Here is a 61,906-nt window from a genome sequence, read left to right on the forward strand (position 1 = left end):
ACACCAAACACATACACACACTGATATACGCGTACACACACACTGAAATGGAAGAAAAACAGCGGAACAAATAGGTTTAAGAGTGAATATTTAGAGAAGGGGAGAGAAACTGGTAAACGAGGAGAGAGAAACTTAGGATCGAGAGAGATAAAAGAAACAACGAACAATTTTTTTCCGCTAACTCTCGCCGGAATACACCAAAACCAGAGGACTCACCCACCACTGAAGCACCGATAACCCAGCAATAACAAATGAGCTCCGTTTTGACCGAATTCTATTGAACCTGTCACCAGCAAACAACGACTGAACACCTTCCTCTATCATTGTTATTGTTTCGGCGGTGGAATCCCTTGCCCAACGAATACAATCAATTGGGTTTGGATTTTTCTTGGCTATGTCTAGTAGTGCGATATAGATTTAAGGGTCGAGTTTGGTCGTTTACTGAGGTTCGACTTTGAGGTCTTTGGATGCGGATTTCATCTTTTCATTCAAATAATATTTGAGTTTGAAAGTATCAAATTGAGATCCAATTCTACTCATTCCCTCTTTTTATTTCATTATTTATTATGTTTGATGTGTTGAATTGAACATAATGTGTTGGTTGATCCTTGTTGGTGGTGAATAGTTGTTTGATGTTGATTCATTGTTGGTTTCTTTGATTATGGATTGCGTGATGAAATAATATCTCATTTGAGAATTAAAATCGGTTGTTTCGGACGGGATTAAAAATCGATAAAGGTGAATATTGAAAATTTTAATTCATAATGCAAGTGGTTTCGTTAATTGGTCATTTGTTATTAATTTACATCCTATAGTATCGTGTTTTAGACCAAGAATCGATAGGAAAATGGTAAGTTGGGTAGGCAAAACTTAGAATTGTGGATTATTGAATATTTAGATATTTGTCGAATGATTTCTATTTTATCGTGCGAAACTGAAATTATATTCGTTCGCCGGGGAATGCCCAAGGCACATTGTACTCATTCGCTGGAGAATGCCCTGAAGTATCATGTACGCAAAGAAGACTGGTGATCAAGGCCCGAGGCATCGGGTAAAGCATAACTAGGGAATTAGAATATTTTAGATTTTTATTTTAGTATTTTTTATTTTTAGGTTGTAATAAATTGGACTAGACACTATTTTTGGATTTTTGATTATTTTTTTCTTGTTTATGTGTTTTGTTGGTTTATACATTTCATAGTGTCGTACTAGCCGATATACTCTACGAAGCGATCGTGGTTGAACCACGGAATCGAGAGATGCCTAACACCTTCCCCTCGGTCAACAGAATTCCTTAACCGAAATCTCTGTTCGTGGATCAATTTTAAAGAGTAAAAAATTATTTTGAAAAGGATATCCAATGGTGACTTGGCACACCAGATTCATGCCAAGTGGCGACTCTGAGTTTGAATGTAAACAATCATTTTCAAAACAAATGGTTTTCTTTTGTCACTTGATAATAAAACCCTTTTAAACTTAAAATTATATCTTTTTTGGTAAAAAAGAGGGTGTGACATTGAAAATAAAAGGAATTTCTTCTAATATTTTTATTAATGCAAACATGTACTTGATTGTGATGGTATCACAACTCACTTTCGAAAGACGCAAAATAATTGGGAAGAGTTATTTTGAAATCTACTTCTGAAGTAGTAACTGTGAAATTTATTTATGTAATAGTAAATCTGAAATTTACTAAAGTAAAAGGCACATGTTGTGGTAAACATGGGGTTTACTAGTACAAATAAGTTCATAAGTTGACATGAACGATTATGACATTCCAAAAATGTGCATATTAAGTATTAAATAAATATTGAAGAATTAAAAAATTCTTCATGAACTTTTAATGTTGCATGTTCTCATGATAAGTTGGTTGGACCAACTAATGTTGGGGTTGGATTTCCTAAATTCTGAAAAGTAAAAAGGTGAATATGGGCCCATTCACCAATCATGTGATCTATTAAGATGCATCGATATAAGATGATCACTTATTCGTTTATTGTCAACCTGTTGTTTGATATTCATAAAGTTGTTTCTCAGTAAAATTGAGATAGGAGCATAATTTTTAGATTGTGTAATCAAGATAATTCATATTAATAATGCCGATTTGGTATTGAATGCCTTCGATAAATAGCTGAACCATTGCTAATTAGAATAAAGCTTCATGTGTTGGTTTGAAATATGATATATTATATACAAAAGTACTTGAATGCATCAAACCAATACTTATGATTAATTTTTCCTCAAACTTGATTCTGAGTCAGGAACCACACATTGTCCATCTAATAATTTTGATGTGTGATATATGATTAATGAACATATCATGATGTATAAAGATGGATTTCCCTAAGAGGATGGAGGATGAGTGCTAGTTTTCCTAACATAAAGGGGAGATTATAAACAACTATGAAATATGTTAGGAATTATCACCAAATCCTCATTCAAAAGATAATTCAAGTCAAATGTCGAAAATATCTCATATTTAAGTTGTAAGTGCTCCTATTTTGTGTCCCTAAAGAAAAAGTCTATGCATGTGTGAATCGTGGAAGACCAATCGATTCCAAATGAAATAATCCTTGAAAAGAATAAGGAGCAAATAAGCATAATAAGAAAGAAATGTCCTCTTGAAGAGCCTATGACATAACACTTCATGAAATCTTATGGAAGTTTAGGTACCTAAAAATAATAAAGTGATGAGATCTCAAAATGTTATGTCACACTGTGAATCAATACGAAATAATATATCATCAATATCTTTGATGCAATATAGGTGCAATATTGTAAAATATTACGAGGATCTGAATTCTATGTTTATTTAAGCATGCTGACGTAGAAACATCTATTAAGTGAGGTGAAATGATGCATCTTGGTAAGCATAAAACTTATTTGATTTGCAGTCCAGATACTTAAAGATGTCACTCATGAAATGTTGAATATTGTCACTTGACAAAATTTATATGAATTTATTTTAAGGATTCAAAATGTTTAAAGCATATAAAAGTTTCTGGAAAACTTATTTATAATTCTTATATTGTATAAGCTTATAGCTTGAAAATTAATGGAACTCTTGGAGATTTTTCAAAAGCAGTAGATTATTTGCTGAATTGATAAACATATCGAATTGGATTGGTCTTGGAGTACCATATCTTAGTGCAATTGATGCACTAATGTATCTTGCAAATACTACAAGGCCTGATATAGCCTTTTCGATTAATTTGTTAGCAAGATATAGTTCTGTTCCTACTAGGAGACATCATAATAAAATCAAACACATATATGGTATCTAAAGAGACTACTGATATGATCTTATTTTATTCTAAAGATTGCAGTCCCAGTTTTATTAGTCATGCTGATGTTGGGTACTTATCTAACCTGCGTAAAGCTAGGTCTCAAATAGGCTATGTGTTCATAAGTGGTGATATTGTCATATCTTGGAGATCTATAAAGCAGTCTATCATAAACACTTCATGGAACCATGCTGAGATATTAGCTATTTATGGAGCAAGCTGAGAATGTGTGTGGTTGGGGTCCATGATACATCTCATTCGAGAAAAATATGATTTGAAATGTGACAAAGTACCCACAATTTCATATGAAGATAATACAGTACGCATAGTGCAACTTAAGGGAGGATTCATAAAAAGAGATAGAACGAAACACATTTCGCCAAAACTTTCTATACACATGAGCTACAAAAGAAGGGTGATATTAACGTACAATAAATTCATTCAAAGAATAATGTGGCTGATTTATTCACCAAGTCTCTTCCAACTACAACTTTTAAAAAGATGATTCATAAGATTGGGATGCAAAGGTTAAAAGATGTTCTCATTAGGAGGAGTTAATACGCGTTGTACTCTTTTTTTCTTATGAGGTTTTGTTCCACTGGTTTTCCTTGTAAGGTTTTTAATGAGGTAGCCTACATGCGTATTGTTAGAGATGTGTACTCTTTTTCTTCATTGAATTTTTCTCCACTTGATTTTTTCTAGTAAGATTTTAACGACACACATTATATATCAATTAGACATTCAAGGGAGAATGTTATAAATGTATTTACATTGTAGTGAATGTCTATAAAAAATATAGATAAGATCCATCAAGATCTATTTGATATCTATCAGGATAAGAAATATCTATCTTTTAGGGAGAAACTAAGAGTAATTTCTCATATAAATAGAAGTGTTTCCTTCGTTGTAAAAAGTCCCAAGAGATCCCCCAAGAGAAATAACAATTACTCTTTCTTCTCTCTTTACTCTTTTTCTTCAACTCTCTACTTTATTTTTCATAACATTATTCTATTATTTTAAGAATTTTAAATCAACTAAATTTGATTTTAAGAAGATTTTAAAAAAAAAAAAGAAATAAGTATAAAAACGTTAGAATAAGAAAGACCTTGAAAATGTTGTTTGAACTTTTTGCCTTCATTAAAAGTCTTTACTTTAGACAAAATCATCCTTTTACTATTTTTTTTCAATATTCAAGAGTTAAAAATTAATTAAATATATTTATGATAAAATCTTTTCCTTATTAAAAGTTGTAAATTATCCATTATTACTATTCATAAGACTGGGAGCAAATTTTTCCCAAAGTGGGATGAACCATATGTCGTACAAGATGCATGCTCAAATGGTGCTTATAAGCTTGTTGATGCAGATGGCATGAAAATTGGCTGTGTCAGCGCCAAGTTCTTGAAGTAGTACTATCCTTAAAGGAAGATGACACTTCTTAAGGCACGAGCATAAACTACATGTTCACTCCTAACTCGCAAGAGTATAAACTATGTATGGCTGAAAAAAAGGTCCGCTAGGTTAAAAACCTCGAAAGAGGCAGTCTAGGCAAGTTAGGACTCAAAAGAAAAATACTCACTTAAAACTACGTTATGACTTGATTCTCTTCACTGAGGTAAGTAGGCGCTTGAAGTTTTATTTTGAGTTCAGTTACATGAGTGTCAAAAAGATACATATTTCCGCTTGATTCACCATATGAAAGTTAAGTCTGCAAATATTTTATTTAACTTTTGGACTTACACCAAATATCTGTGGCTCAATGAAGGCAACCCATCAAAAGAAAATGGAGCTCATTCAATGGAATTTGGAATGTTCAAAGTCTATAGTTTGGGATACTAATCTGTCAAGCATGCAACTATCAAGTTTACAAGTTGAAAGTTTTGAAGTCCCAAGGCTTCAAAACTAAAATTTCAAATACAACTCAGTTGTGAGACAAGGACATGAAGCTAATGAACAACAAGCCTGAATAGAAAGTCAAGATTCAATGCCACAACGTCAACACATCAAAGTAAACAAGCAATTCCTAAAGCTGAAAGCCAAGAGAAATATTGAAAAGAAATGTGCAATATAAAGAAAAAGGAGTTTCTATTGCAATTGATAAAGCCAACTACTCAATAAAATGCTAAAAGAAAGCAATAAGAAAGTTTGAATTCTTAATACTTATTCCACTAGTTTAAGAATTCTAAATCAACTAAATTTGACTTTAAGAAGATTTGAAAAATCTAGAAATAAATATAAAAATATTAGATTAAGAAAAATTTAAGAATTATCAAATTTTAAAAAGTTTTAAGTACGTAATAAGAATGTAATGAATGATTTTGTAAAGATCTGACTTTAAAAACAAGTAAAGATTTTAAATATGAAAAAAGTAAATTATACCACAAATATGATTCAATGATGCGTCTCTCTTAGCCTCTGACAACAAGAGAAAGAGGTACTGATACTACATGACAAATGTAAAAGTGATGATTCATCAACCACTTGAAACTTCGGGTGGTAAAATATAAATATGTGTTCATACTAAAATATATATTTAGGTTTACATTATTATATTGAAGTGTGAAGGATCTTTGAAAAGTGATTTGAATTTTTTACACTACATTAAAATCTCTCCAACAGATAAATTATTTAATTTTAAATAATTAAACGTTACACATGCGAGACACGTACGATTAAACTAGTATATATATATATATATATATTAATTAACATATCTTATAAATTTGATTTTAAAATTTTATACTTCATATTTATATCATAATTCTTTATTTTATTTTATAATTTATATATTATGATTTTATTTTTTGCTCATTTTCTTTAAATAAAATAAAAAATATCATTGATGATGGTCGAAGAATATATAATTCTTTATTTTTATTATTATGTTAATAAATGACAGATGAACCACGTTGTAAGATCAAATGATATTTTGGCAACACTTGTAAATGTTTTCTGGAATATTTAATTTTAAATAAAATTATGAAAAGTGACATATTTCTTATCATGTGGTGAATTTTTTCATATTTAGTGATTTAATTTATGAAATAATTTTTAAATTTATTTTTGTTTGATGTTTTTAAGTAATATTCAAATTATTTAAGTAATATATTATTATTTAATATTTTTTAATATATCTATGTATATAAATATTGATTGAAAATTTTATAGTAAGTACTTTTTAATTAAATAAAAATAAAATTGAAACTAAAAATAATATAATAAATATTTAAAATAAATATATTCTATAAAATAATTTTAGTAGTGAAAGTCTATTGATCATTTGCCTCTCAAAAGCACTTTTTAAAAAAGATTATTCAAACACAATTTATTTATCAAAATCACTTCTCAAATAAATTTATCAAACACAAGTTATTTTTTTAAAGCACTTTATTAAAAAGGTATTTTATAAAAATACTTAAATAAATAGTAATTCCAAACGGGCTCTTAGATTAGTGGAATCCAATTGTATTTTTCTTTTTACAAATCCATATTTCCATTTTTCACCCACCCAATTTTTTTTAAAGAAAATTCCCATTTTTCACCATTGTCGTATAGTATCACTTCCCCCACTCCATCTCTCTCTTAAAAAACAAAGAACCCTCTTCCATCCCCTTTCTCTCTCTAGATCTCTCTTTCTCTCTTCCCATTTTCCTCTCAGAGGGTTCGTCGGTTCCGTTGAGATCTCGTCAATCATGGCTGCCGCTAGTGCTCCGATCACTATGAAAGAGGCCTTAACGGTAACCTATTCATTCTCTCATTTAACATTTTTGCCCAATTTGGGATCCAAATTCGAGATTTAACAATTTTCTCCTCTACAATCAGTTGCGATTTGATTAACAGTTGAAATTGCTTTGATTTGATTACTCTTTACTCTCATTTAGCATATTTTTTCTATTCAATTTATTGCGATTTGATATTCAGAGTGTGTTTTTGCATGGATAAGCTCACACTAACCCGTCAATTTGGGATCTAAATTCTAGATTTAACATTTTTCTCCTCGACAAGTAATTGCGATTTGATTAACAGCTGAAATTGCTTTGATTTGATTACTCTTTACTCTTATTTAACTTTTTTTTGCGTTTTTTCTCATCAATTTATTGCGATTTGATATTCAGAGTGTATATTTGCATGGATAAGCCCACACTAACCTGTCAATTTGGGATCCAAATTCGAGAACAGTTGAAATTGCTTTGATTTGCTTGTTCACGTGAAGAAAATGTTGGTTAAAAATTGTGAGATATGAGTTAATTGAAGATCTGGAAACTTAATTAGCATATGTATTTTTTTAATATTTGAACGTTTTGTTTTTGTTTGAATCTGAAATCTGGATTGAATTTTGATGTTTTAGAACTGTCATTTGAGTTTTATGCAATTTGATTAATAGCTTAAATTTCTTTGATTTGATTTGCTACTATTTACTAGTGGTTTAAGTGTGAAAAATGTTGGTTAAAAATTGTGAGATATGAGTTAATTAAAGATCTGGAAAGTTTATATTGAATTTTGTTTTTTTTAGAACTGTGATTGAGTTTTTTTGCAATTTGATTATTAGCTGAAACTGCTTTGATTTGCTTCCTCTTTTCTAGTGGTTCACGTATGAAAATGTTTGTTAGAAATTGTGCAATGTGGAGCTGACTGAAGATCTGGAACAATTTTTTGAACTTCAGTGTCTGTGTGAATCTAAAATCTGGACTGAATTTCGGTGTTTTAGAGCTGTGATATTTGTTCATTTGCCAGATTGGCGATGTAGATTATGATATTATTTTGAATGGAGGACTTAAGTTTCGGATTGAATTTAGTATTTTTATCAGTATTACGAGGCAAATGTGGCTTAGAACTGTGATTATGTAGCTGCCAGATCTGAGACCTCGGTATTTTGGATTGAGAACTGCAGTCATATTCTGATTTAGCATTTTGCTCAGCGATTTATTCAACTGATTGAGTCTTACCGCGAATTCAGATTAGCAGTTGAAATTGCTTTGATTTGCTACACTTTACTTGGTGATTCACATGAGAAAATGTTGGTTAGGAGTTGTGAGATTTGGATTGATTGAAGATCTGGAAACTTAATTAACATTTTGTATTCAATTAACATATTGTATTCAATTTTTGATCCTTAGTTTCTTCATGTGAATCTAAAATCTGGATTGAATTTCGGCATTTTGGAGCTGTGGTATTTGTTCATTTGCCAGATCGGCGTTTTAGAGCTGTGATTGAGTTTTATTGCGAATTCAGATTGACATTTGAAATTGCTTTGATTTGGTTAATCTTTACTAGTGTTTTACGTAAGAAATGTTGGTATGAAATCACGAGATATGAGATAATTGAAGATCTGGAAACCTGGTTATGACATTGTTTTCAGTATTTGAACTTTTGTTGCTTTGTGAATCTAAAATCTGGATTGAATTTTATGTTTTAGAACGACTGAAATGTGGCTTAGAGCTATGATATTTGTTCATTTTCCAGATCCAGGACCTAGATTATGATGTTATTTTGGATCAAGAACTTAAGTTAGGACCTTTTTGGCCTAAATTCAATTGTTGAATTTAGTATTCTTATTAGTGAGCCGGGGTCTATCGGAAACAACCTCTCTACTTCTTTGGAGGTAGCGGTATGAACTGCGTACACTTTACCCTCCCCAGATCCCACTTGGTGGGAATACACTGGGTTTGTTGTTGTTGTTGTTGTTGTAGTATTCTTATTAGTATTTCTGGCAACTTATTACGAGCCAAATGTGGCTTAGAACTGATTTACTTCTCTACCAGATCTGAGACCTTGTTTTTTAGATTGAAAACTTCAGTTTCTTTGTAAATTTTAAATCAAGAATGAGTTTCTTATTCTTCTTGGTGTTTCCTGCAACTTAGCTCTTGCAAAATGTGGCTTAAAATTGTGGTATTAGTTCAATGCAAGATCTGGGACATATGATCTTATTTTGGATTGAGAACTTCAGTTTCTAATTGGATTTGGGATCTGAATTGGATTGTTAGTCTTATTAGTGTCTCTTGAAGCTTATTGTGTGCAGAATAAGCTCATTATCGGATCTGCGGCCTAGGTTATGATATTAGTTTGTATTGATAACTTGTGTTGTATGTATTAAAGTCTTGATGGAATTTCATTTTCTTACTAGGTTTTCTTGGCAACTTAGCATGTGGTAAATGTTGCTTAGAAGTTAGAAATTTGGTGATATTAGTTTATTGTCAGATCTACTAGCTAGGCTTTGGTATCATTTTGTATTGAGAAATTTAGTTTCTATGTGAACTTAAAACCTGTAATTGAGTTTTATATTCTTTATAGTTTTTCCTGGAAATAGCATGTGTAAAATGTGTCTTAGAACAGCAAGAATTTATTCCAGATTTGTGACCTGGTCTTTATGCTATTATTTGGATTGAGAATGTCAGTTTCTATGCAAATTTAAATCTGGATTGATTCTGAATTCTTATTAGAGTTCTTGCAACTTAGCGTGTGTCATGTGTGGCTTAGAATCGTGATACTAATTCATTACCAGATCTGTGACCCTGGTTATGGTATTATTTTGGATTAAGAACTCAAGTGTCTGAGTGGATTTGAAGCGTGGCTGGATCTCGATTCTTATTTTTTTTTTGGTATCTTACCACACGTGAAGTGTGGCTTGGAATGTGATTGGTTCATAATCAGACTATGACCTACATTAGCATATCATGTGAATCGGGTACTTAAGTTTCTACGTGAATTTGAATTCTGGATTGAATATTTGGCTACATAGCACATGTGAAGTCTGGATTAGAACTGTGATAAGTCATTGCCCGATCTGCGACCTAGGTTATGATATCATTGTTGATTGAGAACTCAAGTTTCTACATGAATTTAAAATCTGGACGGAATTTCATATTCTGATAAGTTGTAACTGTCCCTGGAAATTTAGACGTGTGATATGTGCAGTGTGCTGTGATACTAATTGACTACCAGATCTTTGCCCTAGGTTACGGTATTATTTTAATCCAGAGCTCAAGAGTCTAAGAATGAATATAAAGCTAGATCGAATTTCGTAGCCTTGTTAGTGTATGCAGCTTAGCTCATGTGCTATATGGCTTGGAGCTGTTATTTATTCATTATCAGATCTGCTCCTAGGTTATAGCATTCTCTTGAATTTAGAACTTTAAGGTTTTTATTTTTGGTAAGTTAACATCTGGATGAATCTGTTTTCCGGTTGGTATTTCTGGCAACTTCATTTTTTTAAAACTGGTGGTAATTTGCATCCCTCAGCATGTCTTAATGCTGTAGACTTCCAAGAAGATATTGTGCAAAAAGTAACTAATTACAATGAGCCTAAAAAATATACTAGCTGTTCAACTTCTTCTGTTCAATAAAATATTCTCTACGCCCAAACAAAAAGTAGCAATGCAGTTCCATTTGATCTTCTGAGTAGTGTTGGCCCTGTCTTCAAAGCATCCCAATTCCTTTCTTTCCAAATTGTCTACCAAATACAGGATCCAACGACTTAACTGATCTGCTGTATGCTCAGGCATTAACCAACTGGTCTCTGTTAAAGCGATGAACAGAGATCACAACTCTGAGTTGACCTTGCAATGAATACTAGATGGTTGTTTGTCTCTCTTGCCTCATTGCACAGCGAGCACCTAGAAGCAGTTTGAAAACCCTTTCTTGCAATATCTCATGTGTGAGGCATGCTTTTTTAGTTACTATCCAAGAGAAACAGTTGACCTTGGTAGGAGCTAAACTCTTCCAGACTTGTTTACAAGGTCCTGATCTGTTTTCCGGCTTCTTACCTGGATCTTTTTTATAAACTCTGTTTATTGAGAACTTGCCATCCTTATCATGCCTGTAAAACCCTTGAGCACTTGCATTAATTCAACAAACCTGGCCACTTCCCAGTCATTCAAGTTCCTTCCGAAGGAGACATTCTCCCTGTCAGGACCATCTTTCCGCCATTGTAAAATTAGATTCATTGTATATATGATGTTTCTGGTATCTTGACACATACAAAATGTCGCTTAGACTATGAGATTAGCATTATCTGACCCGTGACCTTGGTTATGATATTTTTTTGTATACGAGAACTACAGTTTCTATGTGAACTTAACAACAGCGAAGGCAACCACTATGCCTCTGTCTCAAACAAGTTGGGGTCTGTTACATGAATCGTGACCATGATACTCCAGCTAAAGAGTCTCAGGCAATAGTATTAAAAAATCAAATGATTATCTATGAAATGTTTTACTTGGATGACTTTTTTAATAATAAAAAATCAAAATGATAATAAAATAAACATGAGACATATAGACTGAATGTGTATAGTGTGGCTAAAAATTGTAAAGTTGCTATTATATTAGTTCATTCTTAGATTTCTGACGTAGGTTGTACTATTATTTTTAATTGAGAACTTCAATATGTGTGTGAACTTTAAATCTGGATTGAATTTTGTGTTCTGTCCATCGGTTTTGCAGTTGCAAAGTATAGGGGTTAATCCGCAGTTCATCACGTTCACGAATGTTACCATGGAATCAGATAAGTATATATGTGTAAGGGAGACTGCACCACAAAATAGTGTGGTGATTATTGATATGAACATGCCAATGCAGCCATTGAGGCGTCCAATCACGGCAGACTCTGCGCTTATGAATCCCAATACCAGAATTTTGGCTCTCAAAGGTATGGGATTCTTGCTAAGAATTTTTAACTGTTGTTGCATCAGCTAAAGTTATTGCTTTATCTAATTTTTTGTAACAATGCTGTCCATGCTAGTGCTGTCTATTATTTTATTAACCTGTTAGTTTTTTGGCTTATTCAACTTTCAAGTGGGAAAACTTTTTTTCTCATTCATCATCTTGATATTGAAAGACCTTAAGACTATGCAAAAGACGATAGGAATGACAGCAAACATACTTTTGGTCATCAATGTAACAAATAAGTGACACACTTAGGTACTTTCAAAAGAATAAAACAGGGATACATTGAGGTTGATTAGGATTTGACTTTGCTGTGTTATTGCTTTCCTTCTTGATGATGATTGAGTTGGATATCGCCTTATTAAATGAGAGCCATAGAAGTAGTACGAGTAAAATGGTCATCGTTCTCCGTTTTTAGGCAAAATGGTGAAGACACTGATCTGCCACTTCTGTTTTTTGTTTTTTATTTGATATGTTTGCTGACAAAGTGGTTCTCTCTCCTTTTTCTTAAAGCTCAAGTCCCCGGAACTACTCAAGACCACTTGCAAATTTTCAATATTGAGGCAAAACAGAAAATTAAATCACATCAGATGCCTGAGCAGGTAATAGCTCTTTTATTTTTTGATAAAGAGCAGGTAATAGCTCTTTTATTTATTATCTTTACTAAATTCATTTTGCTGTAGCTGCTCTCCTGCATTTATGATGTTGTTCATATTCTCCTAATGCGTTGTTTGTTCAGGTTGTTTTCTGGAAGTGGATTACCCCTAAGATGTTAGGTCTTGTCACACAAACCTCAGTGTACCATTGGCCAATTGAAGGTAAGGTTTTCTTTTTTTCAGTCTTAATATTGCCGGCTTTTCTTCTTCCATTTTGCCTGGAGAAGCTCTGTTTTGTTTTTTTTCCTGTTATTACTGTTTTAATTTTCTTCAAGATGATTGACTGTCCCTAAGATTCCCAAAATTTTCTTTGTACAGGTGATTCCGAGCCTGTAAAGATGTTTGATAGGACAGCCAATCTAGCTAACAACCAAATTATCAACTATCGATGTGATCCTTCAGAGAAATGGTTGGTTTTGATTGGTATCGCTCCAGGTTCGCCAGAGGTGTGTAATATTAAGCTATGTTGCTAGTGGAAATCTTAATTTTGAAGTTTATTCTTTTGTAGCAGTTTTTCTTCCACTAGAACTGTCTTTAGTCTTTACTCCTTAGTGTCATTACGAAGGGGGAAACATCATGTAGGGTTTAATTACTTGTTGCGAGAGAACCTTAAGCTTAATTATATGCTACCTGATGAACTTTGGTAGAGACGTGTCAATTGATCATGATATTTATTATTGGTTCAATTATTCTCTTAATTTTTACGTTCAATGAATTTACTATCGTCATTTCGCTGTCCATGTTGATTGGTATTGTTAGAGGCCTCAACTGGTCAAAGGGAATATGCAATTGTTTTCAGTGGATCAGCAACGCAGTCAAGCTCTTGAGGCTCATGCTGCATCATTTGCCTCAATAAGAGTAAGAAAAGTTCCTCTCAACAATTTCCTGATTTGTCCGGCATCTTGCTTTCATGTTTTCCTGCTCTGACTGTTGTTTGCTTTAATCAGGTACCTGGAAATGATAGGGATTCCATACTCATTTCTTTTGCCTCGAAAACCTCAAATGCTGGACAGGTTACATCAAAGTTGCATGTCATTGAGCTAGGTGCCCAGCCAGGTGAGTACCTCCCTTTTTCTCATGACTAGTTTAAGTTGAACATTCGTTTACTGACTTTCTGGGAAGAACGTTGCCTAATATGTCTCTGGTCAGTTTCTGATGAGTTAATTATTTGCAGGGAAACCCTCATTCTCAAAGAAACAGGCAGATCTTTTCTTTCCTCCAGATTTTGCAGATGATTTTCCAGTTGCCATGCAGGTCTTTTTCTTCCTGTTTAATATATGCTTTATCTGCCCTTTCTGTGCTAAAAGAATTCAGCTTCTTGTAACACAGTCCCTCTGTTACTTCTGCAGATCTCTCAGAAGTATGGTTTAATTTATGTCATCACAAAGCTTGGGCTTCTGTTTGTCTACGACTTGGAAACAGCTACTGCAGTGTACAGAAATAGGATCAGCCCAGATCCTATTTTTCTGACTTCAGAAGCTTCATCTATCGGTGGTTTCTATGCCGTCAACAGACGAGGGCAAGTGTTGCTAGCCACAGTAAATGAAGCAACAATTATTCCTTTTGTCAGTGGCCAAGTAAGTATATTTTCTTTTCTTTCTGGTGTCATGTATATTGTTGTACATTCATATCCAGGAAATTTTGATGAATCCTTGATCATGAAAGACAAACTTTTGTACAAATTTTGTTGCAGTTGAATAATCTAGAGCTTGCTGTCAATCTTGCCAAAAGAGGAAACCTTCCTGGTGCTGAGAATTTGGTAAGTGGGAACATTGTTTCTCATTGCGCTATCTTTTGAATTGCTTGTTGACTGGATGGACTGTCGTCATTTCTTTATATGTAGGGATCTCTTGCATGTGAAACTTTTTCATTCTTCTAACTAGCATATACAGGCTGTTGCTCTTCAAAATGCGTCTCCTTTTTCTAGATTAAATATATGAAATTAGTAATTGGTTGTTATATATATCATCTACAACTACATTATACCCTGTGAACCCCACAAGTGGGGGTTTGTGGATGGTAGAGCGCATGCGGACCTTGCCCCTAACTCGTGGAGGTAAAGAGGCTGGTTTAGAAGGACCCTCGGCTCAAGTGCCGTATTTATCAACAATATTCTGATAAGCAGTTGATACATTTGCTAGAACAATATTCTGCAAGGCTAATGGTTTTATATTACAAACAATATTCTGCAAGGCTAATAGTTTTATATTACCTGAACTCTCTCTTCCTTTGATTTGTTATGGTTAGCTGTTGCAAATTTATCCAAAGCAGTGGTTCTGATGGATTCAGCTTGTTGGGAATTTATTGCTGTCTACTATTCACAATGATCCCACATCTATTACTTTCGTTTTGCTTCAGGTTGTCCAAAGATTCCAAGAGTTGTTTGCTCAAACCAAGTATAAAGAGGCTGCTGAGCTTGCTGCAGAATCCCCACAAGGCATACTCCGTACACCGGATACTGTTGCTAAATTCCAGGTATTGGCTATGTTATCTAGTCATGGAAAAAAAACTACGTGATCAAATCCGTGTTATTTCATATCAGATTATTTGTTGCCCTTCAAGGTCACAGGGGGTTGTAAAATCAATTGAATATGTTTCTTAATGTCTCATTCTGTGGAAGGTAATGTATGTTGTCTTATGTGCAGAGTGTTCCTGTTCAAGCAGGGCAAACACCTCCTCTGTTGCAGTACTTTGGTACACTCTTGACTAAAGGGAAGCTCAATGCATTTGAGTCTTTGGAACTTTCACGACTTGTTGTCAACCAGAATAAGAAGAACCTCTTAGAGAATTGGTTGGCTGAAGATAAGCTAGAGTGTAGTGAGGAACTTGGTGACCTTGTGAAGGTTGATTACTGGATTTAACCTGATGCGGATTAATTTTCTGCCGTTCACTACTTCTAAATTGATTTTTTTTCTTGCAAGTAATCTGTTGCTTAAGTTACTGATAGCAGTAAGTTTTTTGTTGTAGACTGTTGATAATGATCTTGCCTTGAAGATATACATCAAAGCAAGAGCAACACCAAAAGTTGTTGCTGCTTTTGCTGAGCGCAGGGAATTTGACAAGATTCTGATATACTCAAAGCAGGTTAGTGATGCATGCTTTGCTGTGGTCTTTACTGATTGCTTTTTAGCTGTCTGAGCTGCAATCCAGTGTGACAATCTTATCCTTTCATATATCAGAACGGACAGATATTGGTATCTTGATGTCTTTTCTTGATACAGGTCGGATATACCCCTGACTATTTATTCCTGCTGCAAACAATTCTTCGATCCGATCCTCAGGTATGCTGGGAATGGTTTTACAAGTAATGTTTTTATCAACTTCTCACTTTTCTTTACAAGCTTCATTGTCGCAACCGAAAACTAGGGGCATGTCATCTCACTCAACTAACTACCCCCGTCGAGCAACCATATAGCTGGTAATGACATTCATAAAAATGTTAAGTACGTAAAATTGAACAGTTCAACTAAAAAGTTGGATAATATATTGTAGGTGATCAACACGTCCCAACAAGGGAAATACACAACATAAAACTAAGCATTTAACATAATGCAACATGACATTAAGTCAACTAAGCATGGGAAACAATTCAACATGTTCCACATAGGCCAAAAGGCACCATCATAGCCATTCCAAAAAGATCACATGAGGCTAAATTTAGGAACTAGAGTTCATAACACATTTGCGACTGAGTTTCAAATATGATGAATTCGGCAGTTGCTTGCTCCCACAAGTACTTAGCCACAAAACAATGTTTAGGCATTCAGTCAAACCCTTGGAATATATGATTTAGTCAAAGGTCACATGTAAAAGGTTAGCCTTAAAGTTAACCGGGTTTTCAGCAACTCACAATCTTATAAGTTTTAATCCTAAAATCATCAAAACAAGTATAGCTAGTTATAAATATAAGGCCTAAGTCATGAATCACTCAATTCTCTTACTAGGTGAATCTCCATTTTTTTGGTTCAGTTTCTACACTCATTTTAGTTCAGAAACATCCAATCAAGTTCATTTAAGTCCATTATTCACCAATTCAATTCATTATAATCAAACCCATCTCTATCACTAGCCTCCTTCAATGCCACCAGTAATCACAATTCCACCTATAAATTCTCAATGACCATGTTCAATACTCTCAAACAATCCCAATAACACCAATTTGATGTGTTAAAATGTTGGGGATTTCGTTTGGAAGCCAATGCTCAAACCTCTACCCATTGGGTTCTTGATGATTTTGGTGGAATCTTGGAATTTCATGGTTAATGGGTGTTAATTTACTTGAATTAACACAAAACTTGATTGGAATCATACCTTGTATAGTGTAGTAGAATCCTAGGTTGATTCCCCTTCAGGAAGCCCTTGAAGACTTGCAAAAAAGTGGTGGGGCTCCTTCATCCACAAAACTGGGTTGTTCATATGAACACGTGCCTCGATTTATGGAGCTTCCATGCTCGCCCATAGAACAGGCTGCTTTAGCTTTCTCACTGTGGAGCTTCCATGTGAGCCCATAGCATAAGCTGTTTTATCCTTCGTTCTGTGGAGCTATCGGAAAGCTGCCATTTGTTTTATTTTGAGCTGCCATAGAGCTGTTATGGGGCCTGAATTCACTATACCAACTCCTCCTGGGTTGATCTAATCTCCTGCTTTAGTATTGTTGGCCTTTGTTTAATATTTCTATACTTCCATACACCTGCATTTCATATTGTACGAATATTTACCAGTAACCACTATACTTTTATCAGTGCACACTTTTGAGTTGACATGAAAAACGAATAAAATAGCTTCTATAAAATTTTGTGGTGCTACATTCATGCAGTCAGTTTAACGGGATTAGCTCATAGTTTCTATGCCAAATTTAGTCTTTGAGAGTTATTGTGTGCTTTCCTTTGGTCAAGGAGAGAGTATTTCTCCGTTAATGCTGTCACTTATGAGGTATTATTCCTGCATTGGAAAAATTGCATCTTCTTTCCTGAAACTAAATGGAAACGAAGCAATCAGACATGGGGATTATTCATTCTCAAAAAATTAGACATGGTGCTGAGTTGAGGATGATGTCGGATAATTTTGTCTTTATGTGTGCAGGGGGCTGTTAATTTTGCGCTCATGATGTCTCAAATGGAGGGAGGGTGTCCTGTTGATTACAATACAATCACCGACCTTTTTCTTCAGGCTAGTTACCTCTTAATGATGTTAATTGGCTGATGTGGTACAGAAGCCTTTTAATAATTTCTCGAGGTGCAATATAGCAGTTGACATTGATTCTCTGTTTCTGTTTTGACATCAGAGGAACATGATCCGCGAGGCAACAGCATTTTTGTTGGATGTTCTGAAGCCTAACCTTCCAGAGCATGGTTACCTGCAGACTAAGGTATCTGTCACTTCTCATTAAGGGACATCTTTCTGCTTATACATTTTGCATAGGCTGTAACTTTCTTGTATACAGGTCTTGGAAATCAACCTTGTGACTTTCCCAAATGTTGCTGATGCTATATTAGCCAATGGAATGTTCAGTCATTATGATCGGCCACGGATTGCTCAACTTTGTGAAAAAGCTGGTCTTTATATTCGGGCCTTGCAGGTTTGACTTGATTTCAGTATTTTTGAGTTCAGTTTTTCCCATAATGTAGGACTATAAAGTTGGTTAACTATGTATGATTCTGCAGCACTACAGTGAACTGCCTGATATCAAGCGTGTCATTGTTAATACACATGCAATTGAGCCTCAGGTCGGTATGCTCCAGTTATCGTATTGACTTACTGTTGAGGGGTTTTGGGTGTGTGTTTATCTTTATTATATGTTTCAGGCTCTGGTTGAATTCTTTGGTACTCTCTCACGTGAATGGGCGCTCGAGTGCATGAAGGACCTTCTGATGATCAATATTAAAGGCAACCTTCAAATAATTGTTCAGGTAGTTATTTACTTATTCCCGAAGAATTTGGTGCTTGATATTGGCGCAGCTGATGCACTATTGGTTTTTGAGAACTGTGACATACTTTTAATGGTGCATCTGATTATTGGTTCTTGTGCATTGTGACATACTTGTAGCGATATACTTGATTGTGCTTGCACTAATATCAGGTTGCAAAAGAGTACTGTGAGCAATTGGGTATTGATGCCTGCATTAAGCTTTTTGAGCAATTCAAGTCGTACGACGGGTTGTACTTCTTCTTGGGTTCATATTTAAGTTCGAGGTGTGTACTCATGACAGGACATTTTTGACTAGCTAATTTTACTTGTTCGTCAATGAATGATTTTTTGGGCGTTGTGCAGTGAGGATCCTGATATCCATTTTAAGTATATTGAGGCAGCTGCCAGGACCGGACAAATCAAGGAGGTTGAGCGTGTGACTAGAGAATCTAACTTCTATGACCCTGAAAAGACTAAGAACTTCTTGATGGATGCCAAACTTCCTGATGCCCGACCTCTGATCAATGTTTGCGACCGTTTTGGTTTTGTTCCTGATCTCACACACTACCTGTACACCAACAATATGCTACGATATATTGAGGGTTATGTTCAAAAGGTTGGTATGACTTCTTTTTGGTACTTGCTCTGTTGAAGTGTTTCCTAACGTGACTTACAAGCTTTTATCCTGTATGTAACAGGTCAATCCAGGAAATGCTCCTTTAGTTGTGGGCCAGCTTTTAGATGACGAGTGTCCAGAGGATTTTATTAAAGGCTTGATCCTTTCTGTTCGTTCTCTGCTTCCTGTTGAGCCCCTTGTAGCTGAATGTGAAAAAAGGTTTTTGTTTATCTCTGTTGCAACCACTTTAAGATTATCAGTAATAATCAGTGTAGTAAGCTTATCTGTTGATTGTCAGGAACCGGCTCCGACTGCTTACACAGTTTCTGGAGCATCTTGTCAGTGAAGGTAGCCAAGATGTGCATGTACACAATGCTCTTGGTAAGATTATCATAGAGAGCAATAATAACCCTGAGCATTTCCTCACGACCAACCCGTATTATGACTCTCGTGTTGTGGGTAAATATTGTGAGAAACGCGATCCGACACTTGCTGTTGTGGCCTATAGGAGAGGGCAATGTGATGATGAACTTATTAATGTAACAAATAAAAACTCTCTGTTCAAACTTCAAGCCAGGTTTGTTTTCTGATAGTCTCCAGCTGTTGGTTTATCACTTGTTAGATTTCTGAAGATGAATAACCATATTATAATATTTATAGGTATGTCGTTGAGAGGATGGATGGTGATCTTTGGGATAAAGTTCTTAACCCTGACAACGAATTTAGAAGACAGCTGATAGATCAAGTTGTCTCCACTGCTTTGCCTGAAAGCAAGAGCCCAGAACAAGTTTCTGCAGCCGTTAAAGCATTCATGACAGCTGATCTTCCCCATGAGCTGATTGAGCTTCTTGAAAAGATTGTGCTCCAAAACTCTGCATTTAGTGGGAACTTTAATCTGCAGAATTTGCTTATCTTGACGGCCATCAAGGCTGATCCATCTAGAGTTATGGACTATATCAATAGGCTTGATAATTTTGACGGTCCCGCGGTTGGGGAGGTTGCTGTTGAAGCACAGCTCTATGAAGAAGCTTTTGCAATCTTCAAGAAGTTCAACTTGAATGTTCAGGCTGTCAATGTTCTGCTTGACAATATCCGTGATATAAATCGAGCAGTGGAGTTCGCATTCCGAGTTGAAGAAGATGCTGTTTGGAGCCAGGTGGCCAAAGCTCAACTCAGAGAGGGATTAGTGAGTGATGCTATTGAATCATTTATTCGGGCAGATGATGCCACCCAATTCTTGGATGTCATTCATGCTGCAGAGGACGCAGATGTTTATCATGACTTAGTGAAGTATTTGCTGATGGTAAGGCAAAAGACTAAGGAGCCCAAGGTTGACAGTGAACTCATTTATGCTTATGCTAAGATTGATCGATTGGGTGATATTGAAGAATTCATTCTGATGCCAAATGTTGCTAATCTGCCAAATGTTGGTGATCGCTTGTATGATGCAGCCTTATATGAGGCTGCAAAGATCATATTTGCTTTTATTTCTAATTGGGCTAAGTTGGCAAGCACTCTTATAAAATTGAATCAATTCCAAGGTGCTGTTGATGCAGCACGTAAAGCAAACAGTGCAAAGACATGGAAAGAAGTCTGCTTTGCTTGTGTTGACGCTGAGGAGTTCCGCTTAGCTCAAATTTGTGGGCTTAACATTATAGTACAGGTAGCTTTTGCTTCTCTGTTCTGTTGTGCTTGTCTGTATTTCTTCTGAACTTGCTCATTGAAAATGTAGGGAGATCTTTGAACTGCTGGTAATGGGTGGTATCTTTTTTTTGATTTTGCAGGTAGATGATTTGGAGGAAGTGAGTGAATTTTACCAAAACAGAGGATGTTTCAATGAATTAATCTCTCTTATGGAGAGTGGGCTTGGTTTGGAGCGCGCCCATATGGGTATCTTCACAGAACTTGGTGTTCTATATGCCAGATACCGTCATGAGAAGCTCATGGAACACATTAAATTATTCTCCACCCGTCTCAACATTCCAAAGCTTATTCGTGCCTGTGATGAGCAGCAACACTGGAAGGAACTTACATATTTGTATATTCAATATGATGAATTTGATAATGCTGCCACTACTGTCATGAATCATTCTCCAGATGCTTGGGATCATATGCAGTTCAAAGATATTGTTGTGAAAGTTGCTAATGTCGAGCTTTATTACAAGGCCGTCCACTTCTATTTGCAAGAGCATCCTGATCTCATCAATGATCTTTTAAATGTTCTAGCACTCAGGGTGGACCACACACGTGTAGTGGATATAATGAGAAAGGTCGGTCTTGTCATTGAAACCCTTTACTTACAAGGATTTTTGGCTTGCTCTTTGGTATATGTTGTTGTTGACCCTTTTTCTTTTTTGTGGGAATGATGCCAGGCGGGTCACCTTCGCCTAGTAAAACCTTATATGATTGCTGTTCAAAGCAATAATGTTTCTGCTGTGAATGAGGCCCTTAATGAGATATATGTTGAAGAAGAAGACTATGACAGACTACGTGAATCAATTGAATTGCATGATAACTTTGATCAGATTGGGCTTGCACAGAAGGTGATGGCTGGTTGCACTTAAGTTGTCTTTCTTCGTTGTTATCATGTCTGATAATAGTTCCATTACTTGTTTTTTCTGTTTGAGCAGATAGAGAAACACGAGCTACTAGAGATGAGGCGCGTCGCTGCTTCTATCTATAAAAAGGCTGGTCGGTGGAAGCAATCCATTGCGCTATCGAAGAAAGATAATCTATACAAAGACGCAATGGAAACAGCCTCACAATCTGGGGATCGTGAACTTGCTGAGGAGTTGCTTGTTTACTTCATTGAACAGGTACCTGTGGTTAGGATTTAAAGATGTGGCTGTACCTATCCTCTCTCCACCAAACCACTACCAACTACGCCATAATCCCAAAATAGTTGAACTTGTTTGTATGATTCATCAATATCCTTTTTTCTCAATTTGGACCTGTTTTTTCCAATATTCGTGAATCTTCTAAGAGAACTTACTCTCAGGCTCTTTAAGTCTCAAACTTATTATCCTAGGGCATAAATCTTTGAACAAACAAAAAAGACTTTAGCAAGCACCAGACTTAATGTGAGTGTTTCAACTAGGCTAAGCTTAATCCAACTAATTGGTATCATCCCACCAGAAAAAAGGAGGGAAGAGACTAGAAATCCAAAGAAGATTAATGAACTTTGCATCTATTATAACACATCAGTACATATTAACTGTTTTAAACCATGAAGGTCTCGCTGAAGGTTAAATGTGGCTGTGGGGGTAAATATTCTGGCGCCTTGGAGATCCTGATAATTTGTTATTCGAACATTTTATTGCCACTAGATAGGTAACTTGGTCAGCTGACATTTCTCGGACTTGTAATCAATGAAGCAGTTAATTCTCAACCTAGTTGCGATTGGCTATGTGAATCTTAGACTATTTTTCTGTAGGCTGTCTCGATTATCTGTATTGATTCCTGGCTATGCTTTTGGGGGATAGCATATGCAGAGTTGTCTTAAACTATTAAAGATCGAGGGGAATTTTTTTTGCTTGGGAAGTAACAGACAGAACTTACTAAATTTTTCTTGGAACTGATAGTAATGTTGATTTCATTAATAGTGCATTTGGTTAAAGCTCATCGAATCTGTAAATATTTACTGTGGTGGAAAATGCATTCAATCTTCTAATTCTTATTGTGTACTTTTGCAGGGAAAGAAAGAATGTTTTGCATCATGCCTATTTGTTTGCTATGATTTGATTCGCCCAGATGTTGCGCTTGAGCTAGCATGGATGAATAATATGATCGACTTTGCATTCCCTTATCTGTTACAGGTACCCCCTCACCTCCTTCCCTTTCTGTGTCTGTGCAGTTCTGCATTTGTTTATTGCATCATCTGCTTTTAGGGAGAGTTATAGCTGCATTAGGGAGAGTTATAGATACGTGTTAAATTTTGACGGGCATCACGCGATGGATGGATTCTCTTATATTGCATCCTTGGCAGTTTGCATTTAGTGGTTTATATCTTTAAAGTATACTTCTGTATAAGGAAGTCTTATCACCAATCTGAGACTAGCATCGGCCACTTGTTTGACAAGTCAACATCCTAAACCCTTGATCTGCCCTCAGCATCTTTTAAAACATGTAATTTTTTTCATCAGTAATTAGAACATAATTTTTTTTCAATTAACCTCTGTATAGTGCTCCTCTTTTACATGGGTTGTGGTGCAGTGGATGGGGCTGCTCCACCCTTAACCAGAGGTCGAGGGTTCGATCCTGGGTACAGAGAAAACTGTTAGGGAACACTTCCCCCCGAATGGGGCCCTACGAGGCGCGAATCCGGATTAGTCGGGCTCCAATGCGGGTACCGGACACCGGATGGGAAACAAAAAAAAAAAAAAAAAAACTTTGCACGACTTTTTAGATAAACTCTCTAATGTGTACCTTCTACCTTCTCTTTCCCCCTCGTAAGTTTGTTGTCTGCCTTAGTTTTTTGAATTTCCAGTAGTCAAGTGCTATCTGCAATCACATTCTAATTTGGGTCCTTTCTGGCGCAGTTTATACGTGAATACACTGGCAAGGTAGATGAGCTGATAAAGGATAAGATTGAGGCCCAAAAAGAAGCGATGGCCAAAGAGAATGAAGAGAAGGATGTTATGAAGCAGCAGGTAGTTACTGACTTGTCTATGATGAATGTATTTGCTGATTTTCCTGTTTTTTAGCCTGGGTGGTCACAGAAGTTGCAGTGTGTTTTGTTGCTGTTTTGACAAGTACCATATTACATGCATGGCTGTGGCAAATTGACCCTCTCTTTTATGTGATTATCATCTCAACCAGGCCTTGCTAATCCTGTTCATTTTTTTGGTTGCAGAATATGTATGCACAACTGCTGCCTCTGGCTTTGCCTGCTCCGCCAATGCCAGGTATGGGAGGTCCTGGTATGGGTGGAGGTTTCACTCCACCACCGCCTCCAATGGGTGGAATGGGTATGCCTCCGATGCCTCCATTTGGTATGCCACCTATGGGTTCCTACTAATCTGATGGTGTAACCACACTGGTGTAAACAAACTTTACGAAGAGAGAACACAGTCGTTTTTTTTTTTTTGTTTTATTTTATTTAGTCTTCCCCTCCGATCTTTATCTAGTACCTTGCAGTTAGTTGCTGCGTGGAAAAAGTGGAAACTAAGAGAAATAATTGGTTCTGTCGTGTGTCATAGTGTGTTGATATATCCTTGTAATATTCTTTTAGAAACGGCATTTTTTGCAGTTAGGCAGCAAATTGAGGATGGTAGTTTTGACCACTATGTAAAAATGCATCATATTGCTTTAACTGTTTTTTTGTGGGTTGTTTTTTAATGTTCTTCAGCTGCTGTAAGTGATTGCACATTAATTTGTTCATGCTCTCATTTAGTTTAGACAAGTCTCATCTCATTTGTTACTATTGTGATGTCTTCAGTTTTTGTCGTCTCTGTTTCTGCTGGGGATGGTATTGAGTTCTTTGTTTACGATTTGGACTGCAATGTTAAGTTTGAATCCTGGCTGACTAAACTGGTTGTCTTCTTTGTACCTCTACTAGTTCATTTTGAAAAAGAGTAAAATGATAATCTTGATGAACTATTGCAGGAATGATGAAACACCCTCAAAAACAGTCTTAAATAGATCAAAAGTTACAGAAGTTCTGGAAAGATGAGTTTGTTATTAATATTTTTTCCAGAAGTGGCAGTTTGCATATTTTATAATTGTGTAATTATGGGTCAATATCGTGTTGCATAGATCTAAAAGGAGAAAGTGTGTTCTTGGTTATTCTACTGTAAAGGTAAGGTATTCGGGAAGTTTCATGAAAATTGAATTTGGTCCAAATCAAGAACGTCTAAACGTGAATGCTCTGTCCAGCTACTGAGCATCATCTAAGTTAAACCCATATAAAGAAAAGGAACCTGTGCCTAAACTAAATGCCACTTTCTCTGTCTCAAAAAGAATTTGACTTATTTTCCTTTTTATTCGTTTTAAAAAGAATGTTCCTTTTTCTTTTTTTATTTGAAACACTTTAATTATAGCCTTTTACGTGGCATGTTTAAGATCACAAGATTAGAAGGTATTTTGGTATATTTGATATAATTTTAATTTAAGATTAAAAGATTCAAAAGTTTTCTTTATTTTTTCTTAAATTTCATGCAAAATCAAAATAGGTCATTGTTTTTAAACGGAGGGAGTAAGAATTTTCTTCTTGTTCTTGCTTACTAGATTTCTTTGTTAATTTATATAGTATGACTTGACCTCATCTTATTGAGAGGGGTTTTGTGTGCGCTTGGGTGGTTTTTTTTTGGGTGAGGGGTGAGGGGTGAGGGGTGAGGGGGGTGCATGAATTTAGGGCCAAAATATCAGTTCTCAATAGCTCTTGCTTACTACTGCAATACTGGAATTCCCCAAAGCAACAATGTGGGTTCTCCAGTTTAGGGGTAAATTTAGTCATTAGAACTTTGATTTAAATGAGAAAAATGTTCCTTTATGTTTGGGCGAGTTCAAAATAGTTCCTTAAATATATTTTGAGCAGCCAAATTTGTCTTTAATTTCTCAAATTCAAATTAATTAATGATTAAAAAAATCACAAAGGATTAATCATTGGAAATAAGGTGATTGACATATACTGTGCAGCTGTCTTTGCTTTTTCCTTGGGACTAAAAGAAATAAAGACTTGTCTCAAGAAGGTTAACTATTAATTTAGCTCAAAAAATTTGTCCCAAGGTTTGGCCTCAGGGGTGGTAGAGGAAGACGTGTTGATAGAGTTGGTAGGCTGAGGGTTGGGTCTTGGAATATAGGGACTCTTCAGGGTTAGTCTATAGAGCTTGTGAAGATTCTTAGAAAGAGGAGGATTAATATTGCGTGTGTTCAAGAGACCAAGTGGGTAGGGTTTAAGGCTAGGGATGTGGATGGTTACAAGCTTTGGTACTCTGGGAGCGAGAGGCGTAGGAATGGAGTTGGCATCTTAGTAGATGAAGAGCTTAGAGGTCAGGTAGTAGAGGTAAAGAGGATCAGCGATAGGTTGATGACTATTAAGTTGGTCATTGGAGGTTTACCCTGAACGTGTGTAGTTCTTATGCACTGCAAGTAGGCTTGGATGGGGAAGAGAAGATGCGGTTTTGGGAGGCTTTGGATGAGGTGGTGAGAGGCGTGCCTAGCTCGGAGAAGATTGTTGTAGCTGGAGATTTCAATGGGCACATCGGGGCGTTACCGGGAAGCTTTAGTGATGTGCATGGTGGTTTTGGTTTTAGGAAAAGAAATGAAGAGGGAGCTACTCTATTGGAGTTTGCGAGGTCCTTTGGGCTGGTGGTGGTGAAATGGAGCTTCCCGAAGAAGGACGATCACCTGATCACCTTCCGAAGCGCGATAGCCAAGACCCAGATTGACTTTTTGTTGCTTAGGAAAGGGGATAAGGTGTTGTGTAAGGACTGTAAGGTCATCCCGAGTGAGAATCTTTCGACCCAGCATACGCTTTTGGTTATGAATTTGGGTATAAAGAAGGATAGGAAGAGAAGGGGTGAGGAGTGTAGACCTGGAATTAAGTGGGGCGGCTTGACGCCAGTGAATGCGTGGGAGATAGGGGAGAAGTTGGCGGGAATGGGGGTGTGGCAATGTAGGGGGGACGTGGATAGTAAGTGGGATAGGGTGGCTAGGTGCATCAGGGAGAATGCTAGTGAGGTGTCGGGTGTTTCTAGGGGCCGGGCCGGGCATCATCGGGGGAATTGGCGGTGGAATGAAGAGGTTAAGAAGAAAGTGAGACCAAGAAAGGGGCGTATGCTAAGTTGGTTGAGAGTAAGGACGAAGAAGAGAAGCGGGTAAATAGGAAAAAGTATAAGTTAGCTAGGAAGGACGCTAAGTTAGCAGTTACAACGGCTAAGACGGCAACATTTGAGAGCTTGTATGCGGGGTTACAGGAGAAAGGAGGGAAAAAAAGTTGTTTAGACTCGCTAAGGCTAGGGAGAGAAAGGGTCGTGACCTCGATCAGGTGAAGTGCATTAAGGGGGAGGACGGTACAGTGTTGGTGGAGGACGACCACATTAAGAATAGATGGCAGTCGTATTTTTATAGGCTCTTGAATGACGAAGGGGATAGAGCTATTGGGTTAGGGGAGCTGGAACACTCAGAGGAGTGTCTTGATTTTAGTTATTGTAGACGTTTTAAGGTAGAGGAGGTTAGAGAGGCTGTTCGCAGGATGCGAAGGAGTAGGGCGACGGGGCCTGATGAGATACCTGTGGATTTTTGGAAGTTTTCTGGCGAGACTGGTTTAAGGTGGTTGACTGGATTGTTTAACGGAATTTTCAAGACGACGAAAATGTCCGAGGCTTGGAGGTGGAGTACTATGATCCCTCTTTATAAGAACAAGGGTGACATTCAGAGTTCCAATAACTATAGGGGTATTAAGTTATTGAGTCACTCTATGAAGATTTAGGAGAGAGTGGTCGAGGTGAGGCTGAGATGGATAGTGTCTATTTCGGAGAACCAGTTTGGATTTATCCCTGGCCGCTCTACGACGGAGGCAATTCACCTGGTACGGAGGCTGGTGGAACAGTATAGGGAAAGAAAGAAGGACCTGCACATGGTATTTATTGACTTGGAGAAAGCATACGACAAAGTCCCCAGGGAGGTGCTTTGGAGATGCTTGGAGGTGAGTGGAGTCCCGGTGGCATATATCAGAGCAATTAAGGACATGTATGATAGAGCTAAAACTCAGGTGAGGATGGCGGGAGGAGACTCAGAGCATTTCACTGTCTTGACAGGATTGCATCAGGGATCTACTCTTAGTCCCTTTTGTTTGCTTTGGTGATGGATGTGTTGACGCGGCGTATTCAAGGAGAGGTGCCTTGGTGTATGCTTTTTGCAGATGATATAGTTTTGATTGATGAGACGCGGGGGGAGGGGGGGAGGGGGTGTGAATGATAAATTAGAGGTGTGGAGACAAACTCTTGAGTCTAAAGGGTTCAGGTTGAGTAGGAGCAAGACAGAGTATTTGAAATGCAAGTTTAATGACGTGAGGCTGGAGAATGAGGTGGTAGTGAAGTTGGAATCACAAGTGGTATGTAAGATGGATAGTTTCAAATATCTCGGGTCCGTGATTCAGGGTAACGGTGAGATTGACGAGGAGGTATCGCACCGTATTGGGGTGGGATGGATGAAGTGGAAGCTCGCTTCGGGGGTGTTGTGTGATAAGAAGGTGCCGCCCAAGCTTAAAGGCAAATTTTACAGGGTGGCAGTCTGTCCGGCCATGTTGTATGGAGCGGAGTGTTGGCCAGTTAAGAACTCCCACATTCAAAAATAAAGGTGACGAAAATGCGGATGTTGCGTTGGATGTGTGGGCTGACTAGGGGGATAGAGTTCGGAATGAGACTATCAGGGAGAAGGTTGGTGTGACTCCAGTGGAGAATAAGATGCGGGAAGTCCGATTGAGATAGTTCGGACACGTGATGAGGAGGGGCATGGATGCCCCGGTTCGTAGGTATGGGAGACTAGCTTTGGATGATTTTAGGTGGGGTAGGGGTAGGCCGAAGAAGTACTGGGGAGAGGTAATTAGGCGGGACATGGAGCAGTTACAGCTCACTGAGGACATGACCCTAGATAGGAAGATCTGGAAGACGCGAATTAGAGCAGAAAGCTAGGGTCAGTTTGGGTAGCTAGTGTAGGGAGTTACTTGGTGGGGGTATTATTCTTGTTATGATACCTTGTTTCATGCTTTATTACGAGTCTGTTTACTTTTCTCTATTTACTATTACTTGTGGGTGTCATATTTATGTTATGCCATCTTGTTCCATGCTTTACTATGAATTTATTTAGTATTCCGTGTCTCGAGCCGGGGGCCTATCGGAAACAACCTTTCTACTTCTTTAGAGGTAGAGGTATGGACTGCATACATCTTACCCTCCCCAGACCTCACTATGTGGGAATACACTGGGTTTGTTATTGTTGAGGAATTCAAAATTGAAGTTGGCAATTATTTTCAACTATACTTTTAACAACAAAGAAGTTCTTTTAATATTGTTCAACTCTCAAAAAGAACATCTAATGAATAGGAGATTACTTAATAAATTATACCTTATGTTTACTTTTTTGATAGATGTAAAACGCGCTAAAACGGTGGTTAAAATAAAACTTATATCATAAGGAATAAATATATCATACAATTGAGGTTGTTAGGTATACATGACAAAAAAGCTCTTGCAACGACATTATTGGACCATAAAAAAAATATCATAACCATAACAAGCTTAATTTGGACAGCTCGATGCATCAAACATTCTGCTTGGAAAGGACCGGGTTTCAAGAAATGTGATTTAGACAATCTACTTAATATAAATATCCGTAACTGCTTTCACAACTCGAACCCTCTATAGGTTACACACGGACACGGCTTATTTAGGAGGACAATAAGTTGGTCGAAAAGCCAAAGGACCAGCAGTATAAATTACAGCTTTATAATCACTTCGATCAATTACTTTATCTTCAAATCTTAATGGTGCACCATTAATCCCATAATTGATATTACTAAAAACATTGCAATTTTCTTGAGGAGAATTGACCAATTTTACATGACAAGATTGAAGTGGATGGTCAAGATATGAATGTCCCATTTTGTAACCTTGTAACTCTGCATAGAAATAACCATATGCATTTGTTTCAAATGCTTTGTAAAAATTCACTCTTTTCTTGTGATCTTTGCATATGACACTAATTTTGGCTGATCCAACTGGCTTTGCCCCTGATAATGACCATGATCCATAGGCATCACAACTTTGACAATAGACCATGCCTTCGATCACCACGGTCGTCTCAACAGGCTGGGCCGGGCCACGACCATACGCAAAGGTAAGTGGAAACCAGCCCAGTGCCATGAGGAGGGACGAGACGATTAGGATGAATTGGATTCTCATTGCCATGTTGTGTGAAAATTTTTGGAATGTTTTCTTGATGATGTTAATTGCATTGATCAAAAATGATTCCTATATATATATATAGTTATTGGAATGGCATTGGAATATTTTTTAAAATTAATGACGTGAAAGCTACTAAGTGTGTTGGTTAAAGTTGAAAGATTCATGTATCCTTAGATTTGCTTGCTAACGTGATGACCATTTTCTCAATGTTTTTATAACTTCGACATAATAATTGATTAATTAAGTTGAAGTGGTTGACTCTGTATGTGGGTACGCATTCAGTTCGGACACATGGCCTCATTTGGAGTAAACCACGTGGCAAGTATTAACTGGTCCCAAACATCCTTAATAGAACCGCTCTCCAAGGGAGAAAAGAAAAGGAGCTTAATCGGACCGAATTCACTTGACTTTAATCCTTATTTCACAAATTTAGTTTTCTTTGCATTCTCACGATTTTTCCAGCAAATATACTCCTTTGTTTATTAAAAGCACTAGACACCGAGGCCCGTGCTATATGCTATGTTTTTATCTTAATTTATGTGACATAAATATAATTTATATAATCAATCATATTTTTAATATATTTATAAATATTTTAAGCTGTTAACTATTGTAATTTATAATAATTTTTATGTATTTTTTAAATAATATATATTACTCTCCTTGTCCAAACTTTGACATCTGTGTCATTGATAGTCAAATATATTTTAAAAATAATTTAAGTTTTTAATTATTGAAATTTATAATATTTTTTCTTTTATTCCAATTTAAGTGATGATGATATAATTTCGATAATCAACCAAATATGTTATATCTTTTAGTTTTTTTAATTCATTAATTATTGTGATTTATAGTATTTTTTATAAATATATAACAAATTAATTTTTTTTAGATGTTTAATTTGTTAACTATTATAATTTATAATACTTTCTATGTAATTTTCAATTAATATATGTTACTCTCTTTGTCTAAACTTTTATGGCATTGATAGTCAATTATATTTTAAAAAAAAATTAGATTTTTAATTATTATGATTTATAATACTTTTTCTTCTATTCCAATTTAAGTGGTACTGATATAATTCCGAGAGTCCGACAAATATTTTATATCTTTTAAATTTTTTAAGTTGTTAATTATTATGATTTATACTGTTTTTTACGTATGTTTTTTGTCTCAATTTATGTGACACAAATAAACTTTAAATAGTCAGTTATTTTTTTAATATATTTTTAGATATTTTAAGTTGTTAGCTATTGTAATTTATAATACCTTTTTCACACTGTAATTTATCATTTTAAGCCGTTAGCTATTGTAATTTATAATACTCTCCTTGTCCAAATTTATGGCATTGATAGTCAATTATATTTTAAAAATAATTTAAGTTTTTAATTATTACTGCATAATTTATAATACTTTTTCTTCTATTTCAATTTAAGTGACATTGATATAATTTCGAGAATCAACCAAATATCACGATTGAAGTCACGAAGTAGGCATGTCTTAAATGACTCATAATAACTAATTAGAAGTGATATAATAAAATTGCTACAAAAAATACTCGTGAAAATTTTTTATGTCGACATCATATAGAATTGCAAGTTAATTTAAAATATCAAGAGTTAATTTATCATTTTATGTATATTTTATATTTTTTTTATTAAATATTATTAATTTTTTAATAGTTAAGCGATTTGTAATAATTAATTAGGAGTGACATAGTAAAATTATGGTTGAAGCAGTTGAAACAGACATGTCATAAATATCTATTTTATTTTTTTAATTAAATATTATTAATTTTTTAATACTTAAAAGTCATATAATAATTAATTAGAAGTAACATAATAAAATCATGGAGCACGCAGGTGAATTGATCGGCAAGGAATACGACGGGAGCTCCTCAACTGCCTCTAAGAGAATTTAAGTTATATAAATGGTCAGTAGTTGACAACTCGAAGAAAAATTTAGACTTTTAAGTTTTATAGATTCAACTTTTACCGTCGAACGCATTTTTTTTTTTTAAATTATTGATTCAAATTTACTATTTATTACAATTTTAATATATTTTGAAGCATAAGTATATGCTTTGCTTTACAAGTACCGAGTTCAAATGAACCCAAAAACATAACGCACCATCCGCCCCTAGTGGTAGCTAGAGATTATTTGGATTATTGGTGTAATTTAACACGTGATAGTAGATTAGTTATTGTTTTACAAGAAATTTAACAAATCACCTGATTGATAAATATTATTTACACAACGTTAGTGTATACTTAACATAAATTTTACTCATTTCACTCACTTTTATTTGTCCAATTTTAAATTTTGCACACCAATACATAAAACTTAAACTTCCATATGACTTTTATGATTATGTTTGATGCATGCATAAATCCTCGAGAAAAGTCCAAGTTGATTTATACGTGCATAACACTTCGAAATTGTGGCAAATACAGTCAATGATAAGTTAGATTAGTCAATGAGTTAAAAATGTTAATTCTCGTGTACATGAAAAGTCTGTGAGGAAAAATTGGTAATCCAACATGACAAATTAAATATTATAGTCTAAATTTGTGTAGTTTTATTATTATAAGCATACACATCATCCTTTTATTTTTAATTGTCATAATTTTCTTTTTAAAAGTCAAACAACATAAATTTTGATCAGCAGTTTAAAATATAATTTTTCATCGTATTGATAGGAGAAAAATTACAATTTATAGTACTTTTTGTATAGTTTTTGAATAAGTAATCTTTATTTTAAAACATCAAATTAAAATAATCTAATTTAGCCTTAAAAGTTAGTCAAACTGACTCTCAAAAAGTAAAATCTTGCAACTAAAAATAAACGAAGGAAGTAATATTATGGCTGATTTGTTCAATGAAATAGAGAAGGATTTGTTGATACAAGATTAAATGGTCCTATTCTGCACTTTGTATCGTTACAAAATCCATTCAAAACGGTCTCTTTATCTAATATCATACACTCTACTATGTTGTTGTATCATTATAAATTCAATTAATCTAGAATTCTTTTTTATTTATTTTTTTAAAAAGACACTTTAAAATTTTCATCCTATAGTTTATATAATGGGAAATTTACGTAAAACTTATCTGTTATAGGTCACTTTATTTTGAAATTTTATTATATAAATCACAAGTAAATAGGTATAACCATCATGATGCAATTTTTCCTTTGGTAAACATAGAAATAGCGCTCACTGACCACTCGTGAGATGTCAAATTCCATAGGTCGACTGCAGGTTCAGGACATGATAGTGACTATTTTTCAATTTCAAATGCTGAAAACTATCTATTTGTACATTTTACCCCTATAAAGTATAAACTGCCAAAAATTGAGTTTTTTGAAAGATCAAAACTAAGTTCGAATGTCTCTAAAAACAAAACACTAACTTCCTTCTTTTACCAAAAATCAACTCAAACAAACAGACCTTGCAAACTCAACTTCTGCATATTTTCAAACAAACACTTATTGAAAGAATGAATTCTAGTGATCCATAAGAACAAAATTTGCTTTAATTTGAGAACTATGTTCTTTTTTTACCTTTTGTAGATATAGAAGAAATAAATAGGTGTAATATATAAATAAATATACAAGGAAAATAGAAGGCAAGAGATCTTATTTTCTCGAAAACAAGCTCAGAATTTCATATCAGGCTTTCTCATCTGGACGCCAAAAGCCCTTTTTACCAACAAGAAACTGCTGTTGCTGTACAGTTACTGACCAACGAAGTGATTGTAGAATTGAGCTGAGCTTGTTAAGCACTGGCATTGTGTCCTGAACTAAAACATATCCACCTGGTCTTACTATTCTTTCAATCTCAGCAACTACTTCCACCATGTCGTATCTGTGAAAAGAGAGACCAAAAAGTTCGCCTCATGAGAAAATATTGGATACACCGTTAATGGAACAAGACTATGTACAAATGAAATCATAGTAGTTACGACCAAGGGTTGTGGTGTGATGGATAGGACCCCTCCACCCTTAGCCAGAGGTCTCGAGTTCAAGCTTTAAGAATGAAAAAGATCATGGTAAGGAGCCCTTTAATGCACCTTGCATAGCGTGGTCTAGATTGGTCAGGAACCCAAAATGGATACCAAACATTAGGTAAGAAGCCACTAAAAAGAAGAAAAAAAGGGCAGCCTGGTGACTAAAGCTCCCTCTATGTGTGTAGTCCAGGGAAGGGTCGGACCACAAGGGCCTATTGTACATAGCCTTAATCGCATTTCTGCAAGAGGCTGTTTCCACGGCTTAGACACATGACCCCTGGTCACAACAATTTTACTAGTAACTCCAAGGCTCCCCTTCAAGGTAGGAAACCACAATCGTTACATTATTCATACTAAAACAAAGTACGATAATATACAGAGAAGGTAGTTATTGAACCTTTGAGTTAAATTTCCAAAGAGGAAGCTGGAATGTAGAAGATCATATGTCCGAGGATAAGTATTGAAGGACTCGCACCAGTCGTGGTATATACCAATCAGCCCTCTGTCAAAGATAATGGAGAGAGTATCTGGCCCACTAATGGGAACAACGTTCATTACCCATAAGGGTCGATCAATGATTGCTGAGGCAAACCTGTTTTACCATGGAAAATTCACCAAGATGGTCAACAAAGAAAAGAAGGTGCAAATGATAATGCACTTCCAATATAGAAACTCTTACCCTCCATAACCAGCATTCATGTCCATCACGTTCCTCACGCTTGACCAATTTATACCCAGGCCTCCAAGGTAAACATCCGAGACCAACGCTGCCCAATGTTTTGTGTCCTCGTCGAAAACATCTTCAGCATCTGTTATTTGGGATAAGCGTTCAGGTTTATTATTGAGCCTCTGGGGCCAGGGTGCAGGCCACTCATATGTATTGCCAGTGCTGCTCGTGGGGAGTGGTACAAGACAGCTGTCCAGAGATGTATACCTACTCATACAATATACAATAAATGATTGGAGCGGAATGATGACTATGTGACAAAGTTAAGGATCTAATGAAAATGAGCATCATATCGTATTGAGCTTACCACGAACTATTTGATCTATTGTTCTGGTCACATAGAGGTGGATTATTTTCTCTCCGGTTCTCATAGCAGGAGGATGAAACCGGCTTCTGATATATAACTAGCCCGATTCCAGCTGAGTCAAAAAAGGTCTTCTTCACCATCTTCCAGCATATTGCTTCAGTTAGTGCAACCATAGCTGCAAATGGAAAGAAAGTAGAGCGTCACGAGATAATGAAATTCAGTGATCACCAACAGAACAAAGGTACAAAATACCAGCACTATGCCTAATCAGCATTCAGATTGAAGCTGATCATTTAATAAGAAACTTATAAGAATTTAGTTCAGAGAACTGAGTAACCATGAGTAAAAACCTTTCCAGACTTTCTTATCTCTTTCGTCATCCCGATAAACAGGCGTTGCTGACCACACGAAAAACCCTCCAGGCCTAAGCATCCTGTTTAGTTCCATCAATGGTTTTCCTCCTGCATTTTGAAATCGATTACGAAGTAAAACAAATATTGCCGACAGGATTGCAAATTTGAAAACAGTGATTACCATCTCCATCCCAATGAACCCTGCATCTTGCACAATGAATCATATCATATGCATTATCTGGAAATGCCAGCTTTTGAGTTCCAATAACTGAGAGAGTAGCGGGGATTCCACGTTCCAGTGCAAACTGTATCTGAGCCTCATGTTCATCCTTGGGTGCAAGTGACATGGTAGTGACATTTTTATCTAGCAAATACCCACCAAAGCTAGCAACACCGCAGCCAACGTCTAAAATGACTCTTATATTCTTTCCCCATTCAATTTCTGGAAAAGTCTGAATGAAAAAGCAAGAAACATCTCAGCTTAAAAATTACAATCAGTACAGTAGGGCTCCAGGGATCATTCCAAATTCTCAACGTAGTGACTGCAGAACAAGTAAAAGACGTAATCCCACAAGTGGGGTCTAGGGAGGGTGGTGTGTACGCTTTGGATGCAATAAACCACCCCACCCCCCATGAACAAGAAATTAATCGAAATTAAAAATGGAAGAACAAGATAAAGTTCACGAACAAGCATTGCCCTTGGCTTCTATCTCCTAGACAGTTAAACCCTTTTACTCTTTGATTATCTAAAAGTATTTTTTTCTCATAGAATGGTTCTTAATGTATCATTTCAGGAGAGAGTTATAAAGTCTTAGTTGTAAATCACAAAAGTATTAACTATAATCTAACATAACATATCAAATTCCACCTTCATGTAGTTTGAGAATAGATTTTGTCTAAGGGGCAAGGAACCTGCATCTCTTTCGAGACATCTAAAATTCATTTCAAGAAAGTTGACTCACTCCTAACTTCACCGATAGAAAATGGCTTATAGTGATAATATATCCCTTCGAAGAAATCACACAACAATGTATAGAGACAATCAGAAACAATCATGCATCAAGGGTTGCCACATCTTCCAAGAAATTGATTTCTCATTAAAACGTTATTATTGGAATTTGATTTCATTCAATTGAAAGGGATAAAATTCAATAAAGCACAAATGCAATTAACATGACCAGAATGAAATCCAATACAATCTAATAGCAACGTTATATACTATTGCTTGATGTGATGAAGAAAAATAAACTTGTAAAATAGACATACTACCTTTTGAATGGACTCGATATAGTTAGTAACTCCATCCTTGAATTGTGTTCCACCACCAGGAAAAACAAGATAATCACCAGATTTGACCACCCAATTCTGGTCCTTCTTATATTCCACAAGCTTGGGATGGGGAACGTTGTTGTACCAAATCTATTCAAAGTAAAAAAAAGTTGAAGAAACAATTACGGCATGGTTACTTTTTTGCAGCAGACCAAGATATACGAACAAATCAACTATGAAGCTTTTGGATGAAAAACACATTAATTACATCTGAGGTTTGAAACATGTAAAATAAAGAGGAAACTGTAAGTATATACGGAATATGGATATAGAATTCTCAGAAATTCTAACTGGAACAAAACCAAACCAAGCCTACAGGTTACAATTGGCCAATGAGGTTTCTATAAGAAGCCAATACAGTGTTTCAGTAGCAAAGAATTAAATGGCAAGACATATTTTCCCAGCAGATATCACAAACATTTCAAAGATGCTATCGTCCACGAAATAGTAGGATGGTTGTTTCTAAGAACTATGGTGCCTATGAATCTTCGACCAATAGTGCACTTCCAAATCAAGTAGTGTTCATTGTGGTTTCGTCCATCTCTCATGTGTGTGCAACTCATAATTTCTCTCTCAATAAAATTCAGATAAGGCAAGTACAAAGCTTCCACTGATCCAACAATTGCTTTTTCAAACATTAGTAATGTCCAGGCCAGTTTGCGTGTAGTTCAACTAATGACATAGGGTACCTGCTACCTCCCATAAGCACAGGTACTAAGTACTATGCTAATAAAATCTAACAGCCATAACCACTATAAGATTCCATTGAACTAAAAATTGTTTTTTCTTATAACATTAGTGTCCAGTCAGCTTGCACAGCTCAAGTAATGACACAGGATACCTGCTACCTCCCACAAGCACAGATACCAAGTACAATGCTAATAAAATCTTACAGCTATGACTGTTGGAAATATCTAGCTAAAGAAAATAAAGCTAAAAGGAGTGAGGGGTTGGTTAGAGTTAGTTATAACAAACACATGTTGTGCACATGTTGAGTGATAGTGAGTTGAGACTTGGAGTCTATAAATACTCCCATTTTCTTTCATTGTAAGCTAACAAAATATGAATCAATGAGAATTGCAATTATTCTCTCTAAATGAATACTACCAGTTGCTTAGTTCTTTGATATACTTACTGTAATTAGCTAGTATTTTGTATTTTTGAAATGGTATCAAAGCAGCGATCTTCATCCTAGCTGCGTTTCGACAACTTCGAAGCTCGACTTTGGTTTTCCATGGCGGACTCCAGTGCTAGTGTATCCTCATCACGAACTACAACAGTTATGATTGACCACCATCATCCCTTGTATCTTCAAGCTTCTGATACTCCTGGTATTGTGCTAATTCCTATCAAGCTCACGGGACCTGCAAATTATGCGCTGTGGAGCAGATCTATGACTTTGGCACTTCGAGGCAAAGGGAAATTAGGTTTTGTAGATGGTTCGTGTCTCAAATCTCAATACAGAGGTGAATTGGTAGAACTTTGGGAAAAAGGCAATGCAATAGTGCTCTCTTGGATCGGTAGTACAGTGGCAGAGAAGTTGATGCCAAGTATTGTGTTTACATCAAATGCAAAGAAGGTATGGATTGATTTCAAAGAGAGATTTGATAGATCAAACTTGACTCGAATTTATCACCTCTGGACTGAGATTGCGACATTGAAACAAGGTATGGATTCTGTTACTACTTACTACTCTAAGATGAAAGATTCCTGGGATGAACTTGATGTAATGGTTCCCTTACCTTATTGTGATTGTGCTGAATCGCGACCATACCTAGAGCATCTCAGATCTCACAGGCTTCTCTAGTTCCTTATGGGACTGAATGAAAGTTATAGTCAGATCAGGAGTAGTATACTCTCTAAAAATCCTATAGTTACTTTACATGAAGCTTATGCTACTGTGACTCAGCAAGAGAGTCAAAGAGTTCTAGGAGTCACTGATAGCAACAAGGAACCATTAGCTTTGCTCGCAGGAAGGGCACAAAGACCATCACATAAGACCTCTGAGATGTTTTGTGAAATATGTGGATATAGAAATCACAATGCTGCTGATTGTTATAGAGTAGTAGGCTATCCACCGGACTTCAAAAGTAAGAAGAAATTTGGTTCCAACTTTAAACCTCCAGGTGATCAAGGGTATAAAAATGGATATGAGCATACTAGGGCTCCTATGCATAACCCCTCTTATGGTGGACAGTCAACCAGTGCTAGACAATTTCCTAATAAGTCTACTCAATCTACTTCAACACCAGCCTTTAAACCCCATGCCCACGTTACTGCAACAGCAGGGGAAGCTTCATCCTCTAAAAGTCAGGGGTATTTTTTCTCGAATGAACAATTTGAGTAGATGAAACACATGATGACCAAAGCAAATGAAGCTGATTGTGTGTCTAATATGGCAGGTATTCACTCTTTGTTGTCTAAAACCATTGGTTTTGAGTGGATAATTGACACAGGTGCCTCATATCATATTACTCCATATAAGGAATTACTTAAATCTTTGAAAGATTTAAAGGGGAATGGACCTAATAGTCAAGTACAGGTCTCTACAGGTGATAAATCAGAAATTCTTGGTGCAGGAAAAACATTTGTTTTAGGAGAACATGAAATAACAAATGTACTCTATGTTCCAGATTTTAAATTCAGCTTGCTCTCAGTTTCCAAGTTGACCAAGGAGCTATCTTGTGCTGTATCTTTTTTCCCTGATTTTTGCATCTTTCAGGCTCTCTCCAATGGCAAGGTCTTGGGGATTGGTAAGGAAAGGGATGGATTATACATTTTGCAAGAAGAAGTTGAATCTAATGTACTGGCAGCTCATACATCAAGTGTTGATAGTATATTGTGGCATTATAGATTGGGACATCCATTAGGTGAAGCTTTGAATCACATTTCATCTCTAAAAGGCCATGTACTGGCATCAGATTTGTCCTTTTGCTAAACAACATAGGTTGAAATTTCCTATTAGTACTACTATTTCTTATTCTTGTTTTGACTTAGTTCATCTTGATCTATGGGACCATATAAAACGCCCACATATGATAACAAGTATTACTTTGTGACCTTGGTTGATGATCATAGTAGATATTCTTGGATTTGTATCATTCATTATAACTATGAAGTGTTTATTGTGTTAAAAGACTTTCTCTTGTTAATAAAGAATCAGTTTGTTGTTGGTGTTAAAGTGTTTAGATCAGACAATGGCACAGAATTTTTCAATTCTAAATGCCTTGACTTGTTTAAATCTAATGGGGTTATTCACCAGAGTAGTTGTGCTTATACTCCTCAACAGAATGGGATAGTTGAAAGAAAACACAAACACATTCTTGAGGTAGCAAGAGCTTTAAAATTTCAGAGTGGAATGCCTATCAGATTTTGGGGTGATTTTGTCAAGACAACAGTGTACTTGATAAATAAGCTACCTTCTTCAAAGGTGTTGAGTGGTAAATCCCCTTATGAACTACTTCATGCCAAACCACCAAGACTTGATCATCTGCGAGTGTTTGGTTGTCTCTGCTGTGCTAGTAACTTGCCTAAAGGTGATAAGTTTCAGGCAAGAGCTAGGAAGTCAGTTATGTTGGGATATTCAGAAACACAAAAGGGCTACAGATTGTATGATCTTTACGCAGGTACCATCTTTGTGAGCAGGGATATGACCTTTCATGAGTATGTTTTTCCTTTCCAACACAAGGAAAATTATCCCAACACTAACACGACAGATTTGCTTCAGCACTCACCTCTTGTTTTTCCTATTCCTAACACTACTTCTTTCCCTGTGGTCATTGAAGATGTATCATCTACTCCCTCTGGTACTGATCTGCAGGAACAAGTTTCTGATTCAATTGATCATTTACCTCCTGATGAAATCATAGTTGAGGGTAACAGAAATCCTGAGGAGGCGTTGGTTTTCCCACCCGCTAATATTTGTGATCAAAGAAGACCAGCAAGAAAGACAAAACCACCTGCTTGGCTTAATGACTATGTGACTTCAGTGAAACCTTCTAGCAATTGTACTTATCCTATTGGTGATTATCTGGCGTATTCCTATTTGTCTGCATCATATCAAGCCTACTTAAGTGTTTTTCAGATATTCAAGAGCCGAAATCTTTCCAAGAAGCTTCTCAACAACCTGCTTGGGTTGAGGCTAGGCAGTAAGAGATCAGTGCCCTTGAGGAAAATAAGACTTGGGAACTAGTTCCACTTCCACCTGGGAAGCGTCCCATTGGTTCGAAATGGGTCTATAAGGTCAAACTTAAAGCGGATGGTTCTATAAACAAGTACAAGGTTCGGTTGGTTGCAAAATGATACACTCAACAAGCATGATTGGACTACCATGATACTTTTTCTCCGGTTGCTAAGATGGGTACTGTTAGAACAGTGATTAGTGTGGTTGCTTCCAAAGGTTGGGATCTCTTCCATATGGATGTGAGCAATGCTTTCTTGCAAGGTGATCTTTATGAAGAAGTGTACATGTCCTTGCCTCAAGGTTTTCACAGCCAAGGGGAGACTAGAGTATGTAGGCTGCTCAAATCTCTCTACTCTCTACGATCTTAAACAAGCTTCTAGACAGTGGAATATTAAATTGACCACTGCACTTTTAGAGGCTGGATATGCTTAAAACTCTCATGACCACTCGTTATTCACCAAACAAGAGGGTGATGATATTGTGATTCTAGTGATATATGTTGATATATTGCTTACAGGTAACAATCCTTCTCTGATTAAGGATGCAAAAACCTACTTGCATAGTCAATTCAAGGTGAAATATTTAGGTAAGCTAAAATACTTCTTGGGGATAGAAGTTCACAGATCAACTTATGGAATTCTGCTAAACCAAAGGAAATACATCTTAGACCTCATTGCTGATGTTGGATTAGGAGGGTCTAAACCTGTTTTTACACCACTGGAGCAGAACATCAAACTCACTACTGCTGAGCATGATCAGTAGCTCAATAAAACAGATGATCCTCTTCTCAGTGATGTTTCTTGTTATCAAAAATTAATTGGAAAACTGATTTATTTGACCATCACCTGACCAGATATTTGTTTCACAGTGCAATTGTTAAGCCAGTTTATGCAACAACCCAAGAAATCGCACTGGGAGGCTGCTTTAAGGATAATCAAATATGTGAAAAGTTCACCTGGTCTGGGAATTTTCTTCAAGAAAGGATCAGCTACAGAGTTAGTTGCTTATTGTGATTCGGATTGGGCATCATGTCCAAATACGAGAAGATCAATTACAGGTTACACAATCCAATTAGGATCATCTTTGATTTCTTGGAAATCCAAGAATCAAAGCACTATAAGTCGAAGTTCAGTAGAAGCCGAGTACAGGAGCATCGCAGGTGCTGTGGCAAAAATCATTTGGATGGTTGGTTTATTGAAGGATCTTGGTGTCGTTGTACCTACTTCAATTCAGCTTTACTGTGATAGCAAGGTTGCTATGCAAATTGCCGCTAATCCAATCTTTCATGAACGAACCAAGCATATAGAAATCGATTGTCATTTTATCAGGGAAAAGCTCAAAGAACGTCTAATTCAGCCAGTGTACCTCTCTACTAAATTCCAACTGGCAGATATGCTTACAAAGGCTCTAGGAGCATCACAACATCATTTTTTGTTGTCCAAGATGGGAGTTCTCGATATCTTTCACCCTCCAGCTTGAGGGGGTGTGTTGGAAATATCTAGCTAAAGAAAATAAAGCTAAAAGGAGTGAGGGGTTGGTTAGAGTTAGTTATAACAAACACATGTTGTGCACATGTTGAGTGATAGTGAGTTGAGACTTGGAGTCTATAAATACTCCCATTTGCTTTCATTGTAAGCTAAGAAAATATGAATCAATGAGAATTGCAATTATTCTCTCTCTAAATGAATGCTACCAATTGCTTAGTTCTTTGATATTCTTACTGTATTTAGCTAGTATTTTGTATTTTTGAAAATAACCACTATAAGATACAGCTTCCATTGAACTAAAAATTGTTTTTTCATATAACATTAGTGTCCAGGTCAGCTTGCGCAGCTCAACTAATGACGTAGGATACCTGCTACCTCCCACAAACAGATATCGAGAAGAATAACCAGTAAAATCTAACAGTTATAACCACTTTAAGTTCTAGCTTCCACCGAGCTAACAATTGCTTTTTCTAATAACATTAGTGTCCACGCAAGCTTGCGTGCAGCTCAACTAATGACACAGGAGCTAACAATTGCTTTTTCTAATAACATTAGTGTCCACGCAAGCTTGCGTGCAGCTCAACTAATGACACAGGATACCTGTTACCTCCCACAAGCATAGACACCGAAACAAATAATTGCTATTAAAGTTATCAAATCAAGAAACAAGAAACATGAAACCATGCCACAGTTAAAAACAAAATAATAAAAACAAATCTTACCACCAAAAGAACCTATCAATCTCACCATATCCCTACTCTTAGGCCATGGAACTGGAACTTTATACCCATCAGGCAATGGAATCAAACACCTTGGACTTGGTTTAGGACAATGCCTCTCTCTATGCTCCATATGCCTCCTCGATTTCAACGCCTTTATAGCTTCGTAATTATCAAGACAAGGTATATAATCAACTGCAACTACACCCTTACACAACTTCCAATAAAGATTCTCAACACCCAACTCATCATTCGACTTTGTCGTTGAATTAACACCTACGGGAACAAATGGGGTTGCAGAATCTTGGTGAGACATTTTCTCATCAAGATTCTCAACACCCACCTCGTCATTCTTCGTGCCATTCGATTCTAAATCATTTTTCTGAGGCATTTTCTCATCAAGATTCTCAACACCCACCTCATCATTCTTCGTGTTATTCGATTCTAAATCATTTTGCTGACGCATTTTCCCATCAAGATTCTCAACACCCACCTCATCATTCTTCTTATTGTTCGATATGTGATCATCATGAGATGTTGTAGAAACGTGCTGAGAAATGTCGGTGGTGGAAAAAACAGGGGATTTTTGTGAGTTGTTAATGAGGATGAATGTAACGAAGAGTAGTATAAGGAAGAAGGAGAATAAGAATGGGATTTTCAAGAGGTTCTTCATTGATGATGTTATAGCCATTCTTGTTTTCTTGTTTTTTTTTCTTCTTCTTTTGCAGTGAGATCTGAGGGATTTAGAGAAACAGAGAGGTGGCAAATGATTGTTCCAAGTCAAAAACAAAAAAAAAGAAAGAAAGATCAGAGTTATGTTCTTTGAAATGTAGTTAAGAGGGTGTGTGTGGGGTGGAATTATATGCGGACAAGAGAATCTAATGTGGTTTGGTATAACCATACAAAGATAGAGTGATAATTAATTTGGGATTAATTATAGGATTTAGTTTATTTTATTTTTGATTAGAATTATTAATTTGGAATTTTATTTGTGCAAATTATACACATATTCGTGATAGTAAATTTTATAATCTAGTGGTTCGACTATATAATCAAAATACACTAGAACTCTTTTATATATCGATCTCGTTTGCCGATATTTTTTTTTTTTTGTGTTTTTTGTATATGTTTTAGATAATCTAAGGTGGACGGTGGTCTTCTATTTTTTGTTTAAGAATAAACATAAATACTCAATCCAATAGTTTCATACTCTCAGTGTTTCAAAAAAGAATAATCTAATTTGACTTTGTATAAAGTTTAAGAAAATAAAGAAGACTTTTGAATCTTATAGTGTTAAATTAAAGATATGTGAAATGTATCAAAATACCTTTCAATCTTGTGGTCTTAAACATGTTATGTGGAAAATTGAAATAAAAAAGTTGCTAAAAAAAAGGATCATTCTTTTTAAATCGGACTAAAAAAAAAATAGGTCATTGTTTTTTAAACGGAGGAAGTATTAATCATTAGACTAATATGATATTTCATTGTAATAAGAAGGTAAAATGATCTTTTGGACCCTTATACTATGTTGGTTTTGTAAGTTGTATACTTTTACTTACATGTTTGTCATCTGGACCCCTAAACCCACTAAAAAGCTATATTTTAAATCCTTTGACCGTTGATTTTGCCTATATGGCATTAAAATGTTGACTAGGACGAGGAGAGTGATTACAATCGTCTGGGGTGCGAGTGGGGATTAATTTTTTTGCCAATTTTATATTAAAATAATTAAAAAAATAAAAAAGAATTAATTTTTTTTTCAATTTTTTAATTTAAAAATATTTTTAAAAATTTTAAAATAATAAATTTTAAAATAAAATATACCCCCCACCCCCTTCCCAGTCCAGCCACTCCCTCACCCCACCCCAGCCCCTCCACCCCACTCAACTTTTTTCAGCTTTTTAAATTTAAAAATAGTTTTAAAAATTTTAAAAATAATATTTTTTAAATATTCAATATTTTTTTAGCTTTTTAAATTTAAAAATATTTTAAAAACTAAAAAATATATTTTTTTAAAATAAAAAAAGACCCTCCCCTACCCCCACCCTCACCCTCCACCCAATCCATCACCCCACCCCCTCCCCTATCGTCCCCACCCCATCCATCACCCCACCCCCTCCCCCATCGTCCCCCACCCCATCCACCGGTCACCACCATCCCCACCCCATCCACCAGTCACCATCGTCCCCCACCCCATCCCTTAGTCACCACCGTTCTTCACCCCTTCCATCAGTCCACCATCATTTCCGTTCCTCATCTAGCACCTTCCCCATCCCCAACCCTTTTCTCATCTTTCACCCTTTCCTCATTCCTCCACCCCGTCTTTCACCCTCCCCCAAGTAACACAATCACCATCACACCAACATTTCGTTACTCCCCCACCCTACTCCAGCCATCAACATTACAAAATCCCATCAAGAACCCCAGCATTATAAAACCCCATTATAACATTTCATTACAAAAATTTTTCTCCTCTAAGTTCATTAGCAGCTTTGGTCTATTTTTGTGTTAAATTTCAGTTTTTGGGTAAGATTTGATCAAGACATCATGGAATTAATTCAAATCAAACACCATGAAATTAATTCAAAAAAAAAAAATTAAATTTCAATTGCATTTCAATTTTACCATGGAATCACCTGCTAACCAAAAAATTTAAAATTTCACATCAAATAACTAAACACAATCAATGGATCTTGAATTCATATGACCTTTTTTTTTTTTAATAAAATCTAACAATTTTAACTGCTTTTTTTGATTCATTGGAAGTAAAATATATTAATTGGAGTTTACAAAGAAAAGAAGAAGGAGAAGAGAGAGAGTAGAAGAAGAAGCAAAAGAAAGAGAGAGAGGGGGAGAATAAGAATCGGGGAAAGAGAAAGAAAAGGGGGAAGAGAGGGAAAAAAGGAAAAGGGGGGAGGGGGGGATGGATTGTTTTTTTTTTTTTTTTTTAATTTTTTTATTTATTTTAAATATTTAATATTTTTTATATTTAAAAATTGACGTGGAAGCGGACGTGGCGAGAGTGTGTTACACTCACCGAAAAAGTATTTAAAATGTTGCTTTTTAGTAGATTCAGGGGTTCTGATGACAAACATGTAAGTAGAAGTGTCCAACTTACAAAATCGACATAGTACAGGGGTCCAGAAATGTTATTTTGCCTAATAAGAAAGATTGTAAATTTATATTATTAACTGGTAGCAGATGAAATTTACCACAATCTTTTTAAATAAAAGTATAACAATCTTTTGACCGTCTTACCATTTGAAATAATGAAATTAATGCAAGTTCATCATAAGATTTTATCAAATATGATCCTTGCATACTTTCATTTTCACTACAAATCACCTTTTACAAAGCTTTTTAATTCTAATAACTTATTTTAATAAGTTAATTCAATGATATTTAGATATATTATATATATCTTTATCACAATCAAAAGTATTATTCTTTTTTAAAACTTCATGTGTTGTTAAATTAAAAAAAAATGATGGGGTAACATGATATCTAAGCAATAGAAACAGAAAATGATAAAGAAATTTAATATTATTGCTTAATAGAACTTATTTCAAATATAATTATAACAACCTTTCAATCTCCTTACAAATATCATCACAAATTTCATCTTATACTACCCTTTCAAAATATTATTATAATAAACTTTCAATCTCCTTAATTATTCTAAGATTTTTTCAAAGAAGACCTTTTTTAATTAACTTGAACTTAAAATTGTTAGATCCAGCATTCCAATACAGTCCAATATCATCACAGACAATTGCATAGTCTTTGCTAGGCTTCATCATCTGTGTAAGCGGTTCTCCAATTTCTAAGATTTGCCGCTTCAGTGACGTCTCATAATTCTACATGTTGCTTGCTACCTTGCTTTACATGTCCAATCATACCTTTCATCCAGTGCTTAAAACGTGCTTTTTAATATCCTCAAACAACAATATCAATTTCTGAATGGACTTTTCAAGGTCCATGATAACCTTGTTAATCTTTCATGAATTTTTCTTATTAATGACTAGGGCGGAATTGATGTCCCGTGCTTCTTCTTCTACTTTTGATGAGATGAAATCGTCCATGAAAATTTTCTTCCTAATAATAATATTAGTAGAAAAAAAGTGTTTAATGAACTTTACAATGTTGAGAAAAGATGAATAGAAATTTATAGAGATGTTTTAATATTAGATTTGGAAAGTGTATGACACTATAAATTATTCTCCTAATAAAGCTTTTGTATAAGATTACATAATTTAGATCAAATTCTTTTCATGTATAAATTTGTACACGAATTTAAAGAAACACTATAAATTATTTTTCTAATAAAGCTTTTGTATAAGATTACATAATAAAGATCAAATTCTTTCCATGTATAAATTTGTACACAAATTTAAAGAAACACTATAAATTATTTTCCTAATAAAGCTTTTGTATAAGATTACATAATTAAGATCAAATTTTTTCTATGTATAAATTTGTACAGGAATTTAAAGAAACACTATAAATTATTTTTCTAATAAAGCTCTTGTATAAGATTACATAATTAAGATCAAATTCTTTCTATGTATAAATTTGAACAAAAATTTAAAGAAACACTATAAATTATTTTTCTAATAAAGTTTTTGTATAAGATTATACAATTCAGATCAAATTCCTTCTATGTGTAAATTTGTACACCAATTTAAAGAAATATTATTAAAAATTACTTTAATGTCTTTCCAAATTCTGATTATTCATATTTTAGATTTTTATCGGTAGTTATATTTGATTTGATATATTACGTCCACAAGTAGGTTATTTGATGTAATTACAAGTAATTTTATTTAATAAAATTTATAGTAAATAATAATTAATAGGTTATAATAAATTAGATTACACTAATGATTAATTATATGACTAAGTAACAGAAAATTCACTAGTATCGGAGCTAATTACTTCCTTAAATATTAATTTTTAAAATTACACTTTCTACCACTTAAAAAGCTACTAGATACATTTTTGTGTCACGCAAGTCCATGTATTATGACATGTACAAGTATTTCGATAACTGAAGATATTTTTGAGTAACAAAATCTGTTAATATAAGGCGAAAATCAAGCGATTAAAGAAAACATATATCTTTGTTATGTAACTTGATTAATTTCATTGTATTACTTTTAAAATAATAAATTCATTAATGAGGATTAATTTCATAGTATTTGAAAATTTTGAAATGAATTAGGGTTTTTTTGATTTTTTTTTAATTACATAGAGATTTGATTTTTGTATATTGAGACATGTTAGATGCAATTGTAGGTAAATATGACTTAACATTGATGATATGATAATTTTACCCTGACAATGTAATATAACTTAAATTCTTAGTGAAAACGTGCTACTTCCGCTCCTTATTTCAATTGATATCTCTTTTCTTTCATTTGATATGATAACTTTTCCTTCTTGATCTTATTAGACAAGTTGTGCATTTTCATATTCGAAGTTCTTTAAATTTAAATTTTTTGGGTTAATCCTTAATGATAGAGTATATCGTAACATGTTGGAGGTCATAAATTCTACGAACTCCTTTGATATGTGCAAAAATCTAACTTTCAAAGATGCATTCTTGTTCGATAAAATAAAGAGGATGTAATTTATCTTAATTGGAAGGTTTTCTTTCACGATTTTGAATATTTATTCTGTTTTAATTTATTTATCTGGTTTTGACTAAACATTAACTTTAAGAAAGTAAAGAATTTGCTCTCAAATTAAAGATGTGTGTAAAGTATCAATATGTCTTTTAATCTTGTGGTCTTAATAGAGACAACAAAATCAAACCCAACTGGTCCAACTCGACCCAATCCGTTCAAGTTGGGTTAGTTATTGATCTGCCCATTTATTAGCTCAATTCATGTCAATTCATTTAAAATTGGATTGATATGTAACCCAAATTGATTTTGAGAAATCTTGTTAAATATTTTAAAGACTTTTTAATTTGATACGTTATATATATAGTCATAATAAAGAAAAATATTTCTATTCGGTACTAAAAATTTATAAAAGAACAAATAAAACAATTAAGACTTAGTTAGAATTGGACCGATTGAGTTATGACTCGGTACCTAATTTGTTTTGACCCAAATAAATTTGAATCGTGATGGATCTTGATCCGTTTTGACAGGCTCAAATTTGATCAACCTGCCCAATTGTTATCCTTGATCTTGAACATGTCAGGTATAAAGTTAAAATTAAAGAATTATAAAAAAAAAAGTAATACAAGTAAATTAAAATAAGGAAAGTAATAAGACAAATAAATTGAAATGGAGGGAGTATTTATCTTTTTCCTTTCTTGAAGTAGCTAGTCTATTTTTTGTTACTACTAAAATAAACCTCACAAATGCATATATAAATTTTTTGTATATGCATGAGCTACTATCGTTGCACAACAACATAGTTGTCACAACTTATGAAGGTACACACACCCCGCCCCATAATGCTTTAGGAGTATGTTAGCGTTCAGACGGTAACCATCAACTACGATGGCTCCATAGTAGGTGATGCAAGTGGAGGAAGAACTTGTTATGGTGATTATAAAAGAAATATAAGACTATTTACAAAAATAAATAAATCAAGGAGTACGAGGTATTTTATTCTAAAAAATATTTATATCTATTACTCATATGCAAATGATGAATCAATTTTTGAGCTTTTTTTTTTTTTTTTTACACTTCTTTACCTATCTTTCTAATTCAATCACATATGTGGATTGTATAAAATTCAAATACATCTCAAAGTATAAGAACTCTTCATACCAACATTCAATTTATCACACGGAAAACAAAATATAAGTAATTCATAATCATTATTTTAATTATAAATATAAATTACACACTCACAAAATTAACTAAAAATATTACCAAACAAATCCATATAAAAGGATAATAGGGATTTTGTGAGGTTATTTATGACTCTAACTATTTTTTAAAAAATAAATAAAGTAAATAATTAAATAATAATAAAAGTTATTGTTAACAAATTTAGATAAGATCTAAACTTATAGTTGTAGAAAAAAAACTACTTATATATTGGTTTGTTTTTGTAAGTATTACTAGAATACTATTATAATATGTTGAGGTGATAAATATTCCTACATTCTCTTATTTAAACTTTATAATATGTTGGATTTTGAATTATTCAATAAAAATCTGTATATTTATAATTATGTTTTGAAGTAATCGTGCATTGGGTGGGTACATATACTAGTACTTAATTTGTGAGACAATGCACACCTATTAAAAAAAAGAATTTGAACATAAAGTGGACACCACTTTCCACTTTTGCCCTCTTAAAGTCAAATTAAAATAGTAATAAATATGAATATTAAGTCTCTTGAGAAATTTGAAGGAAAGGTGTCTTTCAGGTCTTGAATGAAGGATTTCTGATATTGATCAACTTAAAGGGTCAAACATAATTAAGAAACTTGATAAAGTTAATTGTGGACTTGATTAATATTTTTAAAATTTTCTAATCTTTTCAAAAATACAAATCAACTCACACCCCTCTCCTTTCTAAATCAACCGTCTCTCTCCTCCCTCTCTCTCAACTCTCTCCCAACCAACGGTTCTACAAAATTTCTCCCTTCAATCCCCGACGACTTCAAGCTCCGGCAACAAAAGCTGGGCGAGTTCCTTTTCGACTTTCAACCATCAATTGATGTGACAAGCAGTGTTCTCCGGTGACAACAACTCCGAGTTCTTTGTCATCCCAATTCTTCTTTCACAGGTAAAAAATTATTTCTTTTTAGTTATGAAGAAACAGAGGAACTTGATCCAACTTCTGTTCTAGTATAGATTAACAATTTCAATATTTATTGCTTACATTTTAAATATGCACTGAATAAAACCCTAATTCCTAGCATTTCTTCTCTACTCTTTTTGGTGTGAAATATAATTTTTTATTATTATTGTAGTTCTTATTGTCGAACTATTGATTTGATTTATTGATGATTTTTGGTCATCATTGATGTTTTTAGTGTGTGTGTGTTATGTTGGTGTTGGTGGGTTGATTTATTATTTTTCTTGGTAAAAATGGTGTTACAACCGATGAACCATCTGATGCAACAGATGAACCATCTAACGCAACAGATTAAACATTCAATGCAACAGATGAACCATCCAACGCAACAAATTAAACATATGTTACAACAAATGAAACATTTGGTACAACAGATTAAACATTCGATGCAATAGATGGAAATTAGATGTAACAATGAAAATTTAATGCAACAAATAAACAATCTAACATATCATTCATCTGTAGCGACAAACCAATCTTTTGTTTGGAAGAAATCTAAACAATGTTGATCCAACAGATAACTTATTTGGCAACAGATGAGTGATCTGTTTCCACAGATGAGTAATCTATTTTTATTGTTTCCAATGAATTACTCATCTACTACAACAGGTTGGTTATAGACTATAACAGATAACCTACCTGATGCCACAGATTAGTGATCTATTTTTATTGTTTCCAATAGATTACTCATCCGCTGCAACAGGCTGGTTATAGGCTACAACAGATAACCTACCTGATGTAACAGATGAGTGATCTATTTTATTATTTCCAACAGATTACTCATCCGTTGTAACAGGCTGGTTATAGGCTGCAACAGATATCCTATCTGATACAACAGATAAGTGATCTATTTTTATTATATCCAACAGATTACTCATCCGCTGCAATAGGTTGGTTATATGCTACAACAGATATCCTACCTAGTGCAACAGATGAGTTATCTATTTTTGTTATTTTCAACAAATTATTCGTCCGCTGCAATAGATTGGTTATATGCTGCAACAGATGGATGACCTATTTTTATTATTTCCAACAGATTAATCATCCACTGTAATAGGTTGGTTATATGCTGTAATAAATATCCTACCTGGTGCAATAGATGAGCGATCTATTTTATTATTTCTAATGGATTATCATTCGTTGCAACAGGTTGGTTATAGGTTGCAACAGATATCCTACATGGTGCAATTGTAACACCCCAATTTGCTGAACTGGAATGCTACACGGTGCTCATGAACCCGAGGGACCACAAACTAACCCATGACTGATATCTGTACCTGTATACTGCAAATAATGACATAATAATGCGGAATACGTAAAACTGTAAGGCCATAAGGTTCAACTAAATAAAACCATGTGGGTAAAATACCCAAAATAACTCAATCTGAAGGCTAAGTCTGAATGTAAATCTGAGTATAAATCTGAAAGCCTTTAAACTATTTGAGTAAGGAGTTGAAGGAACATGTCTCCAACTAACTCCGTAAAAATAAATTGAAGAAATAAATAAATGTATCAAATCATATTGTCCTCGTATCAATGAGGACTCACTGTGTCTCTGCGACTGGAATGCTACCGCTACTGCTGGGTTAGAGCTCTTGTCTCGGAACCTATGGTGTAACATGAAAAGAAAGCACCATAGCGCAAATGCGTTAGTACAACTAGAGTACTGAGTATGCGAGGAAGGTAGGCTGAACATAAAGGGTTTCATGCATGAACAACACTGACTAACTAATATGAACGTGGGAGTGCAAACACACATATATAGAAACTAGGACCGTGAATGCGTGATAGCAAGACCTGTAAGCTAATACATAGTTTACTGATAACTGTCATGGCTGATAGTGCAAACTGATAATATGGATGACTGTATCTGACAGTACTGTATGTACTAAAATCTGAAGAACACCCTGACTTCTTTTACTGAGACTGATACTGAAACTATGGGAGGTAGTGTTTAACCAACATGCCCCATGTATGCCATTATGACTAAGCTGGGGTCCAATCCCTGCCCCGACTGGAGGGGTGTCAATACCGTGCCCTGGGTAAGGACAGCTTGTGAGTGAACCTTATATGAAAAGTACTCAATGAGAACGGTGGGAACCCTAAACTGACAGGTTAAACCACCTCATCAACCCTAATCTGACAGGTTAGGATGTCTCAACCTACGCTGGCTACGTAGTTCTGGAACACAAGGATGACTACTAAGAATCACACCCTGAACTGGCGGGTGAGTTCCCATCCTTGGGTTCACTCGGTGCTAACCTCTACTCCCATCTGGAGGGACTGGACATGAATAACTGACTATACATGACTTAATCTTACTGAATTCCGTTGACTGGCGGAATGTTACTGATATTTGACAACTGACTACGATCATGAGGTTTTTCTGAGTCACATGACTGACTGAAGTCTATGGAATCATAGCTTGAGTTTGGATATCATGAAACATGACATGGCTCTAGGCACAAAACCATAGTTTTCAGGTACGAATACCCCCAAGACTCGATAGGAGGAAACTGACGCACATGACATGACTTGATCACAAGATTTAAGTCCATAATTCACAATATCATAAGTAAGGATTTCATAATAAGAATGATTCTCAACAAATTATCACATGATCGGGAACGCACACAACATGTACATACTTGCATGGCTTCAATAACATGGTAATTCCATATCACAACAATATCATGAGCATCTTATACAACATCTTCAATTCAAGACAATAGCATGGGGATCACGTTGAACATAAACTTAGAACATGGAATAGTCATTTAGGACTTATTATGTCATAAAAGCATGATTTCTATTCCCTTAGGTATTTTCAGAAACACCTTACATTCACATCTTAGGCATAGATGGATTCATCAAGATTACAAATATTCAACCACCAATTTCACATATTTATACATTAAATACCACCATATCCTCACACAAAACATACAAATATCCCATCTTAGGCATCATCAAAACTCCAACCACATGAACATCAACCACCAACAACATAAACATCATAATACATAATTTAGAAGATGGTTCTTGAGCTTCATGGATGAAAGGAGTCCATGAATCAACTCACGCATACCTTAGAAGGAAGATTCTTGATGATTAACGGAGGAATTTTCTTGAAATTGGATCTTCAAGCTTAATTATGCAACCCTAGTTGTTTTTCTCTTTTAGTGCTCTTGGATGATGAGCTTTGAGATGTTAATAGTGTTGTAATATGTTTAGAAGCTATATATTTAGTAGGGTTAAGTTTAGGGACGTGTAAGGAGTGTTAAAAGACTTAATTACCCTCAAAATAACTCAAAATGGAGTGTTTTTGGCACTTGGAACTGACTTAGGCGGCGCCCAAGTAATTGCACAAGCCAGGTTGGGCGGCGCCTAACCAATCGCCTAAGTTTGGTTAGGCGGCACCTAACCAATCGCCTATCCTTACTGTCTCTCACGAAAATGGGCATAACTTTTCGCTTAGGTATTGGATTAAGGCGAAATTGGTATCGTTGGAAAGCTAATTCGATTCTTTACAATTTGGTGGGTCTAAATTTGTCAAAATGTCACATATCAATCACGTTATTCTTATTCAAAGATGACCTTTGCAAAATTGAACGCTAAGATTTGATGGATTCAAAAACTCTTAGCTTACATCACTCTAAGCGACTCATATGTGCATGCTTAAGACATCGAAAGCTATCCTATCGCTAGGATATTCATTGTAAGTCATGCACTAAAATTCTATTCACAGGATAGGAGGTTTCATACGTAGGAAAATTTATTCACTTCCTAGCTTAGAAACATGCGGGGTATTACAATATCTCCCCCTTGGGAGCATTCGTCCTTGAATAAGAATTTACTGTGAAGGGATACAAGACAACAGAACTTGAACTGAACATGAAGAACTGAAACTTGATCTCATGACTGACATACTAAACATACTGAACTCATGCATATCTAATGCACGAACAACTGATATATGAATACATGACTGAGTATGCAACGGTTAATAGGTACCAAGTTTATACTGGAAACAAGAACATGAAACTGAATAAGCTTAAGAAGAACTGTTACCTCAAGCTTGATCTGAATTAGCAGGGAAGAGGTTAGGATACTTGGTACGCATATCTGCTTCTGCTTCCCAAGTAGCTCCCTTATGAAACTAATTTCTCCAAAGAACCTTGACTAGAGGGACTTCTTTATTCCTCAATCTACGAGTCTGATAATCTATGATTTTGACTAGAAACTTTTCATAAGAGAGGCTGTTCTGAACATCGATGCTCTGAATAGGGACAACAACTGTTGGGTCACCTATGCACTTCTTGAGTAAAGTAACATGGAAGACTGGATGGACTGAGGCTAGATCTGAAGGCAACTTAAGCTTATAAGCTACCTTACCGAAGCGACAGAGAATTCTGAAGGGACCGACATACTGGGGACTGAGTTTTTCTTTCTTGTCGAACCTCTTCACTCCCTTTATGGGAGAGTTTTTAAGATAGACATAGTCATTGACCTCGAACTTGAGATCCTTTCTGCGAATATCTGCATAGGACTTCTGTTGGCTCTGAGCAGCCCGAAGTCTCTCTCTGATCAACTGAACTTTCTCAAAGGCGTCGAATACTAAGTCAAGACCTATGACTGAGGCCTCACTAACTTCGAACCAACCAATCAGAGATCTACATCTCCTACCATAGAGAGCTTTGAATGGAGCCATCTGAATACTAGAATGATAGCTATTATTGTATGCAAACTCCATCAAAGGCAAGTGGTCATCCCAATTTTCCTTGAAGTCAATTGTACACACCCTTAGGATATCTTCAAGAGTCTGAATAGTCTTCTCTACTTGACCATCTGTCTAAGGATGAAACACCATGCTGAGATGGACTTAGGTATCGAGACCCTTTTGGAATGCTTTCCAAAAGTGAGAGATGAACTGGGTACCTCTGTCTGAGATGATAGATAGTGAAACACCGTGTAACCTGACTAACTCCCTGATATAGAGCTTGGCATAATCCTCGATGGAATAAGAAGTACGAACATGAAGGAAATAAGTTGACTTAGTCATTCTATCTATAATGACCCAGACTGAATCATGCTGATGATGAGTTCTAGAAAACCCGTCACGAAGTCCATGTTCACTTCTTCCCACTTACAAGTAGGAATGGTAAGCTCTTGCATGGAACCACTAGGTTTCTGATGCTCTATCTTAACCTGCTGACATGTAGAGCACTTAGCCACAAACTCTGCAATATCTCTCTTCATCCCACTCCACCAATAGATCTCCCGTATGTCACAGTATATCTTAGTGGCCCCTGGATGAATAGAGTATCGCACACCATGCGCTTCTATAAGAATTCGCTACCTCAATTCATCTACACCTGGAACACATAGATGACTATGACAACGAGGAACACCATCTCTCCCTTGGGAGAAAACCTTGACTTTCTAATTCTGAACTGACTCTTTGAGCTTGACAAGTCTAGGATCCCTGTCTTACTTCTCTTTCACCTCAGAAACTAGAGATGAGTCTGAACTACTGTGAACACATACACCACTCTTTGAAGAATCGACTAAGCGAATGCCTAGTCTGGTAAGCTGATGGATATCCTGAGCCATCTTTTTCTTGATACCCTTAATGTGAGAAATACTACCCATGGAGAGTCTACTGAGAATGTCGGCCACAACATTAGCCTTTCCCGAATGATAAAGAACACTCATGTCATAATCCTTTAAGAGCTCTAACCACCTTCTCTGACGAAGATTGAGATCTTTTTGGGAAAACAGAAGACATCTACATGAAATCCATAGATATAATGCCTCCAAATCTTCAAGGCAAAAACTACCACTGCTAACTCAAGATCATGAGTAGGATAATTCTTCTTATGTGGATTTAACTGTCTGGAGGCATAGGCTATGACCTTACCATGCTGCATGAGGACACAACCTAAACCCACTCTGGATGCATCACAATAGACTACAAAATCGTCTAAACCATCTGGAAGAGCTAAAACTAGAGTTAAGGTGAGTCGAGTCTTCAACTCTTGAAAGCTCTTCTCACATGAATTTGACCATTGAAACTTAATCTTATTCAGAGTGCATCTGTACATGGAAGATGTAAGAGAAGAAAATCCCTCAACAAAGCGTCTATAATAGCCAGCCAAACCCAAGAAACTCCTGATATCTGATGGAGATATGGGTCGGGGCAAGTTTCTTACTGCCTTGGTTTTCTGAGGATCTACTCTAATGCCATCACCGGAAACAATATGGACAAGGAATTCTAATAATCTTAGCCAAAATTTGCACTTGCTGAACTTAGTGAATAACTGGTAATCCTTGAGAGTATGGAGAATAATCTTGAGATGGTCTGCATAATCACGCTCTGTGTAAGAATAGACCAGTATATCATCTATAAAGACTATGACAAACATATCCAAGTACTTCTTGAACACACGGTTCATCAAATCTATGAAATCTGCAGGGGCATTGGTAAGACCAAATGACATGACTAAAAATTTGAAGTGACCATACCGAGTACGGAAAGCTGTCTTTGAAATGTCATATTCTCTAACTCTGAGCTAATGATAGCCTGATCGGAGTTCTATCTTAGAGAAGTAACTGGCACCCTGAAGTTGGTCGAATAGATTATCAATCCTGGGAAGAGGATATCTATTCTTGACCGTGACCTTGTTGAGTTGACGATAATCAATACACATCCTAAGAGAATCGTCTTTCTTGCGCATGAATAGTACTGGCGCACCCCTTGGGGAAATGCTGGGTCTGACAAATCCCTTATCTAAGAGATCCTTCTACTGATCTTTCAGTTCCTTAAGTTTTGCTGGTGCTATTCTGTATGGTGGAATAGAAATAGGTTGAGTATCCAAAAGAAGGTCTATGCCAAAGTCTATTTCCCTTTCGGGAGGAATGCCTGGAACATCTTCAGGAAAGACATTTGAGCATTCATTAACAACAGGGAATGTTTCAAGACTGGGAGATTCAGAACTGGAATCTTTAACATGCACGAGATGATACACACACCCCTTAGAAATCATTTTCCTTGCCCGAAAGTAGGAAAAAAATTGACCCCTAAACGCTGAAATGCTACCCTTCCACTCTAGGATGGGCTCAGTCGGGAACTAAAACTAAACTATCCTGTTTCTATAGTCAACTGTGGCATAGCAATAATGAAGCCAATCCATGCCGAGAATAATATCAAAATCATTCATCTCTAACTCAACTAAATCTGTTGATGTGGATTTCTAAGATATCATAACTGGGCAATTCCCGTATACCCGTCGGGCTATGATGGTTTTACCCACTGGGGTAGAGACTGAAAAGGGCTCCACTAGAATTTTGGGATTGATTTCGAAATCGTCTGCTATGTATGGAGTAACAAAAGACAAGGATGCACCTGGGTTTAGCAAAGCATAAATATGAACATGAAAAATCTGTAACATACCAGTAACGACATTAGGAGAATTTTCCTGGTCCTGCAGGGACTGAAAAGCATAGGGTCTATTTGGGCGTTGCCCACTGGTAGCACTGGAAATGATACCCTGCTGGTTTGGGCGACCGGACTGAGCTGCAGAATAATTTTGCTGACCCTGAAGACTTGACTGCAGACACTCCCTAATCCTGTGGCCTAGCTTGTCACAACCAAAATAGACATCAGTATCGGCTCTATAAATGCCCTTGTGGTTCTTACCATAAGTTTGACAAAGAGGATTCGTTCAGGCACTACTAACACTGCCCTGAGATTTAGAGCCTGATGCTTTATCTCTATTGCCATCTCTGAACTTTAGTACTGGATCACTGGCAGAGGAAGGGGCTGGAACGGCTGACTTAGAGCGAAACAATGAACGGTTTTCTCCATCTGACTTGGGGTGAGCAAAGTTGAAGTTGCCTAACCTTGCTCTCTTGTTCTGCGTCTCTCTATTCTTAACCTTCTGCTCTTCTACTTGCTGGGCATGGGTTATGAGTCTGGCTAAGGTCATATCACCAATCAACATCGTAGACCTACACTCATTTACCATGCTATCATTGACCCCTAACATGAACTTGCTCATTTTAGCCCTATTGTCTACAACCACATGAGGAGCATACCTGGCTAGCTGAGTAAATCTGAGAGAATACTCCCTAACCATCATATTTCCCTGCCTGAGGCTGATGTAATCAAGAACTTTGGCTTTCCTCAGCTCTTGGGGAAAGAATCTGTCTAAGAAGGTCGTGACAAATTTCTCTCACTCAATAGGGCCTGCATCATTTAACCTCTCAGACTTTCATTATTTGTACCAATCATGAGCAACATCCTATAACTGGTAGGTGGCTAACTCGGCACTCTCAATAAAAGCAACACCCATGATGTCAATGACCTTCTGGAGTTGGTCAATGAACTCCTGAGGGTCCTCATCAGACTTAGACCCATAGAAAGATGGAGGGTTCATTTGGGTGAAGTCCCGAACCCTAGCTGCTTTGGGATTGGCCACTGGATTGGTCGAAATAACTGGTGGCCGTTTATTCTGTGCATCCACGGACTGAGCAAGTATGGTAAATATGGCTTTAAACTCAACATGGGAAACATGTTCGCCCAAAGGATCTTCGGGCTGAAGAGCTGGCTAGTTTCTTCTCTTTAGGGCCATGTTCTGGAATAAGAGAAGAATGGATTAGACTGAGAGTTTAACTTGTGATTATGCTCCCTAGAATGAAATGAATACTGAAGAAAGGGGACTATTTGAAAACATCTTATAGCCTCCCGCACATAAATGTAGCGTGCAACACACCCATGTACAAGACTCTACAAGACGCGACTTTAAGACTTCCTAGGACTCTATTGAACCTTAGGCTCTGATACCAAGTTTGTAACGCACCGATTTGTTGAACCGAAATGCTACACGGTGCTCATGACCCAAGGGACCACAATCTAACCCATGACTGATATTTGTACCTGTATACTATAAATAATGACATAATAATGCGGAATAAGTAAAACTGTAAGGCCATAAGGTTCAATTGAATAAAACCATGGGGGTAAAATACCCAAAACAACTCAATCTAAAGGCTAAGTCTGAACGTAAATCTGAGCATAAATCTGAAAGCCTCTAAACTATCTGAGTAAGGAGTTGAAGGAATATGTCTCCAACTAACTCTGTAAAACTAAATTGAAGAAATAAATAAACGTATCAAATCATATTTTCCTCGAATCAATAAGGACTCACTGTGTCTCTGCGACTGAAATGCTACTGCTACTGTTGGGCTGGAGCTCGTGTCTCGGAACCTATGGTGTAATAAGAAAAGAAAGCACCATAGCGCAAATGCGTTAGTACAACTGGAGTACTGAGTATGAGAGGAGGGTAGGTTGAACATAAAGGGTTTCATGCATGAACAACACTGATTGACTAATATGAACGTGGGAGTGCAAACACACATATATAGAAACTAGAACCATGAATGCATGATAGAAAGACCTGTAAGCCAATTCATGGTTTACTGATAACTGTCATGACTGATACTGTAAGATGATAACATAAACGACTGTATCTGACAGTCCTGTATATACTGTAATATGAAGAACGCTCTGAGTTCTTTTACTGAGACTGATACTAAAACTATGGAAGGTAGTGTTTAACCGACATGCCCCATATATGCCATTATGGATAAGCTGGGGTCCAATCTCTGCCCCGACTGGAGGGGTGTCAATACCGTGCCACGGGTAAAGACATCTTATGAGTGACCCTTAGCTGGCAGGTACTCAATGAGCATGGTGGGAACCCTAAACTAAAAGGTTAAACCACCTCATCAACCCTAATCTGACAGGTTAAGATGTATCAACCTACGATGTCTACGTAGTTCTGGAACACAAGGATGACTACTAAGAATCATACCCTGAACTGGCGGGTGAGTTCCCATCCTTGGGTTCACTCGGTGTAAACCTCTACTCCCATCTGGAGGGACTGGACATAAATAACTGACAACATATGACTTAATCTTACTGAATTCCATTGACTGGTGGAATGTTACTGATATCTGACAACTGACTGAGATCATGAGGTTTTCCTGAGTCACATGACTGACTGAAGTCTATAGAATCATAGCTTGAGTTCGGATATCATGAAACATGGCATGGCTTTAGGCACACAACTATAGTTTTTGGGTATGAATACCCCCAGGACTCGATAGGAGGAAACTAACACACATGACATGACTTGATCACAAGATTTGAGTCCACAATTCACAATATCATAAGTAAGGATTTCATAATAAGAATGATTCTCAATAAACTATCACATGATCGGGAACACACAAAATATGTATATACTTGCATGGCTTCAATAGCATGGTTATTGCATATCACAACAATATCATGAGCATCTCATACAACATCTTCAATTTAAAACAATAGCATGGGGATCACGTTGAACTTAAACTTAGAACATGGAATAGTCATTTAGGACTTATTATGTCATAAAAGAATGATTTCTATTCCCTTAGGTATTTTCACAAACACCTTACGTGCATATCTTAGGCATAGGTGGATTCATTAAGATTACAAATATTCAACCACCAATTTCACATATTTATACATTAAATACCACCATATCCTCACACAAACATACAAAGATCCCATCTTAGGCATCATCAAAACTCCAACCATATGAACATCAACCACTAACAACATAAACATCATAATACATAATTTAGAAGATGGTTCTTGAGCTTCATGGACGAAAGGAGTTCATGAATCAACTCACGCATACCTTAGAAGGAAGATTCTTGATGATTGACGGAGGAATTTTCTTGAAATTGGATCTTCAAGCTTAATTATGCAACCCTAGTTGTTTTTCTCTTTTAGTGCTCTTGGATGATGAGATTTGAGATGTTAATAGTGTTGTAATATGTTTAGAAGCTATATATTTTGTAGGGTTAAGTTTAGGGGCG

The 61,906-nt window shown here is 35.8% G+C and overlaps 3 protein-coding genes across 3 annotated transcripts; 1 reads left to right on the plus strand and 2 right to left on the minus strand.

The window, feature by feature from the left end:
- The first annotated feature begins 6,833 nt into the window (after positions 1 to 6,833).
- LOC107871116 (clathrin heavy chain 1) lies at positions 6,834 to 24,464 on the plus strand. Its single transcript, XM_016717917.2, has 30 exons — positions 6,834 to 7,021; positions 11,726 to 11,930; positions 12,461 to 12,549; positions 12,687 to 12,765; positions 12,922 to 13,049; positions 13,363 to 13,461; positions 13,551 to 13,659; positions 13,778 to 13,857; positions 13,953 to 14,180; positions 14,297 to 14,362; positions 14,962 to 15,078; positions 15,249 to 15,446; positions 15,571 to 15,687; positions 15,825 to 15,884; positions 17,686 to 17,772; positions 17,888 to 17,971; positions 18,047 to 18,181; positions 18,267 to 18,329; positions 18,408 to 18,512; positions 18,683 to 18,795; positions 18,875 to 19,127; positions 19,210 to 19,346; positions 19,426 to 19,704; positions 19,788 to 20,790; positions 20,912 to 21,397; positions 21,500 to 21,670; positions 21,758 to 21,943; positions 22,820 to 22,942; positions 23,666 to 23,776; positions 23,980 to 24,464. The coding sequence occupies exons 1-30, from the start codon at positions 6,977 to 6,979 to the stop codon at positions 24,142 to 24,144; spliced, it is 5,121 nt and encodes a 1,706-aa protein (XP_016573403.2). The 5' UTR covers positions 6,834 to 6,976; the 3' UTR covers positions 24,145 to 24,464.
- A 4,809-nt stretch (positions 24,465 to 29,273) lies between these two features.
- LOC107871117 (non-classical arabinogalactan protein 30-like) lies at positions 29,274 to 30,211 on the minus strand. Its single transcript, XM_016717918.2, has one exon. It carries the CDS (start codon positions 30,035 to 30,037, stop codon positions 29,513 to 29,515), a length of 525 nt encoding a protein of 174 aa, XP_016573404.1. The 5' UTR covers positions 30,038 to 30,211; the 3' UTR covers positions 29,274 to 29,512.
- A 3,335-nt stretch (positions 30,212 to 33,546) lies between these two features.
- LOC107871118 (probable methyltransferase PMT23) lies at positions 33,547 to 44,051 on the minus strand. The gene is made up of 8 exons (XM_016717919.2): positions 43,176 to 44,051; positions 36,699 to 36,848; positions 35,611 to 35,881; positions 35,427 to 35,537; positions 35,077 to 35,251; positions 34,722 to 34,976; positions 34,440 to 34,634; positions 33,547 to 33,900 (listed from the first exon to the last, which is right to left on the minus strand). The coding sequence occupies exons 1-8, from the start codon at positions 44,046 to 44,048 to the stop codon at positions 33,705 to 33,707; spliced, it is 2,226 nt and encodes a 741-aa protein (XP_016573405.2). The 5' UTR covers positions 44,049 to 44,051; the 3' UTR covers positions 33,547 to 33,704.
- Positions 44,052 to 61,906: the final 17,855 nt, after the last annotated feature.

This window comes from Capsicum annuum, chromosome 5, assembly GCF_002878395.1.
Source record: "Capsicum annuum cultivar UCD-10X-F1 chromosome 5, UCD10Xv1.1, whole genome shotgun sequence".
Lineage (NCBI taxonomy): Eukaryota > Viridiplantae > Streptophyta > Magnoliopsida > Solanales > Solanaceae > Capsicum > Capsicum annuum.

Coding starts and splice junctions, on each gene's coding strand:
- LOC107871117 (XM_016717918.2), bottom strand. CDS start 30,037: ATGGCAATGAGAATCCAATTCATCCTAATCGTCTCGTCCCTCCTCATG.
- LOC107871118 (XM_016717919.2), bottom strand. CDS start 44,048: ATGGTTATACCAAACCACATTAGATTCTCTTGTCCGCATATAATTCCA. Junction 35,538..35,610: donor GGTTCATTGGGATGGAGATG/GTAATCACTGTT, acceptor TTCAAAATGCAG/GAGGAAAACCATTGATGGAA. Junction 34,977..35,076: donor AATAGATCAAATAGTTCGTG/GTAAGCTCAATA, acceptor TTGTATGAGTAG/GTATACATCTCTGGACAGCT.
- LOC107871116 (XM_016717917.2), top strand. CDS start 6,977: ATGGCTGCCGCTAGTGCTCCGATCACTATGAAAGAGGCCTTAACG. Junction 13,858..13,952: donor ATTTTCCAGTTGCCATGCAG/GTCTTTTTCTTC, acceptor TTACTTCTGCAG/ATCTCTCAGAAGTATGGTTT. Junction 15,885..17,685: donor TTCTTCGATCCGATCCTCAG/GTATGCTGGGAA, acceptor TTATGTGTGCAG/GGGGCTGTTAATTTTGCGCT.